General features: G+C 50.7%; 7 protein-coding genes and 2 non-coding genes across 12 annotated transcripts; 4 read left to right on the forward strand and 5 right to left on the reverse strand.

Annotated features, from left to right (window-relative positions):
- The first annotated feature begins 2830 nt into the window (after positions 1–2830).
- Positions 2831–5598, forward strand: LOC125510619 (beta-glucosidase BoGH3B-like). Its single transcript, XM_048675849.1, has 6 exons — positions 2831–3423; positions 3534–3679; positions 3766–4009; positions 4138–4242; positions 4336–4518; positions 4655–5598. The coding sequence occupies exons 1-6, from the start codon at positions 2902–2904 to the stop codon at positions 5369–5371; spliced, it is 1917 nt and encodes a 638-aa protein (XP_048531806.1). The 5' UTR covers positions 2831–2901; the 3' UTR covers positions 5372–5598.
- Positions 5599–9392: 3794 nt separating this feature from the next.
- LOC125510620 (serine/threonine-protein kinase TOUSLED) lies at positions 9393–20207 on the reverse strand. 2 transcript variants are annotated; one of them, XM_048675850.1, is made up of 16 exons: positions 19548–20207; positions 19083–19172; positions 18755–18961; positions 17978–18028; positions 17303–17410; positions 17176–17220; positions 16830–16942; positions 16452–16518; positions 15866–15935; positions 15450–15547; positions 15194–15373; positions 13390–13600; positions 12360–12624; positions 11900–11954; positions 10524–10685; positions 9393–9945 (listed from the first exon to the last, which is right to left on the reverse strand). In XM_048675850.1, exons 1-16 carry the CDS (start codon positions 19761–19763, stop codon positions 9850–9852), a joined length of 2034 nt encoding a protein of 677 aa, XP_048531807.1. In that variant the 5' UTR covers positions 19764–20207; the 3' UTR covers positions 9393–9849. The 2 variants fall into 2 exon arrangements, with proteins under 2 accessions (XP_048531807.1, XP_048531808.1); XM_048675851.1 differs by having other exon boundaries at positions 19532–20207.
- A 155-nt stretch (positions 20208–20362) lies between these two features.
- LOC125510621 (EEF1A lysine methyltransferase 1) lies at positions 20363–22211 on the forward strand. The gene is made up of 3 exons (XM_048675852.1): positions 20363–20917; positions 21020–21101; positions 21843–22211. The coding sequence occupies exons 1-3, from the start codon at positions 20420–20422 to the stop codon at positions 22004–22006; spliced, it is 744 nt and encodes a 247-aa protein (XP_048531809.1). The 5' UTR covers positions 20363–20419; the 3' UTR covers positions 22007–22211.
- A 48-nt stretch (positions 22212–22259) lies between these two features.
- Positions 22260–23415, reverse strand: LOC125510622 (universal stress protein YxiE-like). 2 transcript variants are annotated; one of them, XM_048675853.1, is made up of 3 exons: positions 23038–23415; positions 22722–22950; positions 22260–22612 (listed from the first exon to the last, which is right to left on the reverse strand). In XM_048675853.1, exons 1-3 carry the CDS (start codon positions 23339–23341, stop codon positions 22519–22521), a joined length of 627 nt encoding a protein of 208 aa, XP_048531810.1. In that variant the 5' UTR covers positions 23342–23415; the 3' UTR covers positions 22260–22518. The 2 variants fall into 2 exon arrangements, with proteins under 2 accessions (XP_048531810.1, XP_048531811.1); XM_048675854.1 differs by having other exon boundaries at positions 22722–22947; positions 23038–23407.
- Positions 23416–40622: 17207 nt separating this feature from the next.
- On the reverse strand, positions 40623–41745 carry LOC125510625 (universal stress protein A-like protein). 2 transcript variants are annotated; one of them, XM_048675857.1, is made up of 3 exons: positions 41341–41745; positions 41004–41229; positions 40623–40907 (listed from the first exon to the last, which is right to left on the reverse strand). In XM_048675857.1, exons 1-3 carry the CDS (start codon positions 41633–41635, stop codon positions 40814–40816), a joined length of 615 nt encoding a protein of 204 aa, XP_048531814.1. In that variant the 5' UTR covers positions 41636–41745; the 3' UTR covers positions 40623–40813. The 2 variants fall into 2 exon arrangements, with proteins under 2 accessions (XP_048531814.1, XP_048531813.1); XM_048675856.1 differs by having other exon boundaries at positions 41004–41232; positions 41341–41682.
- A 6265-nt stretch (positions 41746–48010) lies between these two features.
- LOC125510626 (universal stress protein PHOS34-like) lies at positions 48011–49903 on the reverse strand. Its single transcript, XM_048675858.1, has 3 exons — positions 49586–49903; positions 49260–49485; positions 48011–48339 (listed from the first exon to the last, which is right to left on the reverse strand). Exons 1-3 carry the CDS (start codon positions 49803–49805, stop codon positions 48246–48248), a joined length of 540 nt encoding a protein of 179 aa, XP_048531815.1. The 5' UTR covers positions 49806–49903; the 3' UTR covers positions 48011–48245.
- LOC125511940 lies at positions 48870–49066 on the forward strand. The gene has a single exon (XR_007285206.1). It is a non-coding gene; the product is annotated as a U2 spliceosomal RNA (small nuclear RNA).
- A 281-nt stretch (positions 49904–50184) lies between the features above and the next one.
- Positions 50185–53800, reverse strand: LOC125510624 (tetratricopeptide repeat protein 4 homolog). Its single transcript, XM_048675855.1, has 7 exons — positions 53360–53800; positions 53069–53260; positions 52786–52986; positions 52582–52662; positions 51200–51344; positions 50748–50834; positions 50185–50650 (listed from the first exon to the last, which is right to left on the reverse strand). Exons 1-7 carry the CDS (start codon positions 53684–53686, stop codon positions 50580–50582), a joined length of 1104 nt encoding a protein of 367 aa, XP_048531812.1. The 5' UTR covers positions 53687–53800; the 3' UTR covers positions 50185–50579.
- A 90-nt stretch (positions 53801–53890) lies between these two features.
- Positions 53891–53963, forward strand: TRNAR-CCU. The gene has a single exon. It is a non-coding gene; the product is annotated as a tRNA-Arg (tRNA).
- Positions 53964–67464: the final 13501 nt, after the last annotated feature.

Here is a 67464-nt window from a genome sequence, read left to right on the forward strand (position 1 = left end):
TGTTGTTGATTCCCTTATTGGTGTTATGTGAACGTCGAATACATAACACTTCACCATCTTTGGGCCTAAGGGAATGCATTGTCGAGTAGTAATTAGATGATGGGTTGCTAGAGCGATAGAAGCTTAAACCCTAGTTTATGTGTTATACCGTAAGGGGCTTATTTGGATCCACATATTTAATGTCATGGTTAGATTTATCTTAATTCTTCTTTCATAGTTGCAGATACTTGCGAGAGGGGTTAATCATAAGTGGGAGGCTTGTTCAAGTAAGAATAGCAGCCAAACACCGGTCCACCCACATATCAAATTATAAAAGTAGCGAACGCGAATCGAACGAACATGATGAAAGTGACTAGATGAAATTCTCGTGTGTCCTCAAGAACGCTTAGCCTATTAACAGATCGTTCTGGCCTGTCCTTTGCAACAAAAAGGATTGGGCTACCTTGCTACACCTTAGTTACTATTGCTACTTGTCACTTGTTACAAATTATCTTGCTATCAAATTACTCGTTATTGATAATTTCAGTGCTTGCAGAAAATATCTTGCTAAAAACTGCTTGTCATTTCCTTCTGCTACTTGTTGGGTTCGACACTCTTACTTATCGAAAGGACTACGATTGATCCCCTATACTTATGGGTCATCAAAGACGAGGGAGGAGAGAGGCGCAAAGGAAACCAAATGCAGCAAACACCCATAAAGATAGAGAAAACAACATGAGCATAGCAGCAAAGAAACAACCCCACCTTGAACATCACCGACGTCAATACAAGGCACGAAAATCTAATGGGTCGTTGATCGCCACCGACGACAAAAAAGCACGAATGACGAGACCAAAAAAATCCCTCTCATTAACAAAAAGAGAATTGTGTGAGGGGCAAGCAAGGGAGAATAAGAAGAGCACCCCCCCACACACACACACACACACACCGCAACCAACCGACATACCACACCCCAAGCACCCACCCGCCAGTGCCTACCAACCCTAGACACACAGGGACTAAGCCACTCGTCTACAAGGAGAGCCCGGAGAATCCGGCTCCCAACAGTCCGCCCACACACATCAACAGTTGTCCACTCGAACACCCGGGCACACGTTGGCGAGAACACGTCTCAGACACGGCGGGAGAGGTCGACCAAACACACCTGCGCAGATTGTTGGGAGCATCCGAATTACTCAGAAGCGTCCGCACCGATTGAATGCGGGGCAAACAACCCGCACTCAGGGCCCGGCGAGAAAGGCCGACCAAACACATGAAGAGTGCCCGGCCGCACGCCCTTCCAGCATACGAGGCGGCACATGCGGGGCGAGAGCAACAAGGCATCCCGCCAGCCTATCGTAGCTAGAAATAAGCCCAGGCACGGGAAACCTAATAGCCAGGTAGGCAGAGAGCCCGGACATGTGTCTCTCGAACGCGCGAGGCAGCACGCATGGTGCGAGACCAATGCCCCGAGCCGTCCGGCACACGCACGCAACCGGGCAGGCTCCACGCACGAGGCTTGCTCTAACAAAGCGGCCCGACAGGACTCGGACGACGCTGACAGGTTGATCCGGGCTTACCCGGCAAGCGGGCACGACGTAAAGCCATGCGGAGAGGTGGCCTCGGTCGCACCTGCGGCCCACACGTCATGGACCCTCGAGGAAAACCGACCGGGTGTGAAGCGGCCGTGGAGATTGGACGGCGAGGAGCGCGCTCGGGTGGGGGCGCACAATGGAAGGAACAGAGGACACTCTCGTGCGCGGATGCCCTTTTTCAAGAAAATGGGTGGCTGGAGCATTTTTTAAGGGACGTGCTACGTGTTGACCGGCTGATATTTTTAAAAGATCAGTCGGCTCGCGAGCCGTCGGATTGCGGCATCAAGCGAGCCGAGCGTGTCTCCAGAACTGCAACACATGTCTTGTTGCAGAATTATTTCTGCAACATAGGTCTTGTTGCAGAATTTTGTTGCAACGGTTGTTTTATCACGAAAAAAACATTACAACTAGGTTTTGTTGCAATTTTTTGTGCAACTGAGGTCTTGTTGCAGAAAATTTTCGCAACAGAGGTTTTGTTGCAAAACTAGACCCGTCATAGACCATTGCAACACCACATATGTTTCTGAAATATAGCCTCTGTTCCGGAAGCGCGTTCGACAAAAAATGGCATGCAAGCCATCAATTGGACGAGTGTCATGCAGCGGAGGTGGCGGAGGTGGCGGACGCGGCCACTACGATTCGTCGGATGACGGTATGCTTTTCCCTTTTTTATTAACACGCCCTATACCAGTAAAAATTTACGAAAAAGGAATTGCTTGAGGTTGCTCTTTATTCACACCCGAGAATCAAAGAAAAGAAGAGAATATTTCAAAGGATGTGTTTAGGGCACATCTAGATGTGCTATAGTTATTGCACATCTAAGTGAGTGAATTAAGTATAAAGAGGAAAAGAAAAAAAAATCACACGAATCTCAACGTAAGATCAATGATATAGGACTTAGATGTGCAATACTTATGACACATCTAGATGTGCTTTAGCAAAACTGTATTTCAAAGGGGAAAAAAAGAGAAAAGGAAAATGTACATGGGTCACCCAAATCAGGGGTCGGTGCCACGCCCTTAATTTAGCTCGGGGTCTTGCTCGCTTGCTTGCTTGTGCGGCATGGGTTACCCAAAGTAGCGGCTGCCGGGTCCCGCAGGTGCAGAGATATGTTTGAAAATCTAATCTGACCCCACAGATACGCCGTTGTCAATAATTCATCCAACTTGATCCGAAAAATCACGCATCTCTCGAACGCGGAGAACGGCAGGCGACGCACGACGGCCATGGCTCCTCTCGCCGTCACCCGCCCCGCCCTTCTCTATAAATTGTTGCACCGCCCTCGGCTCCTCTCGCCGTCGAACGCGTCCTGCCTCCATCACACGCCATGGCAGACGGCGGCCACCCCGGCGCTGTGCTCGCCGCGCTCCTGCTCGTCTGGGCCGTGCTCGGCGCCGAGGCCGACCACGCGCTGTACAAGGACGCTGCGCAGCCCGTGGAGGCGCGCGTCGCCGACCTCCTGGGGCGGATGACGCTCGCGGAGAAGGTCGGGCAGATGACGCAGATCGAGCGGCTGGTCGCGACGCCGGAGGTGCTCAGGGACAACTTCATCGGCAGCCTGCTGAGCGGCGGCGGCAGCGTGCCGCGGAAGGGCGCGACGGCCAAGGAGTGGGCGGACATGGTGGACGGCTTCCAGAGGGCCTGCATGTCGACGCGGCTCGGCATCCCGATGATCTACGGCATCGACGCAGTGCACGGCAACAACAACGTCTACGGCGCCACCATCTTCCCCCACAACGTCGGCCTCGGCGCCACCCGGGACCCCGACCTGGTGAAGAGGATCGGCGAGGCCACCGCGCTCGAAGTCAGAGCCACCGGCATCCAGTACGCTTTCGCGCCGTGCATCGCGGTAAACTAAAATCTCCGAGCAACACTTCCTGAATTTCGGATCGCGTTTGCCGACACCATCACTCACTCTGTCACTCACCTGCTGGCTGCTGCTTCCCTTATGGTGAACAGGTGTGCAGAGATCCGAGGTGGGGGCGGTGCTACGAGAGCTACAGCGAGGACCGCCGGATCGTGCAGTCCATGACGGAGCTCATCCCGGGCCTGCAGGGCGACGTCCCCAAGAACTTCACCAGCGGCATGCCTTTCGTCGCCGGGAAGTAAGATCCAGCCCATCAACGCTTTGGAACTGCCACCATCACACTATGTAGAAAGAATTCAGTACAGATACTTCTGGGAACTGCAGGAACAAGGTGGTGGCCTGCGCAAAGCACTTCGTCGGCGACGGCGGCACGGTGAACGGCATCAACGAGGACAACACCGTCATCAACCGCGAGGGCCTCATGAACATCCACATGCCGGCCTACTTCGACGCTCTCGCCAAGGGCGTCTCCACCGTCATGATCTCCTACTCCAGCTGGAACGGGGTCAAGATGCACGCCAACCAAGATCTAGTCACCGGATACCTCAAAGACACGCTCAAATTCCAGGTAAAAAAGAGTGGAAAACAATTGCACTCGTGGTGTTCTTGTACGCTCAAATTCAGGTGTTCTTCATCAGTTGGACTCTTGTTTTTAGTCTTCAGATGTTCATTGCCTTTGTTGCATCTTGACTGCAGGGCTTCGTGATCTCAGATTGGATGGGCATTGACAAGCTCACCACCCCTTATGGGGCGGACTACCCCTACTCGGTCAAGGCTTCCATTCTTGCTGGCCTTGACATGGTGAGCAAAACTTTCTTCTCTGTGGAAGAAGATTGTGTCTCTCTGTGAATACAGTGCTGCTTGCTGAGATCGATGTTTTCCGTGATGTTGCAGATCATGGTGCCTAAGAACTACACGCAGTTCATCAGCATCCTGACTGGCTACGTCAACAGCGGAGTAGTCCCGATGAGCAGGATCGACGACGCCGTCACCCGGATCCTGCGCGTCAAGTTCGCCATGGGCCTGTTCGAGAACCCCTACGCCGATCCCACCATGGCTGAGCAGCTAGGCAAGCAGGTACTCTACTGACCGATGAAACTCTGATGCCGTATTCTGAAATTTGAGTTCAGTTATGATTTGCTACCGAATTCAAAAATGTTGCTTCACCTCCTGAATTCTGAATTTATGGTGTGCTGCTACTTGGTATATGCAGGAGCACAGAGATTTGGCGAGGGAGGCCGTGAGGAAGTCGCTGGTGCTCCTGAAGAATGGCAAGACGAGCGACGGGCCAATGCTGCCGTTGTCCAAGAAGGCGCCCAAGATCCTCGTCGCCGGCAGCCACGCCGACAACCTGGGCTACCAGTGCGGCGGCTGGACGATCGAGTGGCAGGGCGACTCCGGGCGCATCACCGTGGGCACCACCATCCTCGACGCCGTGAGGGCGGCCGTGGACCCGTCGACCACCGTGGTGTTCGCGGAGAACCCGGACGCGGAGTTCGTCAAGAAGGGCGGCTTCTCCTACGCCATCGTGGCGGTGGGCGAGCACCCGTACACGGAGACAGCGGGCGACAACCTGAACCTGACCATCCCGGAGCCCGGGCTGAGCACCGTGGAGGCGGTGTGCGGCGCGGTCCAGTGCGCGACGGTGCTCATCAGCGGGCGGCCCGTGGTGGCCCAGCCGCTGCTAGCCGCCTCGGACGCGCTGGTAGCGGCGTGGCTGCCCGGCTCGGAGGGGCAGGGCGTGACCGACGCGCTGTTCGGCGACTACGGGTTCACCGGGAGGCTGGCGCGGACGTGGTTCAAGTCGGTGGAGCAGCTGCCGATGAACGTCGGCGACGCGCACTACGACCCGCTCTTCCCGCTCGGCTTCGGCCTCACCACCGAGGGGGCCTCGCAAGGGGACGGGGTGGCGATACACAGCAGCATGTGATGGCGGTCAAGAAGCGCGCAGAGCGCACATGAACCGTGGACCTTGCTTCCTGCGCGCCATGGCTCTACCGTGGCACCGCGCGAGTTGCCATTCTTTATAGAACAAGTTACCGTGGTGGTAATATTCATCAGCACACCATGGTGGTACTTTTCACCAGACGGAGCGGTGTGGTAAATGTATCCTCACTATTATATGATGGTACTATAATATACACTGCTTGTGGCAAATGTATCCTCACTATTATGATGATACTAAAATATACAGAAGCTATGGTAAATGTATCCTCATTGCTAGTAGTAAGATGATACTAAAAATCATTGATAATTAGTTACTTACCATCCCCGCAAAAAAAAAATTGCCACCATGATAAAACTTAGGATCCTATATTGTTACAAGCGAAAATGCTAAATGGAGGACGAGCTCCATGGAGCCCTTTATTTTGAAAATTGAAAAAATCTCATTCTCAAGTTCCATAAAACCCTAGAAAGATCACACACATTCATACAGATGTAAAGTACATGTGTGTAAACTGAGAAGATGATATACATTATGGTCAGAGCTACAAAAAAGGGGGAAATCATGATTTTCAAATGATGAACAGTACATGCACTATTCTCTATGAAAATGCATGAATTTGTCTTTTTTGTGTAGCTCTCACCATAATGTATTCCATCATAAGACTTTACACACATGTAAAACACATCAATATGAACGTGTATGATTCAGAATTTCTTGACACTTAAAAATGTGTTTTCCAATTTTTTTTCAAAAAATAAGCTCCTTCTCCTCCCTCCCTCCCGACCCCCTTCCTTTCGATCCAATCTAGGGCTTCGGCCGCCGCGGCCCCTCTCCTGGTCGCCGCCGGAGCGACACGGGGCAAAGCTAGGCAGCGGATGATGGCGGCCGGGCGGGAGGGGGGGAGGGGGGGCGGGCTTCCTCCGCCATGGCTCCGGGACACAGTCGCGGTGGAGATCCGCACAGGTGTCCTGGTTCGACGTGTGCATCGCCCGGCGTCCGTGGCGCGGCGATATGGATTCTTCCGCCGTCGATGGCTCACCCAGGAAGGGCGGCGGTTCCGGGTGGTGACATCGTTGCGGCTCCGGTTGTGGGCGGTTTTCAGCGGCAGGGACGTCCCCATGGGGTGTGCTGGATGATGGTGGAGGAGGATCTGGTGGACCAGCTAGTGATGGGCGTGAGGTTGCCAATGAAAACTTGCTTTCGCCTCAGCCGGAACTTCCGACAGCGGCGTCCGTGGGCGTCGTTATCTCGTTGGAGGCGTTGTTGGGCGATTTGCACTCTTGTGTGCCTTGGGGGAAACTCTAGATTCGGGTTCCGGATCGGATTAAGGTGAGGTTACTGCGTCCTCACCCCCATGAGGGCATCATCTTTGGGTTTGTACATCGCCTGGAGGAAAATTGTTTGGCTTCGATGGCTGGGCGCAGGTTTTCGCATGCTTCTCGTGCGGTGACCAAGGTGGAGGGGTATGCCATCTACAGTACCGACATCGGCGAGTCTTGGCGGCAAGGTGCAGCAGGGTATCGGTGTTGGATATCGTTTGATGGGCGTGCGCACGAGGGTGATCAGTGATGTTGACTGACGTTGTGGTGGCGTCGACAGTAGAAGGGTCTGGCAAGGTCAATGCATTGATTACTCTTGAATATGGGGTGGCGGAAGATGGCAACGACAGTTTCTATAACATGCGCATGTGGTGCACCCTGAGGGTCTGCTAGACCGGTTGGTGCTCCCTTCTAGCCGACGGACGGCTTGGTGAGGCCACCAGATTGCATGGTGTGCGTTGACGTGAGGTCAAGACACATCATCAACCTTGTAAGTAGGGCGACAATTTTCACCAGGAAGATGGCTTTGATTGATTCCTGTATTTATTTTGTAAGATCTTGTTAAAGAATGCAATAAAGATGGTTGTGTGCATCACTCGATGCAAAGATAGGGTTATTCTTCTTTAAGAAAAATAGAACTTGTCTCCAAAAGCTGCTATTGAGTGCTAGTAAGCACAGTACTACTACAATGGTAACTATTATCAGATCGTCAAGTGCAAATGCGAGTGTCATGGTACTAATGCTAAGAGCAGCTTGTTCATATTTGGTTGTCCAAATTTTTATACAGACAGTGGTCTGAGAAGATTCATTGCCAATATCTCATTCACCTCTATATTCTCTTTGATATTTTAATAATATGCTATAATCACCACTTCAACTTCATTTTGGAAATGCTCGTGAGCTCTTTATCATCCCCGTTCAACACAAACATTTTATACAATAAATTAAATAAGACGCCGGGCCGACATGTATGTCCCTCCGTAAAGAAACATAAGAGCTCGTAGCAGCTAGCAATCCAGATAAATGGAGGGAATTTGGGTGGCCTCCGTTGGAGAGGTTATTTTATCCTTACATTGTTCGACCTGTTTGCTCGGACATATAGGAACGGTTTCAATGGTTCATTTGAAGATTCTCTAACAACGGCTGGGCACCGCCCTCTTCGCCTCCAGCGGCGACCGGTCAAACTCAACGGCGCACTCGATTTCCCTCATGTCCCACAATCCTCCTCACTGCACCCATATGACCCATCAACTTTATACACAGTGGTATTTTTATTTAGAGAAAATGAAGCTTCTACAATGGATTGGCAAGATTATCAATGAATCTATGAGATTCTTCTTTGAGAATCCCTTCTTCTTTTTAATTGTGATCTGGCCCATATATAAGCATACTGAACGCAGTCATCATGTATCTCTGGCTATAGACGGTGGCGACAATCCTCCGTCCTAGGTCCTCCTCGCCCCTCACCTCAACGACCTTGCTCCCACCTTGCCAGCTCACATGCCTCTTCCTCTTTCCCTCCCCGATAGCGCGGATCAATGCCCCTTGCTCCCCCTCCTTGTCTCTGCGCACAGAGTAATGTGGCGTCATCTTAGTGCTCCACCTGCTCCAAATGGTGGCGGCAGGAAAGGGAATTGGCGTTTGGACGGTGTGGACACATCGTCTAGATTTCAATGATGTCAGCGCTGATTTATCTATTTGTTTTCAGATTGCTTACCAAATGGGCCATGTGATTTGAACAACTGAAGGTGCACAAAGCGCCAAATTCATTCAGCTCAATAGCAACATACAACATGTATTACAAAACATGTTTTTTCAGAGGATCATATATATGAGCCGCTAGAGATGCTCTAACAGTATGGTAATGATATCGCCATCATGGTGGTAACTTCAGTTATAAGACAAGGTTTAGCAGGGTTCATGCTAGTGTTTTCATGCAATTAGTTATTACACATGTACACACACACTGAAGACTCCACTATGAATACAGCTAAAACAAAACACATCAATTGATTTCTTAAACCAACCTACATACAGTATATTAAGTGATATTCTAGTAACATTTCAAACAGAAATAACTCAAACTTGTCTATATAGGATGCAGTTTAAGCTCATCACAAAACTAAATTATGGGACGGAGGGAGTAAATGTGAAGATATATCGTAAAATACATCACACTTTAAGAGTTGAAACATTTAATTTTGAACTAAAGAAAACTCGGTTTTGCGCATATATAAAATACCCTCTACATGCATTCCAGCCGCAATATTCCTCATGCCCTAGGATTTTTTTTCGATAATCATGCCCCATGATTAAATTGACATTACACATCAGGGCCACTATAAAACAATTTGACCACATAAATCTCTTCTAAAATATTTTGTTAATAGTTGCAAAATCGAAACCATATAAAGGTGAAATACATACATAATAACACTATTGTATATCAAATAAGCCACTCTTATTTAGTTACTTCCTCCATCCATGTTTATCAAGTTCCTCATATTTTTGGTCAAACTTTGATCTATATGACTAATGAAGTATAAGGTATATGCTATGAAAATTATACTGTTGAATTTGTATTAAAAAAGGGTTTCCACTTGTTACACATAATTTATATTTCATTAGTTAAATTAATGGGTGGACTTCGACCCGAAATAAAAAGAGGCCCAGTAAACCCGAACTGAGGAAGTAGTTGTTGATCAAAGCTTGAACTAACCACACCCAATTTAGACAACTGAGATAGAACGTACATATCCGGGCGGACATAGTGCATCACAAAGGTTTTTGTGAACATCGACGGTTCCTATCTCTGATGAATGCGTGTTTGGCAGAGCCCAGTCCCTCTAGTGGACCGTACGAATAAATACAGCCTTTAAAGGAACCATCAGCAGGGTCTCTAGCAAAAACAAACATCACATTACACAAGGAGGGGCGGCACAAGAGCATCAAGAGAAGTGCATGCCCCTCAAAACCGATGCCCTACTTCCTCTAAACTGAAAAGAGCAGACATTGGATCATCGCAGTTTACGAGACCAACCCGAAATTTACAATATGTACAGTTACACCATTTGGGAGTGGCTGCCCAACCTCCAAAAAATCCTTTGTCTTGTAGTGTAGCCATGCGTAGACGTGTAGTGTCTACCTCTTTGCATAAGAGAGATAAGGATCTTGAGCTATTGATAGTACGTCTGGCCTCTCCGATTGATTGTATGTCAAGCAACGGCGTATCAGTTCCTGCATAAGTTGGAAGTAAAAATCACAAATTGACTTACAAGTCACAATAGATGGGAGCAATGATGCTTCGCATTAATACAAGAAGTTTGATGTGTGGTTATTTGTATTGCAAGATCAAAATATTTCCAAACTAGCAACATTCCCTCAGTCAGTTTTTACGCAATTCATGGCAGTCTACAGAACAAACTTGAAACCAAACTCGTGGTCTCCCGTCACATGTACATAATCTAGCAAGGGAATCACTGGAAGGGAATTCCACCTTGCGCGCATACTTGAAACCAAACTCGTGGTCTCATGTCACATGTACATAATCTAGCAAGGGAATCACTAGAAGGGAAACCACTGCTACAAGTGATGGCTCAGAAGGTAAAATATGCCATATGAACAAACAGGAAGCGTACCTTTGCCTCGTTTGATACAGTTGGCTTTGAAGGGAACATGTGACATGAAACCACTGCTACAGTTGGTCTCATGTCACATGTACATAATCTAGCAAGGGAATCACTAGAAGGGAAACCACTGCTACAAGTGATGGCTCAGAAGGTAAAATATGCCATATGAACAAACAGGAAGCATACCTTTGCCTCGTTTGATACAGTTGGCTTTGAAGGGAATTCCACCTTGCGTGCATTGATAATTGTATCTTCTCGAAGTATTCTCTCTTGGGTCTGGTCATGGCCAAAAGGACGCCTCCCATATAGCATCTGATAAAACATTACACCAGCTGACCAAACATCCACCTGCATAAATGCAACAACAAAAAGTTTACACACCAATCAGAATGAAGCTACAGTTACCATAACTGGGTATTTAAACCAGAAGTTTTGGGAGGCTCGTAAGTAAGTTCAAAACTTGAAGAAAGAGGGTTAACTAGGGATCATGTCCCCAATTTTCTCCAAAAAAGCATATCTGCCCGACCACTTCCCCCTCTCAGTGTCACCCTTCACTTCGCACTGCAGACCTACTGTTGCATCCTCCCACGGACCACCCATGGATGGGCACCTCAACCCCAGCCTCAGCAGCAACCCCCAGCTAACTCTATCACTGACAATCGGCACATCAATCCACTGCTTCACCCCCCCCCCCCCCTCCGCCAGCAGACCAGCATCTTCATCACATCGGCCGGGGATCCCCTGACGATTCCATGTCACTGAGTCGAGTTCGAGCCCAGGGCCCTATGTCGACATGGCACCCATCATGGCGACAAATAGGAGTTGAGGGAAAATAAGAATAGATGATACTGATACGGCAAAAAATTATACCCCCGGCATCAAATTCCAACCTTATGTGACAATTGGATCAACAGGAATCCCTGAGCCAGCCCATTAGGTCCAACAGCCTGGCCTATATGACCCAACAGAAACCCTAGCAGCTCTAAATCATCACTCACAGCCACTCTCTCCCACCCAGCTCCCTTGTACGGTGCCGCCAGCTCAATCTCTCCCCTTGTATGTTCCTACAATGTCACCCCTATCAGCCTTATCTTTCCCAAAAACCAACCCCACCCCTACCGCCGGTCCAGCAGCCGCGTGGAGATTCAGCAGCCCCCTAATCAGTGAGCTTCGGCAAGCTCCAGCAGCAGCCCCACTCTGCATCTCCTCTGTCTGCGAGCAAATCGGCCACGCCAGCAGCGCCCTCTCTCTAGTGGACTCTTGCTCACTCCAGATCCAAACTTTTCACCCATTCTTGTGCCAAAACTCAAGATGCAAACACTTGCATCAGGAAGAACGTTCTAAAATATTTAGCAGGTGAACATGCATCCCTGGCAGCTGAGGGCATATTTAAAACAAATATATCCCTGGTGGCTGAGGGCACATTTAAAGCAAATATAGAAGACCACCGAATTCTGCCAGCTCAGAGAATATCTTTTATAGACTACCACCAGATTAACACAATAGGATGAACCAACTATTGTTTACATTAGAAGGTAAAACATGCTGGCAAATATCAGTACCTTAGATGAAATAAATGGTGTTCTGCTGAGATCAAAGCATTCTGGTGGCAGATACCTGGAGAAGGAAAAAAATAAAACAGAAAGGAAGAAAGAATTTTTAAAACAGAAATATCTGTCATTAAGAAATAACATTGGTGCAGCAGACACAATAAAATGAACAAGAATTAAATATATAATCCAACCTGCTTACATAGCGATAACACAAGAACAGTTGCACTGCATGCAACAAATAGTACTCCCTCCGCTCCATATTACTTATCGCTCAAACGGATGTATCTAGACGTACTAGATACATCTGTTTGAGGGACAAGTAATATGGATCGGAAGGAGTATTTATTTTGAAGGTTATACAATTGTACACATGTACAGAAAATCAATGGCGGCAACTAAAACATTCCATAGAAACATGATCTGGACTCGTAAAAATCAAATTTGAAAGTGAATGCACTCGGTCGCTCACCAATAGGTTCCAGCTCCCTGCGAAGTGAGTTCCATTCCCTGAGACCCAACGTCATCCTCCACTATCTTGCTGAGGCCAAAGTCTGTGACTTTTGTAACACCAACTTCGTCGAAGAGAACGTTGCCTGGTTTGAGGTCATAGTGGATGATCTTTTGAGCCTTTTTGTTAAGATAAACAAGGCCCTGAAACACTTGAACAATTATGATCCTTGCTTCCTTTTCTGGAAGAATTGGCGTTGCTTTAAGGACTGCATCGAGATCCTTGCCTAGGTAAAAGATGAGCAAGGAGATAACATTATTAGATGCCACAACCTCCTAATATGAGAGTTTTAGATTTCAGTTGTAAAATCATTATGAATAACTACTTATGTAAAACTAGAATGGACTGTGCGCCTACCGAGAAGAGAACAGCAGAAATGAAGAAACTTTGATCTACTATATGAGACATGATCTATCAGTCCATAGATCATTAGAATTGCTAATAATCTAGCTTAAATTCCATGGCATCATCATAGGCCATAGCATTATGTATGCTTCATACATAGTGATCAAATATGGCAGTTGTTTTCCATACCTCTTAAGCTCATAATATGGTATGGGTGATCCATATGTTACAAGATTATAAATGGCAATGTGGACTGTAACTGTAAGAAACCATGGTTTAGATGTCCCTTTTAGTTCCCAAATTTAAACATTTATATCACTGTCAACTCCAGGACACCTACAGGCGACTATGACTAAATAGTAAAAACTGGAATAAGTTTAATGAAGTAAGAGTTCATCATAGATAGATGTATCTGGGTTACACCATGCATGACTGGCACAAAACCTAACTACTCCCTCCGATCAATGTGGACTGTAACTGTAAGAAACCATGGATTGGAGGGAGTAGCATTTTCCGTATTACAAAACTGAAGGAAACATGAGGCACTGGGCATCATCAGAGTGACGTAAGACTCCAAGCAAAACAAAAATGACAGAACCAAATTTACACAGTCAAAATGTTGAAGAAATTTAAGAAATCATTATACCGCTGCAATATTCTAGGACAGTGCAGAATGTGTTGTGATCAATCTCGAATATGTCCCATAGCCTGACAATGTTTGTATGCACCAGAGTCTTATGGATATTATATTCACGAATCGCATGCCGTATGTAGCTTTGCTTTTTCTCCTCACTCCACTGAGCATTCAAACCATGAAGTTTACAGGCCACGTACTTGTATTCCACCAAGTCAAAAGCCTGCACAGAGGAACAGTTGCATGTTACTACTAACCAAACTCAAATTTCTACAGAACAGATGTGAATGCTATATCAAAACACATTGAAATGACGTCACAAAAGGAAGGCCAAAAAAACTAGGTAATATTCTGGCAACAAAATTAATACAACATTGAAGCTGGTACAAGATGGTATACCCTGCATTTATTTTGTAACACCTTACATTTTTCAACAGAAAAGGAACATAAGAGCCTGTGAAAAGTTTAGGAAACTTGAGAGGAATCGTGTCCTACAGGTTTTTTCAATGTAGCTGCGTTTGGAGCACACGAATCACTGATTTCCAATCCTTTGTAAAGTTTTCTAGGCCTGTACTTTTGAAGAAAACCAAGAATCCACTCCCAGCTCTTTTTTTCTGCGTTGGCCCGAGGCAGAGCACCTCAACCATACACGTCGGGACCAACATCAAGTTCAGAATGAGATGGATCTGTGCATACTGGGACCCATTAACCTAAACTCTCAACCAGCATGTTGGTTTTTTTCCATAGAAAAAATCATCAGGTGGCACCAACTTATCTAGATCCCCTGTACTCCATTTTCCTGCATTCCGTACACCTACGCCGTTGTTCCTACATGGTCTATGTATTCATGTGTTTGATACCCTGTTGCCTCATTTCCTCCCAATCCTTTGGTTTTCCTCCCTTAGATCCGAACAGGGCCTAAGTTGCCACAGGCAAGGATCAGAAAACGAAGGTTATAGTTGTGGTAAGGTACAAAGCACCTTTGCAAGGCTTGGACGGTATCGTGGTAGGATTTCAGTAGAGTAAATTGCTCAGTAGGAGGTCAATGGATAGGGAGGAGAGAGAAAAGAGTGTAGGGATTAGAGAAAGATCTCATTGTTGGCATGCTTTTATAGCATTGCCTGATACACAGACTGGGTCAACTAACAACTTCCTAAAAAGAATCAGACTCATCTTAACTCACCTAATTCTTCCCTTTCCTAATTGAATTAACCTACCTAATTTATTCCTTCCCTAACCAACTACAGACTAGGACCTGATAAGCAGCTGGAAATTAAATCCAGTTCTCAGCCACTTGCACTGGCTGCTGCCACATTGCACCTGGTGTACTGATTTTCCCATGTAACATAAGCCAAAGGACATTTAAATGCCAGATGTGTTGCTCCAATTGTTTCCATACAGATTCTCTCACCTACTCCCTCCGTTCACTATTAAAAGATGTTCTAACTTTTTTCTGATTCGGATGTATACAGAAGCATTTTAGTGTGTTTGTTCATTCATTTCAGGTTGTATGTAGTTTATATTAAAATATCCAAAACATCTTATATGTGTGAACAGAGGGAGTACTATTTAAATACTAGGTTTTCATACTTATTTCTTATCCTTTTAAGCCCATTTTGGATAGGCCAGGATCCCAGCCTCCCTGCCCACCCAAAATGAAGCTCTTGATAAGAGCATATATATAGACAAATCTAAACTAATGATGGTAAAGTTGAGCGCTTCTTTTACCTTATTAACGCAAAATGCATTTGTATTGCAAGATGCATTATTGATAAACAATGGTTTTTTAAAATATATAACTGAAGAAAGAATATACCTTGTACACCTCACTAAACCCTCCCTTTCCAAGAAGATTTAACAGAGCATATCGATGGTGAAGAATTTGGAAGTTATTAAAGCGGGATCCATCCTCATCTCTGAGACGCTTCATTTCACGTATAAGCCTACCCTTTTCTAATTCATATCGATCTCTTTCTCGCAGATACTGTTCTTCCTCCTGCAATTCAATTGTGGAAAGTAGGTTAAGACGGGAAGAGGGTGTATTTAATAACCAAGTAAAGGAAACCACTTACCCGCTTGATACTTGTTAACCGAGATTTACATATCTCGTCCTGTAAGAGGAAATCTTCCTCGGACATGCTAGTTTCAGCATCACTTCCATCACCCTTATCTACAATAGTAGAACATCAAGCGGTGAGTGTAGAAGAGTGGCAACATTAGTATCATGTGTGTTTGTTTATGTCTTGCTTATGTGAAAGAGCTTTCCCTCATATAAAATATTCCCTCTGTCCCAAAATAAGCGTCTCAACTCTAGTACAACTTTATACTAAAGTTAGTACAAAGTTGACACTTATTCTGGGACGGAGGGAGTAATGAACTTAAGTTATATACCCATACATCAAATCTTATTCAGTGTACAAGATAGTTCAATCAGCAACTTATAAAGAATTTGAGATAGCACAAATTTTTTTTAAAGAGTAGCTCTTACCAGATGATTGTCGTTTCTTTAGAGATTTACGATGTCTTTCAACAGCCTCTTTAGTTTCCAGCAATGATTTCTACATAAAGGTCCAACATACATGAGCAATTCGACAAAGTGACGGTATGTTAATGTGAATGTCAAGAATTGGAATTATATAGATGAGAGGCAAAACATGTAAAAGACCAGAGCTGCAAGTTACACAATGTGCCTTAATAGACAAAGCTTATGAAATGTAGGAACAACAAAGTTTCCCTTTTGAACATGATGCTCAACTAAACAAGATCAAGATGTCCTATAAGATGCTAGGATGGTAATGACTTAAGAGCATCAGGTAAAAAGCCAAGATCTGGGTGACCTGCAAATATGTCATCAAAATCGCAAACAAGACAAATGAAATAGAAGTTGTCTAATAAGAGCATCAGGTATGCCTTCTGAAGTAAAGCTGTTAATGGTTGGGTATCAACAACTTGACAGGTCACCCAGATCACAGTTCCACAGTAAGTTTTAACATTATGATCGGCTTTTACAATGGAATATACTATGCCTAATAGTCTATTGAAATAAACAGATCTATGGAGCAGCAGAAACTCACAAGATGCGCATTAAGGTCCTTTATTGCCTGACCATCCTCCCATGTTTCAGATATGACAGTCCCAGCTCTGAGTTATGTGACAGAGAACAGTCAAAGAAAAGGTTGCAATAAATGGTCCATACCCAAAACAGGAAATAGAAGAGAAAAAAAACATCCAAACTGCAGAGAAGTTGCCAATACTAGAAGGCATACTGGATATATGAAGTAACTGACAGGTCATGCCACTAGGCCTATTTCTGGAAGACAATATCACAGCATACATGCCAGTATAACAACGACCCATATACAAAGTATTATTCTTCAGGTAATAGGAAATCTAGACATATCCTTCCTCTATTCCCCATTAAGTGTTTGAAACTCAGATCATTGAGAGATTACCTCATAACACCAATGTTCCCAAGTCTGAAAGATTCCTGCTTTAACTTCATCCGTGCTTCTTGCCTTTCTGCTTTTGATACTGCTATGAGCAGATCAGATAGGACCTTCATTTGCTGTATCCATGAGAACAGACACGTAAGCATATATGCTACATAATTATAATAACGGCTATTATTTCAGGATCTCGGCAGATACAAGAAGCAAGTTGTTTCCTTCATTTATCAATAATGATAGGCTTAAGTAGTAAGTTCCAAACCTTCAGAACAAAAATGGTCCAATGTATAAATAACAATGAAGGGTAGCTAAAACATATGGTTGGTAATAAATAATGGTTTCTAAGTGACACCTTTGATTTCTTTTGTTGATCTTGATCCTTGAAATCCTTCAATTCCTGGAAGAATGATGCAAAGGCAACAAGTCAGTGACCTAGGGAAGTCAGGATCAAAGAAAGCTTGCAGTGAGTATACCCTTACCTTAGCTAACCTATCACTAAGTTGGTGATACTCCGTTGCTTCTTGACGCGATTTGTTAAGCTCCTCCTCCAAAAATGCAACTTTACCACGTAACAGTGATAATTCTTCCTATTCAATTGGGAGTGCTTAAGATTGTAAATTTGAGAAGGAAAGAAAGTATCCAAGAACATGTTTGTATGGTACACTATACTTCATATCTCAGATTGACTGATACCCTATGAGATATGGCTTGTCCAGTACAGCATTCACCAAAGCTGTTCATGCTTTCACAACGATATCTTAACCACATCATATTACTTTATGTAGTTAAGTTGCCTAGGTGCTAGACTCGAACAGAAGTACTGAACCAAACATAAACACTTTTCCTTGAAGGAAAGGGCCTGGATGCATATATCAAAGCCATCAGAAATATTGCTTATTTAGTTATGATGCCTAGATTCTAGACTCAAATGGAAGTATTGAACTAACAGAGACACTTTTTCTTGAAGAAAAGGTCGTGGGTGCATGTACAAACACCCTCAGAAGTATTTTCAAGTGTATGTACAAGCTAAGCCCACAAACACATTTGGAAGCAGGCAGGAAATGGTATGTAAGGAAAATAAAAGGATGCATTAGCATTAGCAGACCAAGATGGTGCACATCTCATTAAAAATGGTGCAAATAAATAAGTCTTACGTGTAAAGCAGTCCTGTCATCATTCCCAGGTAGAACACTTGTTCGGGAATCCTGTATATGGAGTAAATGGCATGTAAGCTGATAATTTAGCAGATAAGGAAATAGCGTACTGGTATTGTATATACATGTGTATGAGATTACAACAAATGAAGCCCTCAAATGCATCGATATCGACCAAGCCTTGTATCACTTGATCATGGAATGTACAATCCTTTAGGAGATTATCATGCAGCCAAGGATTGCAGCCATTTAATCAATTTTGTTCCAGTCTACAAGATTACCAGATCCCTGTGATGAAGTGATGCCCTAATTCATAGTCAAACAAAAAAGTGATGCCCTGTGGAATTTTAATATGTTATTGAACGTGAACCTTATTTGTCAATATAAGTTGTCTCAGTTAGTAAAACTCAATTCCTTGAAGTGCTTATTGTGCGATGTGCCCTTATTTCAGCAATCGGCACCCCAACTGAGCAAAAATCTAATGGCTCTATTTCAACATTCTCCAATTGATAGAATTTATCTGTATCGAAGAAGCTAGTTGCTCTTTATCATTGATACATCTAATAATTTGATCAATACCAAACTAAGCTGTAGCAATTTGTACACTATTAATTATTTCTTGCACCGATCAATGGCCTTAAAAAAGTTCTTCAAGAAGAGCGCAGGAAATGATGTGATCATTCAAGTGCAAGATAGTACATTACCCACCACTGCCCATTGATAGGTTAAAAGCTAGAAGATAGATCAAGATCTTGAGAATAAAATTGCACAGCATACCATGTTGGTTAATTTGTCATGTTGACCATTTGAGACAGTTACTGAAGAAGCCGAAGTATGGCGCGTTTGATCAACCGTCTTTGAGCCACGCCCTCGTCCTGTTCCACCACGTCCCCTTCCACGGCCCTGCCTTTTTCTGCTTGGGTTTTCCGAAGGGAGTCGTGTGTCCATGACATCTAATACTTTTGCTGCCGCATTAGCTGATCCCTGGAATTCACAAGCATGAAAGAATGCACCAGACAGAATTATGCTACAGGGAATGGAAAGCAAGTGGAAAATAGAATTGTCTTGTGTTTAATTCTAGTCAATTAATGTCAGAAGATCACACCTCAAAATTTCCAAGAGCTAGGCCATGGTCATCATCCGGGGATCTCGGACGCTTCAGTGTGTTCTTCTGTATCAAGAACTCCTCGCCATTCTGGTCAGCAAATACAGCAAACATTAGTCTAGGTTAGATGAAATGAAATTAAGAATGGGAATAGTAGTAACCTGTAATTAGCTAGAATACAGGTTTACCGAAAGAGACATTACAAATAGTTCTAACCAGCATGACTGTAGCAACATAGGTAGTATACAGGCAAGAAATGTTTAGGGCATGATTGTATCAACATAGGTAACAAAGGTATTAGGTAACCAGCATGATTGTAGCAACATAGGTAACATAGGTAATATACCGAAAGAGACATTACAAATAGTTCTAACAAGGTAATCGAAGGTAGGTAAACATTGTGTAATACTTGAGCAGTAAATAGGGGGGAGAAAGAACAGAGGGAGTACGAGGTTTAGGGCTGACATCATCATCCGAAGAGGAGGAGGACTCGGGCAGCTCCTCCTGGTCCATGAAGGTGGGGGCCGAGGCGGGGGCGACCACCGGGTGGTGCGGCGGCGACGGGGGCGGCACCGAGACGGCCTTGCCGGCCATGCGCGCCTCGAGCTTGGCGAGCTTGGACGAGGACGGGTTGGAATTCGACGAGAGGTGCTGCACTATGTCCTCCCCCGCGGCCGACATTGCCGCCGCCTGCTCCCAGACCAAACCGGATCGGGCCGAGCCGCGCCCCCCGAAGCTTCCACGAGAAGCAACCGCCGCCGCACGCACGCGCCGGTCAGCGGCCTCCTCACCGCGGCTCGCGCACGGAGCGGGGGCGGCCAAGGCGAGCTCGCGGGTCGATCTGCCGTGGCCGCGCGCGGGACGGGAGCCGGCGCGCGCGAATGCTACCTCGGGAAGCGAGCGGACGACGCAGAGCGGCAGCAACCGCCGCCCTTCTCCCTCGACCCGGCAGCTCGCTGGCCGCCGCGGCGCGCGCTGAGGACGGCGCCGCCGGGGGGAGGACGGGAGATGCGGAGGCGATTGGGGTTTCGCAGCTCGCCCGACCGGAAACGGAGGCGCAGGCAGGCGCACCACCTCCCCCTCGCTTCCCTCACAGCCCCCCCCCCCTGCGATTCCATTGCCACTCTCTGCTTTTATTTTCCCTGCTCCCGCTCCACTGGGCCCCGACGTCTCGGCCCGTGTCCACCGAGGCCCAGAAGCCTCGGCCCGCCTCCACTGAGGCCCAGAAACCGGCCCTTGGGCTCTTCGTGTGAGAGACGACTGTTTGCGCGGTGAGACCGTGAGTTTTCCCTGGTGCGCCGCCTCTTGCCCAGCTCGGCGAGAGAGCGGAGAGAACAATGGCGAGCGGCGCGGAGGAGGAGGGGAGAGAGAGGCGGGAGGCCGGGGAGGAGGAGGAGGAATACGACGAGGAGCGGCCGCAGCTGAGCGCGGCGGCGGCGGGGGCGCTGCGGGAGTTCCTGGAGGAGCAGCGACGGCAGGAGCGGGACGAAGGGGAAAAGGGGGGAGGAGAAGGGGTGGAGCTGGTGGCGGAGGACTGGCGGCTGAGCCAGTTCTGGTACGACGAGGGCACGGCGCGGGGGCTGGCCGAGGAGGTCGCCCGCCTCGCCTCCGGCCTGCCTGCCGGCGGCGCCGCCGTGGCCTGCGTCGCGTGCCCCACGCTCTACGCCTACCTCAGGAAGAGCAGCCCGGATGTGCCCGCGCGGCTGCTCGAGTACGACGAGCGGTTCGGGCAGTACGGCGACGACTTCGCCTTCTACGACTACAACCAGCCGGAGGCGCTGCCGCCCGCCATGAAGCACGCCTTCCAGATCGTCGTCGCAGACCCTCCTTACCTGGTATGGTCTCCAAGCTCCTTTGATTTGCTTAGCTCTGGAGTAGAATGTTACAGATTTGACTAAATTGTGGAGATGAATTGTGGTGATTCGTTGCTGGTGCAGAGTCAGGAGTGCTTGGAGAAGGTTGCCAAGACGGTCTCCTTCCTCGCACGGCCTCAAGGCTCATTCCTGCTGTTACTCACAGGTAACTCAATTCAAGTAAACCGAACCCTTGGATCAGCGTTGTCTTGGATCTAACTAGAACCCGATGCATCCCTTCTTGTTTGATAATTCATGGCATTGTAAAAGGGGTGCCGACTGTGTGTGCTTGCTGGTTGGATTTTGTTTTGCAATCAAGGGAAAACAGTATGATTTAGGGTATCCCCTATTACTATCAACAATCCATGCTAGTGCCTTAGGTGTTCGTAGGTTGGGTGTGTGGTTGGCGACAAACCAAATCCACTTTGCTTTGTAACAGAACCTATGTGAAACTCCTCTTTGTTAATGCAATGACACGCAAAGCTTTCGTGTATTCGTGGGGGAAAAAGCTTGAACAGTCGGTATTACATCTCGGTAGATCGAGTGTAGTTGCAACTTGCAAGTACTGTGGCATTTAGCACAACTTCAGCAGTTTATTTGCATCTTCCGAAACCATACATGATGTGCCTCTTCTTGTATGTGAATGGTCTCTCTTAAAAATTGTATGCAATTGTAATACTTATGTGTGATTAGCATCAGAATGTGCAATCCTCACTAGTTTACAATTTAAGAACCCGTGATGCCTCGTAAGCGTGATTGTAACTTTGCTGAGAACATAACTAGTGTTTTTTTTGTGAGATATCAATATGTACCGAAATCTGTCTTTCCGAATAATTTGTTTGTCACCCGCAAAAATAGAATAATTTGTTTGTTCTCTAATGCATATGATTTAAACTTCTTCTGCCAGGCGAAGTTCAGAAGGACCGCGCGCTGGAGCTCTTAAACGTGCGCCCCTGCGGTTTCAAGCCTCAGCACTCGAACAAACTGGGGAATGTGTTCCGGCTGTTCACGAATTATGACCCGGTAGACAGACTTGGTGGCTGGGATCAGAGCGATGGCGCCCCCATTTAGCCTTCTGATGAGGTTGCCCATGGTGCTTGTGGAAATGTGACAGCGATTGTTCATCCTATGGATGCTCTCGTATGATGCATCTTTCAGTCTGGTAAACACGAATTTAGCACGTAATGTTTTTTGTTTGATACATCTGTGTCAGTTACTCTCATGTATTAGGCGAACCAGATTCTTCGCAAATGTAACCTACCTGTGTTTGATCCCCCATGGCCTTGAAGGGGCACTAGGGTTCGTCACAACGTTACCACATTCCTGGGAGAACTTCATGATTGAGATTGAACTTCTGAACATGTTACACATGATATAACGGGGATGCTTGCCTACCGAACATACTACACGGCTACACGGGAGCTGCATCACTATATCTTTATTGGAAGCACTTGCCTTTGTGCCTATGACATGTGGGCCGACATGTCAGGGACCCAAAGGCAGGTACTGAAGCTGCCAGTGCTACTAGTACTAGTTGACAAACGACCCAAAAACGACGTAGCCTGTGTAGAGCTTCTTTCACTTCACTTGTGGTGCGCCTTGTTGGGCGGCTTGACGATGAGGACGGGGCAGCACGCGTGATGGGCGAGGTAGTCGCTCACGCTGCCCAGCAACGCCCTGCACAGAGTCACAAGCACGATTGATTTTAGCACAGACGCTCACGTGAGAGAACCGGTCACTAGTGGTAGCTCGATGTGGAAGGCCATGGCGGTGGGCGCGTACGTACCTCTTGACCATGCCGAGGCCGCGGCTGCCGAGGACGAGCAGGTCGGCGCGCATCTCCTCCACGGCCTCGCAGATGGCCTCCTTGGGGTCGCCCTCCACCACCGCCGCCGTGGCGCTCGCCTGCTTCTGCCTGCACACGTCCAGCGCGCGGGCCACCGCCCTCCGGGAGTTCTCCTCCTGCGCCCTCCGCATGGAGTCCAACGCCGTCGGCGGGGCGTAGGCCAGGCCTGCTTCGGCACGCACCAGGTGTGTCAGCCTTCAGAGCCGCGCGCGGGCACGGTTCGATCAGTCAGCGCGCGGCGAGATTAATCGCTTACCGTGGGCGGCGACGGGGTAGACGAAGTGGTCGACGCTGTGCTGGGCGTGGACGACGGCGACGGACGCGCCGGGGTGGAGGCGGACGACGTTGTCGAGCGCCCACGACAGCGCGTGCAGGCTCTCCTCGCTCGCGTCCACCGCCACCACCACCTTCATCCCGCCCGCAGCCTCCGCGCCTCCGGCCCCAGGCGCCACGTCGCTGGCCGCCGCCGCGGCCTGACCAGTGCTCTCCTCCATGACGACGAGCTCGCTCGCGGTGAGACCGGCTTGGTGCCTAGCGATCGCTGCCTGGATCGACCACATCGGTGCATCACCCACCGTGTATATATGCGTGGCCGGCGCCGCTATAGCTTTTGGATGTGGACGGCACGAGATGGATAGATAGAGATGGGGCGAGGCGCGGTGGCTTTCAGCCCGTGGCTCCCGCCGTGGGTTCGTCAGCTCCCGCCCGCGTCCGGTCGGGCGGTCGGGCGGTGTGTCTTGGCTTCATTGGGCCGTTGAGCTTGGCGCGTCCCCTGCTCGCGGTCTGCCCCCGGATTCGCACAAGTGCCCAGAAGCCTTTTCAGGCCGCCGGAAACGTAAAGATTTTTCTTTTAAATGCTACTATACTAACTGACCAACGTTCACTGGGAAGAAATTGCCAGCGAACGCATTCGCAACCGTTTGCTCTCATGGCAGTTTTTCAAAAACTTGCCCCCTCTGCCACACATTGCGATGCTAGTCTGAAGAAACTGTCATCCCTCCAGCTGAAACTGCCATGAAAAACGTTCTCGGTTGTCACCCTCCGCAGCGAACGAATGCCGACTAAGAGGGTCTTTTTTTTCAGGTAAAAACCCAGAAACCCGCAACTTGGATACCTTGACACAGACAAATGTTGTACGACTATTTCTCTTCATAGCAACATCAAACTATTATTTGACAATATCAAGGATGGCGTCAAAATTAATGGAGATCACGAATGCTCTGTTTATCAGTGCCATGTCAACAATGTTCGGTGTCGTTTGCTTTGTTTATCAGTTTTTTTAGCAAATGCTTTGTTTATCAATGTCAAATAGAAACTGTTAACATTTACTTTTTTTTATCTATTGCACACATATATTGTGCTACTAAGCAGACTAAGGCATAGCCTAGCGGTGGGAAGGGGCTGATGCCTTCCCACCCACCCAGGTTAAAGGCGTGATACTTGTAATTTGGGTTTGTTGCACCAATTATATTGTAGGGGTTCCCTTACAGTCTTTCTGTCAAAAAAACATTGTGCTACTAAATCCATTCGTGTTCACCGAGAGGTTGCTACTAGCCACGAGGATTCTACCATGAAAAACTAAAGGGCCAGTTCTTTTGAGGCTTCTAGCAACTTATTATGAAAAAAAGTCAGCAGCCCAATAGAACTCATTTTGGACTTGGGTCTTAACTTATTTCCATGGCCCTTTTCTTCATAATGAGAAAAATGTTGTGGAGGTGTTTCCCGCATAAGCTCACTTAAAGCGATGGGGTATAGTCCATTAACCATGGTGTTCGCACATATTACGTTGTATATGACACCGCCCACCATTCACATCCGAACAGAGGCCTGAAAAGAAATCCACAAGGCACACGCTCAAGTGCCTCTCGTCCATGCCACGAATACAAAACTTTTAGGGTTCCTTTCTTGCTGTCGTCGTACTCTGGGGAGCCACCACTGCTTGAATTGCCTTCAGCCAACGACATGGACACGGATGGCGGTTAGGGACAGTTTTTTAGTCTCGCGACTGCTTGTCTGGCCAGAATAGGTGAATTGCTCACAGGGATGTCGGAACACGAGAACAAGAAAGAAGAACAAAACTGGTGATGAAGAGACCAGTATAGTGAGCATTTGTATGACTCATAGGAATATTGATATATCTTACCTCGGGTTTTGTAAAGTATCACGAAGTAAAAGGAATAGTCACTCGAATATCATTCGTGTGAGTATAGGGGTCAACATGGATGTCCATGGTTCCGTTGTTGATCATTGAACGAATGGAAGTTTTGCTCATGTTTATATTTCGTTGAACCTACAGGGTCACACGCTTAAGGGATTACGATCTCTTGAGTTCTATATGAGTTAGGAATATGAGAAATATTTCTGGAAAAGTTTCGGGAGTTAGAAATATGAGAAATATTGTCGGGAGAGCTTTGGAATAAAATAAATAGTTTCGAGAGAAACCAGAAGCGTTTCGGAGTTACCGGATATTGCCGGATAGGTGGGAAATGTTTTGTGAACGGTTCGAGGGATTTCATCAATGATATACGCCAACTCTTCTTCTTCTTCTGTTGCAGCTTGAAGTTGGTAATGATCCGATCTAACCTTGCATGCATCTTCATAGTTGTCGGTGTACTAGAGTAGGGGTACCCTAGTATCCCGAACTTGTGCACGGGCAGTCGCAGCATCCCGCGGCAAGGCTTGTCGGGTGACCGCCAAGGTCCTCCGTGGTTCCCCTGGAACCATTCAAGGAGACAAGACCCCGGCAAGAGGAGCTTGCCGGGAAGGCCAACTAAGGCACTCCAAGACCCCGGCAAGAGGAGCTTGCCGGGAAGGCCACCCAAGGCATCTCAAGGAACTTGCAGCGACGCGCCCCGCGTCCCGGCAAGGCCCGGTGAGCGACAAGCTCCCGGAAGCGACAAGACAACGACCGCGGCAAGCCACCACTCCGTGTCCGCGCTCCAGCACATCCACCAACGTGTCGCTCTGGGACCCTTCCCAGCGTACGTGGCGGGAGGCTGTGCAGCCAGCGGGGAGCGGTGGCAAGCGGCGCTGACAAGATTGCCGCCGTGGCGAGCGGTGGCGTCCCTGACGGTCCCTTTTACACTGTTTAGGTGACGCAGACGGGCATTTAAGGCCCTTGTCCCCTGCCGTCAGGGTTAGGTATGATACACTGTAGCAGGTAGCTGTACCAACCGCAGCACCTTTCCCTTTTTGCCCTTGTCTACGTTGCCACCTGTCGGTGACCCCTTGAGCATATAAAAGGAGGCCCGTGCGCAACATAGGAGGGGGTTAGCTGGTTAAAAACACTCACGCTCGGTCTCGTTAGCTGCTGAAGTGTACTGTAGCACTTCGCGCTCCCGGGCAAGAAATCAATACAAACCACAAAGCAGGAGTAGGGTTTTACGCATCCGTGCGGCCCGAACCTGGGTAAACTGCTCGCGTGCTTCGCCTCGATCCGCTCTTTGCACGACCTCCGCCCCCGCCGAACCGAAAGGGACTCGGTCCGCCGGTCCCATAGGTGTTCGTGGATTAGTCCCCCGACATCCTTGGCGCGCCAGGTAGGGGGGCGTCGAAGTTGTGTGAACCAGATCCGACGTTCACGCGAGCTAGATCTCCATCATCTTCATCGACATGCCGCCGAAGAAGAAGGCTTCGGAGGCGGCTGCTCCGTCCGCCCCGCTACCACCGGAGCAAACGGTTGATGGGGTAGACGTCGGCGGAAGAACGGGCGTCGACGAGGGAGCTCACGGTGCTGCCAGGTCCAAGGACAAGGCTGCGCTGCCCATCGGCGGCGTAACCGGCTCCCACAACGACCGGGCGCACTCCAAGGCCTCGGCGTCCGTACATGCACCGCGCCCATCTCAGGAGGCGCGGGACCGGCAGTGTCATGGTACTCACGGTACCATGCGTTTGCTAGACCAAGATCGAACTGGTGGATCTCGGAGTGCTCCAGACCAGCATGCACACCAACATGCTGGCACGAGCGAGGCGCGGTCGCCTGGACGAGATACTGCTCCTTCTAACATAGTTAGGAGTCCGAGCATATCCCGCTCCTCGCACCGTTCGCCACCACCACCCGCCACTGCCGCCGAAGCTTTGGCGCGAGCTCAACTGCTCCTAGACTACCCTCCAACAGCAGACAAGATCGACGACTGGAGGGCCACCATCCAGTCTCATCGGCTTCGCCAACGGCGACACTCAGCGGCAGCCGAGCACGTCGCAGCCGCGGCAAGTCAGCCAGGCACAAGCCGGTGGCGACAAGACCGGTGGGGGTGCAATCACTGTGCACTCTCCACCCCGAAGGCCAAGATCGTCGACTCACCGGATCCACCTCGACAGCGACTCCACCGCGTCATCAGATCCACGAGCTCGCCGCGATCAGCGCCAAGTTCTTCACGAACGACAGCAAGAAGACGCTCGTACTCGCATCGAGCGCCGAAGAGAAGCGCGACGTCAATCAGACCAGCGCGCTGGGCCCTCTGTTGACATGCATGCACCAGGGGAACCAGGCGACTTGCCGTACGCGGTAGGTTGCCCTGCGTTCACTCGTGAGCTGCGACAAGTCCAGTGGCCCAGTATGAAGAATTTCAAACCAGATGTACCGGAGAAGTACGACGGCAAGTCGCATCCGTCGGAGTTCCTCAGCATCTACACCATCGCGGTGCAGGCTGCCGGGGGACGGGACGACAAGATCCTTGCCAACTACTTCCCGCTGGTGCTCAAACCCAACGTCAGGTCCTGGCTCATGCACTTGCCGGACAACTCCATATCCTCCTGGGCAGACCTATGCCATCAGTTTGTCGGTGCCTTTACAGGCGGCCACAAACCTCATGGCCAAGAGAGTGACCTTCATCTGCTCGCCCAAAAGGAAGGAGAACCCCTGCGCAAGTATATTCAGAGATTCAGCCGTGTACAACACAACATCCCAGATGTCCACCCTGCCGCGGTCATCAGCGCGTTCCATCAGAACGTGCGTAACTGCAGGATGCGGGAGGAAATGGCGATGTGCAAGATTAGAGACGTCAGTGAGCTGTATGCCCTGACCGACAAGTGTGCACGTGATGAAGAAGGGAGGAAACTCCCCAGAGAGAATATAGGAGCAGGAGGATCTGACAGTGAGGATGCTGCCCCGGCAAAGAAAAACCGGCGGCGGAACAGGAAGAAGAAAGGCAAAGATGTGCTAGTCGTTGAGCAGTCCGGCAAAGAAGGTGGCGCCCAGAAAGCCAAAGTTGGTAGCTCCGGCAAGGAGATTGCCGCATGCACCAACTGCCAGGCTGTGGCGGCCGCCGACAAGCAGGACGACACCGACAAACAGTACTGCAAGATTCACCGCACCAAGGGCCATGACCTCCAGAGCTGCAAGAAGGTCGAGCAGCTTGTCCAGCAACAAAAGGCTGAGTACGAGCGACGCGACAAGGAGAGGGCTCAAGGAGGCGCTGGAGAATCTGGCAAGAAGCGCGCCGGCCGGGGAGGACGCCGCGGCAAGGCCAAGCAGCGGCAAGGAGACAGACCTCCCCGCGGCCGCGACAAGGATGACGACGACGACGACGAAGACATGGATGATGTTGAAACCAGTGAGCAGGAGTTCCAGAAAGCCACAAAGGTCTTGTGCGTTGACGGCGGTGCTTCTCTGCATACTTCACACCGCCAACTCAAGCAGTGGGTGCGGGAAGTCAATGCAGCAGAACCACCTGTCGAGTCACGCAAACTTCTGAAATGGTCCAGTACGCCTATCATCTTTGATATTGAGGATCACCCTGACCGCACAACTGCGGTCAGGTGCTTGCCGATGTTGGTTTCACCAACTATCCACAACCTCAAGGTCACTAAGATGTTGGTTGACGGCGGGGCCGGCTTGAACCTGATCTCCTCCGCTGTACTCCAGAAACTCCAGATCCCTGACAGCGAGCTTGAAGAGACCGGCACATTCCAAGGAATTAACCCAGGAAGGAGCAAGCCGAAGGGGAAGGTCACGTTGCCAGTAACATTTGGCAGCGAGCTCAACTTCAGGACTGAGAGGGTCACATTTGACATTGCCGATATTCCATTGCCTTACAATGGGATACTTGGCCGTCCAGCACTCGCCAAGTTCATGGCAGCCTCTCACTACGCATATAACATGCTGAAGATGCCAGGCCCGATAAGCGTCATCTCTGTCCCTGGCGACAAGAAAGATGCTCTTATCTGCGCTGACAAGATCTACCGAGAAGCAGCAGCCGCAATAGACCGCAAGCCACTTGCCGCTGAAGCTCCCGGGGGGAAGAAGAAGACCAAGTCCGGCAAGAGTTCTGATGCCCACTCCGGCAAGCGCACCTCCTCGGAGTGTTGCGCTGCCATCGAGGACGCACCATCGAGCTTCACTGGCAAGTGTAAGAAGACAATGGCAGCTCCACCAGAAACGAAGAAGGTGTCCGCCAAGGAGGACGGCACTGGTGGTACTTTCACCATCAGTGCCACTCTCGACCCTAAATAGGAAAGCGCGCTCGTTGCTTTCCTGCGGGCGAATGTCGACGTGTTTGCGTGGCAACCGTCTGACATCCCCGGTGTTCCCAGGAAAGTAATTGAGCACCACCTTGCCGTTTGTCCTCATGCGCGGCCCGTCAAGCAGAAAGTTAGGAAGCAAGCAGTGGAGCGCCAAGAGTTTATTGCAGAAGAGATCAAGAAGTTGGAAGCAGCAGGCCTTGTCAGAGGAGTGCTCCATCCTACGTGGTTGGCCAATCCTGTAGTCGTGCGCAAAGCAAACGGGAAATGAAGACTTTGTATCGATTTTACCGATGTTAACAAAGCTTGTCCCAAAGACTCATTTCCTTTGCCGCGCATTGACCAGATTGTTGACTCCACAGCCGGATGTGATTTGCTTTCATTTCTTGACGCATACTCAGGATACCATCAGATCTTCATGGCAGAAGAGGATGAGGAGAAGACCGCATTTATTGCTCCATGTGGCACGTACTGTTTTGTACGGATGCCTTTTGGTTTAAAAAATGCTGGTTCAACATTTGCAAGAGTAGTCCATGTCGCTCTGAAGCCACAAATACACAGAAATGTGGAAGCCTACATGGATGACATAGTGGTCAAGAGCAAAGACAAGGCGACTCTGATTCAAGATTTAGACGAGACCTTTGCAAATCTGCGCAAGATCAGCCTCAAGCTCAACCCCGAGAAGTGTGTCTTTGGAGTTCCCTCCGGCAAGCTTCTCGGGTTCTTCGTGTCTCAGCGGGGAATTGAAGCCAATCCCGACAAGATCAAGGCCATTGAGCAGATTGAAGCACCAAAGCGCGTCAAGGATGTACAAAGACTTGCCGGTTGCATGGCTGCTCTCAGCAGGTTTATCTCTAGATCTGCTGAGCGCGCCCTGCCGTTTTTCAAATTATTGAAAAAGGCAGGCCCAATGAAATGGACTTCGGAAGCGGAGGCTGCGCTGCAAGACTTGAAGAGATACTTGTCCTCCCCTCCAATACTTGTCGCACCTAAGCCACAAGAGAAGTTGCTGCTGTACATAGCGGCAACCAATCAAGTGGTTAGTGCTGCATTAGTAGCAGAGAGGGAGGCAGATGACGAGCCAGCAACCACGGCAAGCGCATCCAGCGACAAGCAAGGGGCTTCCCCGGCAAGCTCTGGTCCCGACAAAGATGGATCTGCGCAGATGCACGACGAGACACAGAAGAAAATGGTGCAGCGCCCAGTTTACTTTGTCAGTTCCCTTCTGCAGGGGGCTAGGTCAAGGTACTCTGGCGTGCAGAAATTGCTTTTCGGCCTTCTCATGGCCCCGAGAAAGCTGCGCCATTACTTCCAAGCACATGAGATCACAATTGTCACTCGCTTTCCGCTGAAGAGGATACTACAGAATCCAGAAGCGACAGTCAGGATTGTTGAGTGGGCACTAGAACTGTCAAGCTTTGGCCTCAAGTTTGAGAGCACTTCAACTATCCAGAGGAGAGCATTGGCAGAATTCATAGCAGAATGGACGCCAACACCAGATGAAGAAATTTCAGAAACGAGCATCCCCGTCAAGGAAGCAAGCAAAGAATGGCTGATGTACTTTGATGGTGCCTTTTCGCTACAAGGCGCCGGCGCTGGAGTGCTGCTTGTCGCACCCACCGGAGAGCACCTCAAGTACGTAGTCCAGATGCACTTTCCCAAGGAGCAAGCAACAAACAATACTGCAGAGTATGAGGGATTGCTTGCCGGTCTCAGGATCGCGGCAGACCTTGGGATCAAGAAGCTCATTGTCAGGGGTGACTCACAGCTTGTCGTCCGCCAAGTAAAAAGAGTTATCAGAGTCCGTTGATGGAAGCTTACGTCGACGAAGTGAGAAAGCTAGAAGAGCACTTTGACGGCCTACAAATGGAGCATGTTCCAAGAGCTCAGAACGCCATTGCCGATGGCCTGTCAAAGTGCGCCGCACTTAAGCTACCTGTGGAACCAGGGATCTTTGTGCTCAAGCTGACTCAACCGTCCGTAACACCATCAACTGGACAGAGCAAGAAGAGGAAGTTGATTTCTGGTGACTATTTGCCGGCAAAGCTTCCTGAAGCCGCCGCCAAGAAGGTCCCTAAGATCGACGCCAAGAGCGCTGAGGAGCAATATGCTCCGGCAAGCCCTAGGGTTTGTTCCGTTGAAGCAGAAACTCCCGATAAGTTTTGCTCCGGCAAACTTGTCGGGGAACGTCAAGCTCCGGCAGAGACGCAGCTTCTCGCCGTAGAAGCGGATGTTCCCACAGCAGCTGAGACCAACACCAAGAGCGCTGAGGAGCAAGATGCTCCGGCAAGCCCTAGGGTTTGTTCCGTTGAAGCAGAAGCTCCCGACAAGTTTTGCTCCGGCAAGCTTGTCGGGGAACGTCAAGCTCCGGCAGAGCCGCAGGTTCTTACCGTAGAAGCGGATGTTCCCGCAGCAGCAGATTTGCCTTTTGTCCTTGTTGTCGAGCCACAGGCTCCAGCATGGGCGCAGCAGATTGTCCGTTTCCTTCAGACAGGAGAACTTCCCGAAGAGCAAGAAGAAGCGGAAAGAGTAGCCCGGCAGTCAAGTATGTACCAGTTTGTCGACAAAACACTGTACAGAAGAAGACTCAACGGTGTGAAATTGAAGTGTATTCACCGGGAAGACGGACAAAAGCTGTTGGCAGAGATACATGGAGGCATATGTGGTCACCACATTGGCGCAAGAGCACTTGTCGGCAAAGCGTTCCAGCAAGGTTTCTTTTGGCCGACAGCCCTCCAGGATGCAACTGCACAAGTAACCAAGTGTGAAGCGTGCCAGTTCCATTTCAAGCAGATACACCAACCAGCTCAAGCTCTCCAGACAATCCCTTTATCCTGGCCATTTTCGGTCTGGGGGCTCGACATCCTTGGCCCCTTTCCCCAAGCAATCGGGGGCTTTGAGTACTTGTACGTTGCAATCGACAAGTTCACAAAGTGGCCGGAAGTGGAGCCAGTGAGGAAGGTGACAGCACAGTCAGCAGTCAAGTTCTTCAGGTCGATTGTTTGCCGCTTCGGGATCCCTAACAGGATAATCACCGACAACGGTACGCAATTCACGAGCCGCACCTTCATGCAATACGTCCAAGATCTTGGCGCCAAGGTCTGCTTCGCTTCTGTTGCTCACCCGAGAAGCAACGGTCAAGCGGAGAGGGCAAATGTTGAAGTGCTGCGCGGGCTCAAGACCAGGACTTTCGACAGGCTGCACAAGTGCGGGAAAAACTGGATCGAGGAGCTGCCGGTGGTTCTTTGGTCGATCAGAACGACGCCAAATCGAGCCACTGGCCAGACACCTTTCGCTCTAGTCTATGGAGCAGAGGCAGTTCTCCCCACAGAACTCGTATACGGGTCACCTCGAGTGCTCGCTTATGATGAGCTTGAGCAAGAGCAGCTGCGATAAGATGACGCGCTGCTCCTTGAGGAAGACCGTCTTCAGGCTGCTGTGCGAGCTGCTCGCTACCAGCAAGCTTTGCGCCGCTACCATAGCCGCAAAGTTAATGCCAGAAGTTTCGAGGAAGGCGACCTTGTTCTTCGGCGTGTTCAGTCCGCCAAGAATTCCAACAAGTTGACGCCGAAGTGGGAAGGCCCTTACCGGGTGAAACGAGTCACTAGGCCTGGCGCTGTCCGCCTTGAGACCGAAGATGGCTTTCCGGTGAGCAACTCCTGGAATATTGAGCATCTTCGTAAGTTTTACCCGTAAGGCGCGGTTGCCGGAACCTGTTCCGGCAACCACCTTTTGTACAAGTCTTGCCGCTGTTGCATGTAATCCTTTGTACAAAGCCGGGCGCAGACCCCGTGCATAAGTAAAGCTCATGTGCTTCGCACATCTTGTCAATTTCATGCTTTCTATTTTTTGCATGTGTTATCTGACATTTTGTGCAGCACCTACTCCCCGATAAGCAGTAACGAGCCGCAAGGCTCCATATCTTTAATTTTTCTTCTTTCTTTTTTCCAAGAAAAGGAAGGTTCCCTCGCCCACAAGTTTGCCGGGGGGAAAGGAGAAGATAATGGTATGGACCAGGCGTCGTTCAAGAAAGTTTCGCCTTGCCGGGAAGCAAACAACAGAAAAGCTAAGTTACCAAAGTTTGAGCAATCAAATTTTTAAAAATTTTAAGTTATCTCCCTTGAACGACCGCACTTTTTATGGAAAACCTGTGCGCGGAGGAACCAACTCGTAGCTGGTTGCGCCCTTACTTTGTTTCGAGTCCGCTCAACAACTTAAGTGAGCTGCAACTAGTTGCGACAAGGTTTCTTGTCGGTAGCGGCATCGCCAGCAGGCTGCTGACGTCCCGCACTCAGCGCTCGCGGCTCAGGTGCCTGCACCGGCAAGTTCCCTAAAAGCGTAGGGTAAAAACACATACAAAGGGAGGAATCAAGTAAAGGGAATAACATTGCAATCACTATCCAGAATAAAGTTATATTATAAAAATAGCTTGTCGCAGCTCTAATAGATTGTTTTCATAACATGACGAACAGCGACAAGGAAAGAAGAAATGGGCGGCCTAATCTACGCGATCGCCCTCGATCCTCTTGATCCCGCTCACCTTGTCCACAATGGGTGCGACAAGGGCCTTGAGCGCCTCTAGATCGGCATCCGGCGGCAGGGTCTTGAGGACGTTGGTGAAGTTGAGGCCCGGATTGCGGAAGGCCACCTTCACCAACACTTTCTGAAGAGCTCCCGCGCAGATCTTGCGCGACTCGTCGGCCAGCTGCTTCGGGATCCTCTCCCGGAGTCGCTGGAGGGCCGTCGCCACGCCCTTGAAGAACAAGACGAGCTTGGCGCTGGGTTGGAGGTTCTCGTCGGAGGGATACCCGAGATCCTCCATCCCCAGCTGCGCCAACTCCTTGTCAATATCTGTGGCGGCAACCACAAGACTCTCCGTCCAATGCTCCACAGTCTCCCTGAAGGCGTTTTGGGTGGCGGCAATACTCTCTAGCAGTGCCTTGTCGGCCTTGATCTCCTCCTTCAAGGCCGCCTCCTGCTTCTTGGCGCCATCCAGCGTCCTGGTCAAAGTGGTCAGCTTCGACTCAAGATTCGCGTTGGAGTCCTTGGCGGCGCTGAGCTCTTTGCCCTTCTTGGCAAGATCAGCTTCTAGTTGCGCCACCTTCATCTCCAACTCCTTCTTGGCGGCCTCGGCGGCGGCGGCAGCGTCCTCTGCTTGCTTGAGGGCTCCGCCAAGTCTTTCCTCACGCGCGGCAAGCTCCTCCTCGTGGGCGTCAAGATTGACCTTCCGCTGCGCCAGCTCGCCCTCCTCCGCGGCTAGCTTCACAGCGGCAAGTCGCTGCCGCTCTTCGACTTCAGCCTTCTCGAGGAGGAAAGCCTTCTGCGCTTCAGCAAGTTGCTCCCACTCCTCCGCCAAGGATCGGAGGGCTTCCCGGTGGAAACCCCCGAGCTCTTCCGCGCGCTTCTCGATGTCTGCTCCCGCCTTCGCGACGAGCGCCTCGCGGGATTCCAGCTTGGCTTGCCGCGCGCGGTAGAGCGACATCAACTTCCGCAGCAGCCGCTCCTCTTCGGGCTCGTTGCTGCTGCTGCTTGGCGCGTCAACCAGCGTCAGCCCCGCGGAGGCGAGCACTTCCCCGTCGAAGATCTCTCCCTCGACCGGCGCCCTTGAGCTCGACGCCTAGGGGAGGTTGATGAAGATGCCATCGCCGGCCTTCAGGTAGACGCCTGGCTGGGGCTCTCCGGAGCCTGGCGCTGCGGCAGCGGCGGACGGGTCGGCGGTCGGTGTAGCGCCTGGCGCTCCTGCGGCCTCAGGGCCGTCAGTGCGATCGCCGGACCCCTCGCCAGATGCTGCGGCGGCAGCCTTGGCGGCCTCTGCGTCGGCGGGATCACCAGCACCGGCCGCTTCTTCGGCGGCAACCTCGGTCTCCATCGGCTCTGTAGCTGATGGGTCTGACAGCCGGGAAGGGGGGAAAAGTCAAGCAAAAATCCAACAAAAAGAAGATCAAAAGAAGAAAAACCCAAGGGAAGTTTTGAAGCAAGAGGAGTACCTGTGCCGGGGTCTGCAGTCGTGGTCTCCACCGTTGGGGGGCCGCTGGCGCTCTCCCTTGCCGGAGACTTCTCCCTTACCGGGAAGCCCTCCCTTGCCGGAGAATTCTCCCTTGTCGGGGAATTCTCCCTTGGCTCCTGGTGAGGCTGCTCTGCTCCTACACAAGTCAGCAACCAAATATCAGCAAAAACAGAGTATCCATGCGCACCTCACAAGCGGAAAGCAAACCATATACTTACGCTGGGGGCTGCTCTGGAGAAAAGTTGCCGGATCCGGCAAGGTTGTCTCGGGTGCACCCCCCGCTGTCATCGTGGGTTCATCCTCGATGATAATCACCGGAGCCTTGGCCCTCTTTGCTGCTCTCTGGGCCAGAGTCCTGAAAAGGAACAAGTTCAGGGAAAAGCAAATGAGATACGAGACAAACAGCAAGGATTGAAGAACAGCAAGAGAAGCTTACTCTTCTTCTTCTTCCTCATCGGAGCTGAACGCGGAGAAGTCGAAGTCCGGCGCGCGCCCGGCGCGGGGAGGCGGAGGAGAAGCTTCCCTTGGCCGCTTGGCGGGAGCAGTGGCGGCGGTCTGAGACGACCCCGCTCCAGCTGTCGTCGCGACACGAGAAACGGCAGGAGCAGAAGCGGTGGTCCGGGAGGGCCCCGCTCCAGTTGTCGTCGCAGCATGAGGCGCTCCCGCGGCAACGGTGTTTGCCGCGGTGGAGCGTGTCACGCGGCGCGGCGACTGTTGACCCGCTTGCCGCTCCGCTACGTCACCGGCCTTGCGGAGACGCCTTCTTGGTGGGGATGGAGGCTCTGCTTGCGGCGAGCTGCCCGAAGACGAAGTGGAAGACGAGTTGATCTCCAGCGAGCCGCTCGTATCCTTGGCGGGCTTGCTCGACTCAACGTTCTGCCCGGCAAGCTCTTTCTCGCCGGCAGGCTCCTGTCGCTCGGCACGGCTTCCCGCCTCTGCTGCATCTGCCTCCTCCACGGTGAATCCGAACTCGCCCACGGCCGCGGCTGCCGCCGCCTCTTCCAGCCTGGTGGCGATCAGTGCCATCTCCGCGTCGGTGGTGTCGCGGGTGAGGCCGTCCTTCTCGTCGGCGCGGATCGCCACTTCTACCAAGTCATCGAAGAATTGCTGCACGACGTCGTCTGCAGGCTCCTGCCAAGTTGGCACAATTCCATGCGAGTCACACTCCGGCATCATTGCACGGATGCGGTCGAGCGAGGAATTGTTGCACAACGGAACGACGCCCCCCGGCAACCTGAAAACTTCGGGATGTTGGGGGTCATACTTGAAGAGCTCCTGGAGCATCGCGTTGAGCTCCAGAACTGTGAAGTTGTAGTTGAGGCCCGGCCGCAGCCTCATGATGTCCGCCGCGTTCTTGAACTCCCAAGTGGGTCTCCCCCGTTCCTGCAGGGGGGCAATGCGGCGGCGAAGAAAGTCCGCGCCAACAGCGCCCACGGTGAGTCCGGCAAGCCTGAGGCGCAGGATCCTGGTGACGGCAATCTTCAGCCTGTCGTCTTCCGGGGCCACGTCACTCCAATCGCTGCCGCGTGCTACTGGGGTTTGGCGCCGGGTGGTAAATGGTTGCGGATTCTCCTCGTCAATCCAGCACCAATCTGCTCTCCACTCCTCCCACTTGCCGTGGAATTCTCCCTCCAAATAGGTTTCTTTCTTGCCGGCCCTCGAGATCCAGGCGATTCCGCCAGATAATGGCTCCCCTCTCTCTACTCGGGGTATGAAGAAATGGCGAAAGAGGGCTACGTTGGGATGGACTCCGACAAAGTTTTCGCAGAGATGTGCGAAAACTGCCATGGTCAGAACGGCATTGGGGATAAAGTCAAGGAGGTGGAATCCATAGGTATTCATGATGTGGTAGAAGAATTCAGAGAAAGGCGGGCAGAGCCCGCAGTAGAAGAACAGAGCGAAGAAGGGGTATCCATTTGGGGCCTTCTTCCAAGAAGCGGCGGGGAGTACCTTCGTGCGCGGATGCGCTCGCGTCTCCGCCGACCAGAAGAGGTAGTAGTTCTCCCTCAGCTCCTTCGCGGCAAGCTTGGGGGGGGGGGACTGCGCGCTCCTTCTGCAGCGCCGCGAGCCGCTGCGCCTCGGTCGACTTCACGACCTTCCCCTTGTCGGCTTTTGGAGCCATGGCGGAAGTGGTGGATGAGATTGATGGCGTTGGTGGCGCTGGTGGCGATGGGGGGCGGAGCGCTGCTCTCTTTCGGCTTTGGGAAGACGAGGGAGCGGCGGAGATTTCTGAGATTGGAAGCAGCAACGGGCGAATGTGCGAACTGCCCTGTTTCCCCTGCTTATAAAGAGGGAGGGGGCGGACGTTCCGCATTTCCGAATAAAATAACAACCCACGATCTCTCCCACGACGTCGCATTCAACGCGTGCCGTTCGGGGAAGGCGCGGTGGATACGGAGAAAGATACGGCGTAATCTAGGCCGCGCGTGCCCGTGCCCTGTTTTGGGCCTGGCCCAACAGCGCTCGGCACCGTGTATGGCCCAGGCCCGGGGGCTCCTGTCGGTGTACTAGAATAGGGGTACCCTAATATCCCGAACTTGTGCACGGGCAGTCGCAGCATCCCGCGGCAAGGCTTGCCGGGTGACCGCCAAGGTCCTCCGTGGTTCCCCTGGAACCATTCAAGGAGACAAGACCCCGGCAAGAGGAGCTTGCCGGGAAGGCCAACTAAGGCACTCCAAGACCCCGGCAAGAGGAGCTTGCCGGGAAGGCCACCCAAGGCATCTCAAGGAACTTGCCGCGACGCGCCCCGCGTCCCGGCAAGGCCCGGTGAGCGACAAGCTCCCGGAAGCGACAAGACAACGACCGCGGCAAGCCACCACTCCGTGTCCGCGCTCCAGCACATCCACCAACGTGTCGCTCTGGGACCCTTCCCAGCGTACGTGGCGGGAGGCTGTGCAGCTAGCGGGGAGTGGTGGCAAGCGGCGCTGACAAGATTGCCGCCGTGGCGAGCGGTGGCGTCCCTGACGGTCCCTTTTACACTGTTTAGGCGACGCAGATGGGCATTTAAGGCCCTTGTCCCCTGCCGTCAGGGTTAGGTATGATACACTATAGCAGGTAGCTGTACCAACCGCAGCACCTTTCCCTTTTTGCCCTTGTCTACGTTGCCACCTGTCGGTGACCCCTTGAGCATATAAAAGGAGGCCCGTGCGCAACATAGGAGGGGGTTAGCTGGTTAAAAACACTCACGCTCGGTCTCGTTAGCTGCTGAAGTGTACTGTAGCACTTCGCGCTCCCGAGCAAGAAATCAATACAAACCACAAAGCAGGAGTAGGGTTTTACGCATCCGTGCGGCCCGAACCTGGGTAAACTGCTCGCGTGCTTCGCCTCGATCTGCTCTTTGCACGACCTCCACCCCCGCCGAACCGAAAGGGACTCGGTCCGCCAGTCCCATAGGTGTTCGTGGATTAGTCCCCCGACAATAGTGATACGGGAGTATGATCCGTAGACAAAAAAAATGTTTTCTGCTACGTTTCTCAACATCTGACACATTCATGTCCGTGTGTATATTGCATATTTTTATATGTCTCCATGTTCCACAAAAATCATAAATTGTGTGGAATTCGCTTCGTGTATTTTTGAATAGCTGGTAGGACCTTGGTTCCTTAGCATGGGTTATGGCGGCACTATCCTCAATAGTGTTTCATTGGCTCCAACGTACTTGGAACCATACCAAGTTCAAACAGAACTCTTTGATCCAAATACCCTACAATACTTTGCCTTTGTTATAGAATCCGCCACAGTGTTCTGCTTGGAGCAATTCCAGCTTACTGTGCCACATTCATTGTATTCACAAAATCCTGACTGAAATTGGAAATTGACTGGATCAATGATAAAGATTGCATCGATGTGACCACTTACAAAGAGTTTGCATTGTTGTAACCCTTTGTAACTAACTTTTCATCACCTCCATATACGAGAAACATCTCCTTAGTACTATTTAGATATTTAAGGATATTTCAGTGGTCCCATGATCAACACCTTAATCACTCTGGTATGTTGTTCGCAATCCTTTGGAGAATATGGCATATCTGGTTGGGTACATACCATGGAGTACATGATAAATCCAAACACAGATGCGTATGGAATCTCACTCATGTATTCTTACTCATCAACCGTCTTAGGGTGCTGAGTTTTCCAGAAATATTTTTCGTGTGACCTTAGTGAGAACCTCTTCTTTGTGTTTTTCATACTAAACCATTTTAGTATTTTGTCAATATGCATGTTGGCTAAGCCCTATTAGACGCTCCGATCTATTTCTATTGATATTTATGCCTAGTAGATATGTTTTCTAGCCCAGGTCTTCTATTGAAAAACTATTTTCATTGAAGTCCTAATTCATGTCAAGAAATTTACATCATTTACAATTAAAAATATGGTTCCCCCGTAAACTATTAGAAATGTTGTGGAGTCCCACTCATTTTCTTGTAAACACAAGCATCCTCGCCATTCTTGATGAAATCAAACTCTCTAACCATCTCATCGAGACCAAGATTCCAATTCCTTTGTGGTTGCTTCAGTCCACAAAATGGATCTATGAAGTTTTGCACATTATTCCAGCATCTTTTGGATCGATAAAACCCTCATGACGTATCATATACACGTATGTGACTAATATTATTATGTTAAGAAAAGTTTGTTTTGATGTCCATCCGTCATATCTCAACGTTGAAATATCGAACAATTGGTAGAATAACCCGAATTGACTTAAACATCGTTACAATTTGATTATTTCATCGCAGTCAACTCCTTGAACTTGTCGAAAACATTTACAACAAGTTGAGCTTTATGGATGTCAGCTGCAACATCCAATGTTGGTCAATTCACGACGGTGTGGAGTGGCAGTGGTCAATTCCGCGCTCCCATCATGGGCGGCCGCTTGACGATCGTAGCTTAAGGTGGGAAGAGTACAACTTCTTGTCCAGAATGAAAACTCTTGTTTTGGCCTTCATTGTTCAGGTTCAGCAACGACAAACTTGTGTGTTACCTTGTTGAAGGCGTTGCCAACTTGTTGTTGTATCCTTCATTAGTTGGTCTCGGTAATCAGGATGAAAATCATTATGCTTGTCGTCACAACGGCGTGAGGAGGGGACATCCCTTTAAAATGCGTTGTTGCGAAAGAAGTCGACTTAGTAGTAGGTGTTGATTTCATATCATGTGTCTCTCGTAGTTATTCAAGTCTTGTACTCGATTTGTTGATGGTTGCTTTGCATCAACTTTAACAAAATGACCGTATGCATCTTTTCGAAAACAGAAAAAAAATAACTAAAAATCCCTGACTCTTTGAAGTACGGACATGAAGGAAGTTATATCATGGCATCTCTTTTCAACACTAGTTTCCTCATGACAACGTTTGCACTGGGACAACTGCACTAATCAAGATTAAACTTTTCAACAAGCGCTTGCAGACATACGACAGTTTCACTCCCTGGTTTCTTCATACATGCCACTAGCCCACTACACAGGATCACATCCTTCACTGTAAACACGAGACACTCGAGACATTACAAAAACAGAAGTTCAGAACTACTCCGTACTAGTAGTTGACAGAAGTAGAGATGGAGCTTCACTTGTGACGCGCTTCGTTGGGCGGCTTGACGATGAGAACGGGACAGCGCGCGTGATGGGCGAGGTAGTCGCTCACGCTGCCCAAAAACGCCCTGCCAATACAATACCACGCGCACAGGGTCACAAACACAATCTACTACTCTATCGAAAAGATGCTCACTCGTGTGGCAGACTCGAAATCCTCTTACCTCTTGACCATGCCCAGGCCACGGCTGCCGAGGACGAGGAGGTCGGCGCGCATGTCCTCCACGGCCTGGCAGATGGCCTCCTTGGCGTCGCCCACCACCACCGCCGCCGTGGCGCTCGCCTGCTTCTGCTTGCAGGCGTCCAGCGCGCGGGACACCGCCTTCCTGGTGTTCTCCGCCTGCGTCCTCCTCATGGCGTCCATCGCCGTGGGCGGGACGTAGGCCAGGCCTGCTGCGATACGACGCCGCACGCACCAAACGTGTCAGCCTTCAGCGTCAGCGAGCGCGGCCGCGCGCGGGCCGAGTTCATAGAGTGGGTGCGCGTGGGATTGCGTGGTACCATAGGCGGAGCGGTCGACGCGGTGCTGGGCGTGGAGGACGACGACGGACGCGCCGGGGTGGTGCCGGACGACGTGGTCGAGCGCCCACGACAGCGTGTGCAGGCTCTCCTCGCTCGCGTCCACGGCCACCACCACCTTCATCAAGCCCGGCGCCCCGGCGGCCTCCGCGCCTCCGGCTCCAGGCGCCACGCCGCTTGTCGTCGCCGCGGCCTCGGTGCTCTCCTCCATGACGACGCGCTCGCTCCCGGTGAGACTGGCCTCGTGCCTGGCGATCACTGCCTCGATCGACCACATCACCTACCGTGCACGTGTGTATATATGCGTGCGCGCGCACGGTCGGCGCCGCTAGCTTTTGGATGTGGACGGCCCGAGATAGATAGATCGAGACGAGGGGGACGCGGTGGCTTTTGGTCCGTAGCTCCCGCCGTGCGTTCGTCAGCTCCTGCTTGCGTCCGGCGGCCGGGCGGTGTATCTTGGCTTCTTTCGGCCGTTGCGCGTGCCATGCCAACAGACCTACGCATGGACAGCCCGGCCCAGAAGCCCGACATCCGGGCTGGGCTCAGGCTCAGCTTTTCTGCCTGAAGCCCGATCAAGAGGCCTCAAAATAAGCTTGATCAAGGCACAAACCATTATTTTATAAGAAATATAGGTAATATATATTTTAAATATCAAATACTAGATATTATTATTGTAATTAAAAAAAGCGTTTGGCCAAGCCGGCCCGGGCTTGAGCTTTAGATTTTGAGGTTGTGCTTTAAAAAGCCTGGCCCGACGAATGCCCAGGTTTATCAACAGTGTTGTCGCTTGCTTAGTGCCAAATCAAACCGTAACGTCATCTACTGAAGTACCACTAGTAAGCGTGTACATGCAAATGCACGTCCCATATATTATAAGTTAATTATGGTGGCATTTATCGTAATCCATCGACATGGTTGATATATCTAGATTTTTTTTAATGGATTCTTATGTACAATAGCGTAAACATTGCTACGGATTGTATATGTGTATTGTAGGTCTTGCTATGGATCAGACATGTGAAATCTTTGTGAATCTTTGTGTGATATTATATAGCATCAGAAAAATGAAAAATGGCATTGACATGTTGATACATACTCCTATATAACAAAAATTATAAAATGTCCTGTAGCACAGATACACAGCAAACTGTCTCAATACAAAGTGAAAAGAAAAAAGAAGTTGCCATGATTCATGAACAAAGTCTGAATAAACAAAGGAACCACAAACTATCTGAACAAATCAATCTGCTTTGCATATTAACTTGTAACATCTACAATGGACAATAATATAAACCTGAAATCATAAAGAATCTAAATAACAAGTAGAAGTATTGCGAAAGAGAAAAACCACTCTCGTGTACTACTAAAGATGGTATATAGACATAGCCATCCATTGGCATGAGGTCATTATTTTGGAGCTCTGCTAACCTGTCAAAAAAAACATATGTAGTGCAAGTTAATATTCACACACTGATATTATCAGTAGTGTGCTTAGGGAACTTTTGCATACTTGTCTTGATAGCAAAGCCATGGCTAATGTATCTGATCTATGAAAAGAACACTTGTCACAAGTTATCAGCTAATTACTCTCTCCGTTCCTAAATATAAGGCGTTTTAGAGATTTCAATACAGACTACATACGGAGCAAAATGACTGAACTGCACTCTAAAATGCGTCTATATACATCCATATGTAGTCTGTATTGAAATTTCTAGGAGGTCTCATATTTAGAAACGGAGGGAGTACATCTTTCTTTCCAATTCTACAACTATGAGGCTCATGAAACCTTACAATAATTTGTTTCTGAACAATAACTATGCTTCCGGCAAAACTGCGGTTAATGTGCTATCAGTGGGTGAGAAATAGAAAATATGTACACCATGTGAAATAAAATAATTAGAGGAAGAAAATAGTATTTGTATGTAATTCAATTACCATGATAACTATTGTCATCATACAGGTTGGCCAACTTGGTACCACAACAACGTCATACCGTTTTCAACTGGGATGTTTTACTTTCTACTATAAAATAAAGTAGGACACCATGAGATAGGTAATTCGAGTTTGTACTTTGTGCAAGAGAAAACAGTTGAGAATATAATGATCATAACTAAACATGGAACCAACTAAAAATAGATTTTCTCATCCTATATAATGTGTTCCCATGACCCAAACACACAGCATAGAAGGTATATACGCCTTGGGAAAATATAGAGCAATAGACGATGGAAGCTAAACCCCATGGTGCAAAATCCTATATATAAGATAGGATTTGTGGCCGATCTGCTTCCTATTTTACTTGGTATACACCAAATAATCAAAACGGTAAATTAGTTTCCATGCATATAGGATAGTGCGAGTAAGAGCGAAAACAAAAGTGCAGTTCTAGTGCTACCTTAATATCTGGAGGATAATTCACCTGGTTCCCAAAAATAGCAAATCGAAGTGAAGAGTAAGAATGCCTTTCCTGCTACTTGATCAGTGAAAGATAAAGAAGAATGTTGTTGCCTTTGGACAGTTTCAGAGAGAAGCATGTTTCAGTTTGGTTACCTGCAGAGAAAACTCATAAGCTATTCCGCATGCCATGGATAGAAAGATTAATGTTGGAACTGGGAAGGGCGTGTTCGAGTAGTAGTCCTGAAATACATAGTATCACAAACACAATTACGATTAAACGGCTAAGATCTCCACGTTTGCACTGTTGCGAGAATTTATACTGTAATCACCAAACAAAACAAAAAACAAGGTTAAGAGTGATTACTACTACAAAGATGATGAGTTGAGGATCATGACTCATGGTTACTCCTCTTCTTGTCACCAAAACATGCTGGGAACAGCAGCACATGAATGCAAGCCACAACAAAGCCCTGGATATTTGTCTAGAAATATGTGTTTGATTCAAAAATTGGCCAATCATCCCAACTGGCGATTATTGCTTCAAATATTATGTGCATGCACGAAGAAAATCAAAAGCTGGGTTATACATTTATCTTATTATGTCTGATCATGACTGATTATTACTGCTAGGAAGATAATATCACACAAAAGCTTCTTTTTTGCTATCATCATCAGAGGACGCTTTGCCGGATGATTCAAGGAAAGATAAATCAGTTAATTACCATCAATTTCCCTGCAAAAAAGAAATTACCATCAATTTGGTTGTTGTGACGCTTTGAGTGCCTGATCCCTGTCCCATGATGTCGGATCTTTACATGGGGAACGATCCCCTGATTGTAACGCATGCGGACAATGATTCCTCATCTGTGGCATGAATGGTTAACATCGTACATCATTAGTAATATTCACGCAATATTGAGAAGCTCAATTCTTAAATGTTGCAAACAAAGTAAGCAGAATCTCAAGTAAATATGAATATGTGACGAAAAGGATATGTGTCATGAATGGGAAACATCGTACATCATTAGAAATATTCATGCAAGAGAAGCTCAATTCCTAAATGTTGCAAACAAAGTAAGTAGAATCTCAAGTAAATATGAGTATGCGTAGTTAGTTAGGGAGAAAGAGGAAACAGAATTTGTTTTCATACTGTCAAAATTATATATTTCAAAATGGCATTCAGTTTTGCCGCATCTGTTTTTGAATGTTGAAACATATGTTTCGAAACATATGTTTCATGAATCTTGAAACATAGTAGCTTGCACAAAAAAAAGAACAACATTATTTTCCCGTATAAAATTCAAGAAAGCGATAGTAGCAGACTGGTTAAGAGTAGAGGCCTGACAAGATGTTGCAGAGGTGTGGAAGAAGGTAATACTGAAAAATAGAATTTTGTAGGTCAAAGCAAGTTGCATATCTAAGTGTCATGAGTGCACCAAGCAGAGAGCATCTATTTTTCTATTTTGCAAGCAGAGAGGCTGCAGGGTGCCTTTTATGCATTCAACAGAAGGACTATGTAGAAGCATCCTTTTTGACCTCCTATATTCACCATCCGCCTCTCCCATTTCATCTCTCCACTGACTCCTCTCAACCCATCCCGGTAAGCCCCACCTTCGCCTCGTCGATGCATACGGCCTTTGCATCATGGTGTGCAAACCTTCATGATGTACCATTCATTTAAAAATAGAGGTACCTTTCATGTCAAAATATAATGCTTGCTCACAGCCCATGACTCAATCTCTTGAAACAACAAAACACGTGGGTTATTTTTTAATTGAAACTACAATGTGGTATTTTTTAACTCAAACTACAATGTGCAGATTATATATTTAGATTATAAATTTGAGTAGTTGTCACAAAACAAAACATCGCTGCCGATACTATTGTGGATAACCCAATATAGCAAAATTTAGGCAACTTCAGGAGCATAGCAACACAATGGGATGGGAAGGTAAGCAACAAAACTTCAAAATATGAGTTGCTTGGACTGCAAATTTCCGAAATCCTCACTAATTCAATATGTCCTCGTAAATTTCAGGAATCCTGATGGTTTGCTTAGTTAATTACACCTATGATACATGAACTTGCACAGCGGGTACGGATTCATACAACAACCGCAATTAACTCTTCTCTGAGTATAGAAACTTACTCGCGAATCCGGCGGAGTGGCAGCGTGACGGCGTGGCGGCGACCCGCGGCTCCGGCGGCGCGCGGTGAAGGGCGCGGGGCGGAGGCGGCGACCCGCGGCTCCGGCGGCGCGCGGGTGAAGGGAGAGGGCGGAGGCGGCGACCCGCGGCTCCGGCGGCGCGCGGGTGAAGGGAGAGGGCGGAGGCGGCGACCCGCGGCTCCGGCGGCGCGCGGTGAAGGGAGAGGGCGGAGGCGGCGAACCGCGGCGGGGAGGCTCCCGTCCCGGCGACCCGCGGCTCCGGCGGCGCGCGGTGAAGGGCGCGGGCGGAGGCGGCGACCCGCGGCAGGGAGGAGGTGCGGGAGAAGGCGCGGCTGCGGGAGGAGGTGCGGGAGAAGGAGGAGGTCGTGCGGGGGCGGTTGACTGCGGGACGTTTTTTTCTTTGACGGGCTGCAGGACGATTTTTACTGCGAGGCGATTAGCGATCGATGGTGGCTTGTTGCGTGGGCTGGTAGCGTTAAACATAGAATGATTAAGGACCATTAAATTTTGATGATGGATGGATGTGATTGTTTGGATCTGCCTCTCTTTTTTTTTTATAGTGGTAGTAGATAGTAGATTAGTGGTGTGTTTAATAGGTTGCATCCGGCCCAGACCATTAGTGGCGTGTTTAATAGGTTGCATCTGGCCCAACCAGATGGGTGCGGTGCAAAAATAGGGTGTTTGTTTAGCTGGGTTGCATATGTTTTTCAGCCCCGTGCAAAACTTAAAGCAGTTTCAAGTTTGGCTGGCTGAGGGGAACGGCCGAATCGATTATTTTTTGCGACCTAGACTCATAACTTCCCAATTGCTAGTCACCTCCCACTCCCATTCACAGTCGTGCCATCCCCCAACCCCCATCCATGCCGACAACCACGCCATCCAAGCCCGATGGGTGGGCGGCCTCGCCTGGTCCAACATTGACCTGATGTCGGCAATCATGGTGTCGTCCCCCATCTGTAGAGAGCCGCATGCGACGGCCATTGACCCACCAGTCGATGTGACTCCTGCTCCAAAGGTAATCATTTGGGGGGCATCAGCGGAGGAAAGCTCGTCGGTTGCGATGATGGCGGTCGTGGTCGGTAGTTCTTTTACCCCCGGAGAAGGGTTTCTTCCCTTGCTTTGGGGCAAAGTGAGGGGAGCACGGATGGAGCATGGACGACGACAACCTCTTCCTCCACCGAGCGCGTCATGAGGAGCATCGTTGAAGTGGCTAGGGCCCTCAGATCGGCATCGGTGATTTCCATCTTGATGAATACTCGGTGGCCACCGCTTACTCTGCGCAATTTATGGGAACCTTGTACTCACCTATGGATCACACGGTTGGGAAGGCGTGGGCTCCGCCCAAAGTCAAATTATTTGCTTTGTTGGCCCATCAAGAAAAAATTTAGACAGACAACTAATTGGCCAAGTGGGTAGCCAAATTGCGGTCTTTCTCCTGTTTGCAAGAGAAATCAAGAAACCTGGACACACCTCTTCTTCAAGTGCCGAGAAACCCTCCATATTTCGAACTTGGCTAACGAACGACTACACTTAGAAAACTTTGACACCTCCTCTTGGCGCCTTAAGAGCCCCAACAAAGATTGGTGGGTCAATCTTTCCGCAACAACAAGGTCAACTGTAAAGCAATGGCGTCGCTTACAATGCTCATTAATTGGACCATTTGAAACGAGAGAAATGCCCGTGTGTTTCGAGAATAGAGCAAGCCGAAGACCATCTTGCTCAAGGCCATCAAAGACTAGACCAAGCTTTGGGTCTTGGCAGATGCAATTTTGTTATTTTGGGAAACATTCTACCAGGAGAGTAATTCCATGTTTATTGCGGGTGGGCCTCGCGGCCTTGTAATACAGAACTCTACCCTCTTCTTCATTAAATAGACGAGGTAAAACTTTTGCCTCCATTTTAAAACAAAAGCATGCTTGCTTAGAAACAGAACATGCTTCGACGGTCATTCATGCTCTGCATTATGAATAGGAATTCTGAATACGTTTTTTAGAGCGAATTATGGAGTATTTGTGATCAATAGGTCTTGTACTGGTCATGTGTTTGGCGAACCGAACTCTTCGAGATGTGCCTGTTTTTCAGCAGCATCACCGCACTCTGTACTTCAGGGAAGAAAGAACACTACGTCCATGGCAATGTAATGCATCGGAACAACTGCACTAACCAAGATTAAAAATTTCAGCAAGTGCTTGCGGCCAAACAACAGTTTATTCCCTACATTCTAGGATGTTCATAGAGTACTGCACATGAGCTCGATCACATCTTTATTGGAAGCACGAGGCACTCGAGACATTCAGTCGACAGTGGCAGCAGAGTTGGAGCTTCACTTGTGGTGCGCCTTGTTGGGCGGCTTCACGATGAGAACGGGGCAGGAGGCGTGATGGGCGAGGTAGTCGCTCACGCTGCCCAGCAACGCCCTGCAACACACCACCAGCACAGGGTCAAGGCGTGGCTTGATGTGATCCATGGAGTTTTATTATGCATATGCTTGTAACTCTGTAAGCAACATGACTATTGTCTCGGTGATAAAGGCTTGCTCTCATAGTAAATAAACATGAAAAACTAAAAAACAACTGTGTTTTCTTTAGCCATTGGATTTTCTTAAATGTACTACTGTTTAAGGAGGCAAGTTAACTAGCTATTGCATATCTTTCAGCCATGCATTTCAATATGCTACCAGGATAAGAAGGGAAGGCACAAAGGGAAAAGCAGAAGAGGAGGCAAGCTGCAAGAGAGAGAATGGAAAAAGGAACAGGAACAGAAAAGCCCATGACGTGACTCGGTAAGGCCTGCTACGGGCTCTCGGTTTGGGCCCAACCGAGCAGCGGGTGGCATTGCCGGAGCATAGAAGAGAGGGCAGCAGCAGGTTTAGTACCACATCGCGGACGGAGGAGAAACCCTGGGGAAAGATGGCTATAAAACGAGACCCAGCTCAATGTTCCAACTCATACCTTTCTCGGCCTTTTGGCTAAGATCAAGTGTAGTATCTGTTCTTATCAGTTTAATATCTGATATGTGGACCATGTGTCCACAACGATATTAAATTTATTTTTCATGGGGGAGAGCCCACCATGGTAGCTTGCTGCCAGGGCTCTCATGTGTCGCCCAGGCGTTGCACTACTGCCTGGGCCTGGCAAACCCCAACCAAATCAAGCATTAAAATTTTGAAATTTAAGGATTTCCATATGTTTGCAATTCAAGTCGCTTGAACACTGAAGAAAGCTAAGCTGTGCTTTAGTATCTTTGGCTCTGCCAGTGAAGTAGTCGAACTGCACCCAGAATCACAATCTGTTGTCGAAGATGCTCACGCGTGGTGATCTCATTGGCATGCGCGTACCTCTTGATCATGCCCAGGCCGCGGCTGCCGAGGACGAGGAGGTCGGCGTGCATGTCCTCCACGGCGCGGCAGATGGCCTCCTTGGCGTCGCCCTCCACCACCGCCGCCGTGGCGCTCACCTGCTTCTGCCTGCACACGTCGAGCGCGACGGACACGACTCGCCGGGAGTTCTCCTCGTGCGTCTTCCTCACGGAGTCCACCGCCGTGGGCGGGACGTACTGTAGGCCTGCCTCCGTATGCACACGCAAACGAGTTCCGTCAGTGAGCGTGAGCGTACGTACGTGTGTGTGCGTGTGAGCTAGCTTGTTGTACAGGACAGGCGGTACCGTGCCCGGCGACAGGGTAGGCGAAGTGGTCGGCGCGCGGCTGGACGTGGACGACGACGAGGGACGCGCCGGGGTGGGGCCGGACGACGTTGTCGAGCGCCCACGACAGCGCGTGCAGGCTCTCCTCGCTCGCGTCCACCGCGGCCACCACCTTCATCGTCGCGCCCTCCGGCCCGACGCCGCTCGCCATGGCCGCGGCCTCGGCGCTCACCTCCTCCATGACGATGCCTTCACTCGCGGTAAGACCGGTACTGACACTCTGACACAGCCTCGAGCGAGCGCTTCGATCGTTGGTTCCTATAAATATCCGCACCTACGGGCGGTAATAAAACCGGCGTTTGGCTTTCTTGCGCGGCGGCACAGTATGGGATAGACACGGCGTGTTTCGACTCTCTAGACATCTTGTCTTCGTTGCGCGTGGCAGTCATGTCCACGGCGGCGAGCGAGCTGGCGACACCTGCCGCTCCTCCGGTTCCGGTGCGCCAGCTCCAAGTCAAGTCCCAACGCACCAGCGTCTCCTCTCTCTTCTGTAGGCTGGATGGCGTGATACTGATACCGACCAAGAAGATGAACCTTTCAGAATGAAATACCACAGGTAGTACCAAAAAGTTAAATCATGCCCACAACTAGAATTGAACAACATAATCGCATCCAAATCAGTACTGTTCTGGGCATACACAGAAGCAAGTATGACCATGCCAAATCCCAAAAAGTTCAGTCATGCCCACTGCTAAAATACACATGAAAAGTTGCATATTCGGTTGCTTCTCCCTCTAGAAACGCAATCCTGAGCCATCAACCAACCAAGCAGTGGTTGGAAGAACTTGTAAGACACACAAGTGCTAATTAAGCACAACTCATCTTCTCTCAAGTAGTATAACCTTCTAGGACCATACGGCGATTGACAATTGCCAGCTTCCTCTTTCCTGATCATATACCCATAGCACCCTTGGCCTCTTCCAGAGATGGTGAACTGAACTACTACACGGCAGCTCTACGGCAAAGACCAATTCCCAGCCTTGAACTTCGAATGGAAGGCGGATTTCCTTGAAACCACAAAGAACACTGCACACAGGAATTAATGGAAGCTCTTATTTGCGCTGAACAATGTCAAGCATTCTATACGTACGAATGCAAAGTATACACAGGTTGAAGAACGGACCAGGTACTGCCGGGATGATGTAGTCTTTATGCTGCAGCGCTTCCTGAAGAGTTTTCCCTTCTCTTACTTTGATCCACTTACCCTGGCCTGCACACATTGAAATGGAATACAACTACTTATCAGCGCAGCATAACAGCATTATAGCATGTTGCAGTAAATGTAGTTCTGCTAATGGCAGATTGGATATACTCCCTCGGTTCCTACATATAAGTCTTTTTAGAGATTCCACTATGGAGACTACATTCGGATGTATATAGACACCTTTTAGAGTATAAGTTCACTCTTTTTGCTCCGTATGTAGTCTATAGTAGAATCTCTTAAAAGACTTATATTTAGGAACGGAGGGAGTATTACATACTGAAATTGACAGAATCACAGTTCACATCGTGCTGTCTTTTTACTGTACATCATGTAAATTTAGAGAAATAACCTAAGGAATATGTTTTACATACTTGGTGATATAGCTGTGCTGCCCTTCACAGTATCATGTTCTCCATCTTCCCCATCAAGGCTTTCTGGGAGTGACCCTGAGTCGACAGTGCCTTCCAGAAGATATTTTAACAATTCACTTTTGGAGAACGGCGTGCCATCACCAGCCTAGTGTATCAAATGGAAATACCAGTTAGCCAGCAAGGCAACGAAATGAAACTAGAAAGTTTTTCTATCCTAAAGCTGTGTCAAAGTACTGACAATGGTATGTTGACTGTAATCCTAATTGTGAATGAAAAAGCAAAAATCCTACAGATTTGTGAAACTTCAAGATAACTTGCAAAACTGGACTGGATAATGCTAATGATGATCAACATGATAGTACTGAAATCTTAATTGTCAACAACTCCGAGTTTTCTCACATGAGTCCGACACTGTTAAAATTGGTAAAGGATAATGCTACAGAATATTGCCACAGAGGTTAGAGCTATCATCTCGACATTCTATTGCCAGATAAACCATTTACCAACAACAACACTTAACTACATCAGTGTAGCAATAACATAACTTATGTTGCATCCCCCAAAACTTAGTAGCAAAAGGGTATGGATCGAAAAAACTTGTCTCACAATCATCTAGTGAAAAATAAATCAGAAGGACATTGTCTGTAGCATATACACATCAGAGGCATCAGTGTTCTGTTTTAATGTTCTATGAAGAGGTCGTGGCACTTGCCTCATGCCATTTAGAAGAAAATCTGATATCTGTAGGTGCTAGCACTTTGCAGAAGGTATATATTAACTCTCAAGTAGTGACAGTTATGTCGACTGTAATAATATAATAGTTGTAAATGAAGGAGCAACCATCCTACAGATTTGTTAAATTTGAAGATAACTTCAAAAACTGGACTGGATGCTGCTGCTAACGATGATCAAAATGATCACATTGAAATCTGAATTTTCAATAGCTCCTAGTTTTCTCACATGAGTCTGCCACTTGTAAAATTGGTAAAGGATAATCCTACAATTTTCAGAATGTGGCCACAAAGGCTAGAGCTACCATCTTGACATTCTATCACCGGACAAATGAAATTACTAATAACACTTAAGTAGCAATAGCATAACTTATGTTGCATTCCCCAAAATTTAGTATCACAAAAAGGTCTGGATCGAAAAAACTTGGCCCACAATCATCTAGTGGAAAAATAAATCAGAAGGACAATGTGTGTAGTATATAGACATCACAGGGGCATGAATGTTTTGTTTTCATGTTGTATGAAGAGGTTGTGACTCATGCCTCGTGAAATTTAGATAGAGAAAATTTGATCATCTGTGGGCGCTAGCACTTTGCAGAAGGTAGCCTTACAGGTTAACCCTCAATTAAAATTCGAAGTGTGTAAACAAACCTGACAATACAACTCAATAGCGTCCCTTGTGTAAGCGTGGTTCTCATCCCATGGCAAAGGTGGAGAACTTTCTGAGAACATGTTTGATAATTAAGGATAACAGGAATTCAAGAAACCATTCCTCCTCCTTTTTGTGATGAAAGTATCTATGCATATTCATGTACATACTATCAGAAAAAGTATCACGTAACTTTCCAAGGATATGAGATCAAGGTGATCCGAGAACATATCAGTCTCCGGAAAATCCTCAATAAAGTCGCTCGACATGACCTCCGGGTAGAGCAGAAGAACTGGCCAGTGGAGCACGCCCTGCTCATCCAGCTTCGGCTTCTTTACCCCGGTCAGCTCCTGATATGCTGCCTTCCCCAGCCTCAGCCCTCTCTTCTCTATAGCAGCAGCAAGATCCTATATGCATCTAATACAGTCAATTACACAAACAGGAAAAGAATAAGGAAATGCTCAACTGCCAATTTGGAACAGAAGAGACCTTCGCGGCGGATATGGCCTGTTCAACCTTGGCCCTTTTAAGATCCCGCTCGCGCTGCTGCGCCTCCACCTGCGCGAGGAATTTCTTGAGCTCCTCGTTGGCGGGGTCCTGCTCGAGCCCCCGCCGGCAGAAGGACGCCGCCTGGGGCAACTGGTCGAGAGCAAGCGCGGCCTTCGCCGCCCGGTAGTGCGCCTGGCTACACGAATGTCACACATCACACGGCGGCTTCCTCGCCAAATCCGAGAAATTGGAGCAAGAGAGGCGTAATCTAGAGCGAGCGAGCGTGCGGACCTTGAGGTTGGAGGGGGAGAGGCGGACGGCCTGCTGGGCGTCGTCGAGGGCGCGGCGGTGGTTGCCGAGGAGGAGGTTGACGTGCGCGCGGTTGGCGAAGAGGACGGAGGCGTCGGGGTTCGGGGCGGAGAGGGCGCCCATCTGGGCGATGGCCTTGGTGTAGCAGTCGACGGCGTCGGGGTAGTGCTTCCGGCCCTTCTTGACGAACTGGTTGCCCTCCTCCCTGTACTCGCGCGCCGCCGACTCCTTGATGGCGGCGATGGCGTCCAGGTCGGCCTTCTCGCCCTCCGTCAGGGGCTCCGACCCGGGCTCCATCAGCAGCGCCATGCCGTCGGCCAAGGTGCTCTCGGTCTGGGTGGATCGGCGGCGCCGCCTCTTGGCTTCTTTTCCTCCCCTGTGCTGTCCCCGCCGCCGCTTCCGGTGTTTCTAGTAGACTTCGAGAAGGGTTTGTGCTCCGTCCAAATAAGCTTCCGTAGATGCATCTACTACGTGATTGTTGTAAAATGGTTCCGTTGCATCTCATACAACAAGGCGCCTGTAGCTCAGTGGATAGAGCGTCCGTTTCCTAAGCGGAAGGCCGTAGGTTCGACCCCTACCTGGCGCGTTATTTTTGTTTTTTGGGTCGATTTCTACAGTTTTTTGTTCAAATGATTCGGAAACAAGCTGTTTGTTAACAATTTTTGTTTAAATGATTCGGAAACAAGCTGTTTGTTTAGTTAATACGAGTGGTATTTTGCACTATTTTCCACCCTCCGGTTGGTACCACTGAAGGAAAATGAACTCCTGATGGGTTTGCTATCCGGAACTTTTTTTTTTGTATAAAATTATTTTGAACACTCTTGCTCTTGGACCGAGCTGTTTTCAGTCAAACTTGTTTTTCAACATCCATACACCTCGGGGCTGAAGCCAAAGAATTGGCGTTCTAACCAGTAAGCTGCTACTTGTTCATGGTTTTTATTCAAATTGTCTTTAGCAGCCTTAGTCCTGAACATTGGCAAAAAACTTAACCGGATGTTATGTAGATATGTGATGAGATATTTGTGCAATTTAACACGGATCGTACCCCAACGGAGTCTACTGTATAGACTCGAAGAGAGTGCGTGGCTTTGCCACTACAAACTCAGACCATTGAGTTAGCACCCGGTTCTCGCAACACCCTTACTCCTTAAGATTGAAGAGTTGCATCTCTATCTTCGGCTAGAGTTCTTTTTTACAATGACATCAAAATTTTCATGCCATAAAGTAGATATGAAACAAAGTGAACAATTGAGAAACTACATTGGTGAGTGCACAAGATATGTTAATTAAATACATGAACTAATTTGTACCACATTGGCAAATTTAGTTGTCATGAGGATTGCAAGCACCACTAAAGTATGAAATAAACCTTGAATTCGTACTCTCACTTCGAGTTAAACCCTGACTTATAAATCCCTGAAACTGTCACCCTATACTCTTTAATCCCGGTCTATTCCTGTTGATTTCTGCTAAATACATGTTTGGCGCATAGTGAAAAGGAAAATCCTGAGCGGGATCACACGCTAATGTCGCTAACTACGCGGGTCCATGTGTCATATTCATCTTCTTCTTTCTCTCAATCTGTGTCATCCCCATTTTAACAGTCCCGCACCAATTTCCCCTGAAAAATCTCTCTGTCCCCCTCCTAGCGATCCAGAAGGCCCTGGCCTTGTTCTTCTCCCCCTCCTCTTATCGAACCGCCCAGCCCCGAGCCTCATCTCTGACTCCCCTCCTCCAACATATCCCTCGACCCACACATGGTGGAGCTACTACGTCTCCCGTACAAGCCATGGGTCACAACTTGGGATGCACTACGGCTGGCTATACGTGTGGTGGAGCTCTCCTCTTCCCTCGCCTCCCCCCACCCCCCGCGGGTGGATCTCCAGCTTCCCCGATGCAAGCCACGAGTCAAGGATGGCAACGGGGATGAAACCCATCGGGTTTTGCCTGTCCAAACCCATCCTCACGAGAAAATCTCAAACCCTTCCCCGTCACCGTCACCATGCGCGGGGCTCATTTTTTGCCCATTCCCTGAACCCATCGGGTTTTCTAAACCCACGGAAAATCGGCATATTTAACCAAACATAGTAGTAACAAATAATAGCACTTCAACATCAAAAAGAGCATATTTCAGTAGCATAACTTGAGCAAATTTCAGCATCATATAATAGTACATGGTTCAGCAGCTACAAGGAGCATATTTCAGGATCAGAACTTGAGCAAAAAGAGCTATAACAGCAGCTACAAGGAGCATTTTCCAACACAATACAATACCCCATTTCAGCAACAAAGATAAGCTTATTTCAGAAACAAACAAGAGCATATTTCGGCCATACATGATTCAACAAGATGTTCAATTACACAAGTACTGAAAAAGAATTCATGCATGGTTCACAGATCTTGCACAAAGTTTCAGTGGAGATGTCAAGTCATGCCTGGCCGACAGGTGCTATGTTGTGTCATGCCTAGTCGGCAGGTGCTACGCACGACAGATCTTCCAGAGTCTTTGCGTCTAGATGAATGCGTGCAGGGCGGTGGCACCATGGTGGCGTCAACGGATGTCCGGACTGGCAAGGGTGATGCAGATCTCTCTCTTGAAGATGGGTCAGCGGTCCGATGATGATGGCGGCTTCTAAAACGTGTGCATGTGGTGTGCGCTTTAGGTCTGCTGCACCGGCTGTTGGTTCCCATACGTTATGTGGATGGATCAGTGACGACATCAATTTTAGATATGGGGGGTGAGAGCACTCCACATTATCGAGTTTGTAGGTGTGAGTGGTGGCTTCGGGTGGCTTGATGTATGTTCTTGTTAGTCTTTTGTTGAATAATTAATAAATATGGCTGTATGAATCGATTGATGCAAAAGCCGGGGGTTTAATTTCCTTTTCCAAAAAAAATCATTTTCCCCTGCGCGACGAATGAGCATTTAGCAGAAATCATCCGGGACAGACCGGGATTAGAGAGTACAAGGTGCTAGCTTTAGGGATTGTATAAGGTCAGGATTCAACTTAGACTAAGAGTACAAATTTAAGGTTTATTTTAAACCTTTCTCTATCAAGAACTCATGTTACTGAAATAGTGGGAATGCTTGAGCCTGGAGGAAAAATAAATAGAATGATTATACGGATGCCCTGTATGCTCCATTCCTAAACCGCTAATTTTTATGACGCCACAGAATTGGCATATAATACCAATCATAAATTGCAAATCTACTGTTACAGGTACATGATTATGCTTCATGCCCTAGATGTAGAGCACGGTAGTGTCGAAGAAGCAGAATTTGCAATCTTCGGAGAGCAGGGTGAAGCTATTGTGGGGAAGAACCCGCAATTTCTATAGGCTTACACGATCGAGGAGTCAGATCGGCAGCATGCTATCTTAACTTGCTGCTCTGTTAGGCAAAAAATACACTGTCATGGTTACTCCAAGCAGCAAATCGCTACAATTATTTCCTGATAAAAAGGCTAAGCCTTTACGGGGGATGGCATCATCAGTCTTTTGGCCGCTCGGGCACTCCTTCGGTGGCTCAAGAAGATGCCTGGTTTTCTTTCTCTGGGAGACTGGAAGTATGTCAGCTGACATACACAGTGGCCTTTAACGCAACGCCCCCACCTGCTAGCTCGAGCTCAAAATGAATACTGTTCCAAAGATACTACTCCCTCCGTGTCAAGATATAAGACGCTTTTGTAGTTTAATTTGAACTGCAAAAGCGTCTCATATTTTGATACAGAGGAAGTAATTATGAAGCTTTTTAGTTTTCACTGATGCCATTTTCATGCATTCAGGCAAGCAGCAAAAAGAACTCTTTGCTCCAAAGGGTCAAAAAGATCCGAAGAAGAAATGAAGTAAAGCTACTAAGGGCTTCTCGCGCGAGTGAATAAAGATGCAGCCTGCTAAGAATGACAGTCAGTATTTCTTAGTCCAGACTGTGGACGTTGTGGGTCAAGGTCAATGTAGTTTAGATCATGTAGCTCATGTCATGGTTCTGTGCTCTGTATCTCTGTCACTCCGTACTCGAATGACTACTGAAATAATCAACATGTCAGTGTTATATTTTGCATACTCTTTCCAAATTTTATATGTTTCGCTTCTGCAACCCAAGCAACCAATGATCAATAATACCGCACCAGGTAAATCAGTTCAAGCAATCAAGTAATGCACTTGGATTCAACTGGCCAAGATACAGTAGCATACTGGTGCAAATTGATTGCTGCAGATTACAACCATCCTGACACAATACATGCCCATGAAGAAACTATGGGATGCTGGCGATGCAAAGAAACATCAACTACAACGGACATATAAGACCCTGCTCAGAATCTCTCCACTCCGCTCCACGCTCGGTTTGAACACTCCATGAAAATGAGCTGCAGCCTGCTCCGCTCTGGGAGCGCAGTCGAGGGAGCGAAGAGGAACCGAACAGGCACTAAGACGCCAGATCCAATAAAAAAAAAACTGGGCTGAATGTTCTGGTCATACAGATCAACTATGTGAGTTCTCACGAAATGCACAAGATGTCGTTCTCATGGAATGCACAGAAGTGCCATTGATAAAAAATAGGTAGATCCATCAATGGCAGAAATGTCAGAAGTCCTTCGGTTCCAACCCCTGACGAAGCGAAACATGGAAGCGTTACTAAGATAATAACGAAGAGCGCCCCGAGCAGCGATGAAAGGATTACCTGTGTTGCCACATACCCACACGCGCAGACATTCTCAGATAGTGATAGTATGGTCACGATCGATGGGTTTAAAAACAACTGCTGGAGGATCCATCATCACCTGCCACCACAGCACACAAATCACAACATTACACAATAGAAATTTCTACGTGCGGCGATTTAAACACTGGTTTCAAATCTGACAACAACCATAAATGAATAGAAAATAACACGAAAGAACAAATCAAGACTAAAGAGAAAGTTAAGAAAAACTGCAGTCTTATTTGAGAACAACTCGGGACTCAGTTAAATTGGCCGGGGTCGGGGGACGGCACCTGGCAGCAGCAGATGTGGCCGGCGGTGGCCGGGTCGTCGGTGAGCCCGACCCAGGCGTCCAGCCTGGGATCGTAGTGCCCGGGTCCCTTGAACGGCAGCTCCCACTCGCGGTGTGCCGTCCACTTGGGGTCGTCCGCGTCCGCGCCCGCCCCCGTGTCACACGTGAAGGTGTCGCCGATGTCGCGCCCTTTGACCCTGACGCTGGCGAAGAGAGTCCGTCCGTCGGGGTGCACGGCGTGGGAGGTGACTTGATGCTCCCCGAAGGGCGGCGTGAGGCAGCGCCATGACTGTCGGGTGGTAGGTGCGACATATGCCAACGGGTGGCTTATCTTTGTGGGAACCAATAAGACGTCGCCGGTGTCTGGAAGCGGGATGAGGCGAAGACATGCACGCCGGCGGATCTTACCCAGCTTCGGGGCTCTCTGAGGAGATAACACCCCTACTGCTGCTCTGCGGGGTCTCCGCATGCTCGCTAAATGAATCGAGTAGCTACACAACGCTCCTTGAGCTGTTTTGGGGGAGGAGGAGGAAGAAAGGGCACGGCTAGCCTGCTTCTTCTTCTTGTATGGTCTCTCGAACTAGCAGGGGGTCCAACCCTTTGCATGGGTGCCCCGGGGGGTTTATATAGGCCTACCCCCCGGGGTACAATGGTAATTCGGCTGGGCGCGGGGCCCAGCCGTCTGTGACTGCACTCGCCGGCTTCTGCGCCGACTGCTGGGGCCCGCCGGCTGGTGGGTCCTGCCGGCTGCCAACTCCTTGATCACTGTGGCTTCATCTTGCTGACGTGAGCTTCATCGTGGTAAACGCGGCTACAGTACCGCCGCCTGCCGGGCGATCGCTGTAGCCTTACCGCGTCTTGTCTCCTTAATGGGGCGTCCTCTTTGAGGGAGGCGGCGAGCCGGCCGCGGGGAGCCGGCTCCGTCTCGGGCCGGCTGGTCGGAAGCGCGGCCGCCTTCGGTCGTCTCCCTGCTCTAAGGGGCCCACCGCCTGTGGGCCACGCTGGCGGCCCGTCGTGGGTGACGCCAGGGTCAACATGGCAACAGTGCTGCGCCGGACGGGTCATGCCTACCTCGTACGGCGCACTGTGCCAGGCGTGCTCCGGGATTCGGGGGTGGCAGGCTCTTCTGTAGCCATGCCCCGTCGCACCGCTGTTAGGTGGGTGCAAACTTTGTGGGTACGGTCTTGACTACTTTATGGGGAGCCGGCTTGAAGGAGTCGGCTTTCTCGTAGCCGGCTTCTTGGAGTCGGCCCTCTCATGAAGGTTGAAGTCGGACCGCCTTCCCAAAGCCGGCCTAGATCGCAGCCGGCGGGGGGAAGGTGGCCTCGTGTCTTGGATTCTTGAGAGCCGGGCGGGCTCGTAATTTTTGCAGAAGGGCCAGGGGAAGCCGGCTAGGCTACCCATGGCTATTTCCTCCGACAGTAGTCCCCGAAGCTGATCGAGCTCCGAGGCGAATAAGGGGACGAGAAGCTTGGTCAGCTTCCTATCCTGAAGGGCCGGCTTCGCGGGCGTACGCCGACTTCTGACAACCCGTGTACGCGGGAGGAGAGGCGGCCTGCATGCTGACCACGGGCCCTCTCGTGGCCACGTGGCGGCAGGATTCTGCGAGCGCACGCGCGCGATGGGACGCCGCCGCAGGCCCGGGCCCGCCACTCGCGAGCCTCGGTCCGGGCGCGGATCTCCCGTGGCCCACAGGGCCGCTCGCCTTCTCAAGGCAGTTTCGCCTCGCCATTAAGGATCGGTAATCGTGGGGCGTGGGAAGTGGGCACGATCGACCCCCACGCTTCCCCACGCCACGCCTCCTCGACTCCGTCACGTGAGCCTATAAGTAGGGGGAGGAGAGGGAGCGACAGAGGTTCGCGCGCTCCCTCCCACTCCGTCCCTCCTAGCCCTCGTCTCCTTACTCTCGCTGCCGCCGCAGCCTTCTCCTCAACGCCGTCGCGTCCCCACGCCACCTCGTCGCCATGGCATTGTCAAGCTCTTGGGACGGCTCCAACGTCCATGAAGATCACGTGGAGTTCCTTCGCCAGACCCGGCGCCTGCCCGGCGCCAACCGCGTTCAGGTCCGTCTGGCGCCCGAGAGGGAGATCTCGCCGGCGCCGGAGGAGGGCGAGCGGGTCGTCTTCCGCTCGCACTCCCTGCGCGGCTTCGGTCTCCCGGCGAGCGGGTTTCTTCGTTCCTTCCTTGACTTCTACAACCTCCAGCCGCATCACCTCACGCCCAATGCGGTGATGCTGCTGTCGGCCTTCGTCTCCCTCTGCGAAGGCTTCTTGGGGCTGCTCCCCACGCTGGAGCTCTGGGGAGAATTCTTCCAGAGCAAGCTCGGCACGGTCGTCGCCGGCGTGCCCGCCCCCTGCGGAGCCTTCATCGCCATGAGGAGGGCGAGCGAGAACAATCCGTTCCCGCCCATCCCCCTGATCCAGTCGGTGAAGGTCTGGCAGAGATCTTACTTCTATGTGAAGAACGTCGCCGAGCAAGAAGACTACATCAACTTGCCGGCTTACGTAGCCGGCCCGCCGGCTGGGAGGCAGCCCTCGTGGAGCTTCCGATCCCGGTCGTTGTCTCCGGCCGGAAACGCCGCCATCTCCCGGCTTCGGGTGCTCATTTAGTCGGAAGGCCTGCGCAGGGCCGACTTGGTGGCCGCCTTCGTGGAGCGCCGGATCCTTCCTCTCCAGAGCCGGCCCCACATGATGTGTCAGATGAGCGGCAGGTTCGACCCAAGCCGGCTCAGCACATGGGAGATGCCCCACGCGGAGGTGGCGCTTATGGTTAATTACATCGCCAATTGCAAGCTCAGCGGGGACTGGCAGTACGGCAAGGCGCCGTACTCTCGCGCGAATCCTCCACCCGTGGTAAGCTTCTCTCTTTATCATCTTTTTCGTCGTCAGCCGGCTTCTCGACGGCCGGCTTCTGACCTTCCGGCTCTCTGTGCAGAACCCTCTTCTCCCGCCGCCGGCTGGGGCGGCAGGGATCGAGCGCCAGTACGTCCCCGACCGCACGGTGGATGATGTTGACGACCCGGACTTGGGGGCGGCCGCCATGGAGGACGCCGTCGTGGGGGACAGCGCCGAGCCCGGAGGCTCGAAGTTCACCGCGAGCTTCGAGGACTGGCCGGACGACTTTGAAGCCGAAGTCGTTCCGCGCCGCCAGCCGGCGGCCGACCAACAGGGCGCCGGCTCGTCCGTCGCGCCGGCTGCCGGCGGCGCGCAGAAACGTCGGGCCGCTCTAGGCCTCTTCGGCAGCCGGCCGAAGAAGTCCAAGCCCTCCGCCGCGGCGACGAAGCGAGAAGAGGCGGCCGCGAAGGCGGCCCGCTTCCGCAAAGCCGTTAAACAGCCCCAGGCGGTCTCGGCGTAAGTTTTTAACCGCTTGCCGTAGTCTCGTCGTTGTTCTTTTTTCTTCAAATGCACTCTTAGCTTTCTTCGTTTGCTGGACAGGGCGCCGCTTTCTCTCGAGCGGGGCCCAGGCGGCTCCGTCGTGGGGCCGGCTGTAGGTTCTTCGAGCTCCCGCCGCGTGGACCCCCGCGCCGATCTTAGGGAGGCCACAGAGCGGAACGCCCGCGAAGCGCGGGAGGAGCGCGAGGCGGCGGAGAAGGCGGCCGCCCAGGCGGCAAAGGGGCAGGCTGAAGCCGTAGCCAAGGCCCAGAAGGAGGCGGCTCCTGCAGAGACGGAGGCGGAAAGCTCGCGCAGCCAGCCTCCGCTGCTCGCCGTTCCCCTCCGAGCCGTGGCCCCCAACACCCCGTTGCCCATGGCGGAGGAGATCATCCAAGACCCGCCGCTGTTGGAGAGGGAGGAGGAGCCCGTGGTCTTGGCCGGGAGAACGCCGCCTGCGGCGCCAACCGGGGCGGGCCAAGGCAGTCGATCGCCAGCGGCGCCGGAGGAGCCGGCCGGAGGTGAGCCAGGGAGCCGGACCGGCCTCAAGGTGCAGCTGGCGACGGGCCGGCGTGCTGAAGGAGGCACCGCTCCGCCGAAGTCGCGCCGAGCCGCGGGCGCAGGCCAGCCGGCAGGAGATCTGGAGGTGGCCAGCTCCGCCGTGTCCGAGTGGACTCCCATCGGGGGGACCGGCGAGCTAGAAGCAGCGGCTCAAGGGGTCCTGAGCCGGCTACGAGCTCAAGCCGCCCTGCTGCAGCAGCTCAACCAAGAGTTCTCGTCGACACGAACCTCTGTCCGGGTAAGTCCTTCGCTCTTGGCTGCTTTGCTTTCTTGATTTCTTCCGTGGGGGCGCGTCAGCGCACCCACTGGGTGTAGTCCCCGAGATTCGGGCCGACTGCTGCGCAGTCGGGTCGGATCTTTCTCGACGGCCACCTTACTTTGCTTTCTTTCTAAACTTTCAGGAATACCACAACCTTCGTGTTGCCGCCTTCGACTCCCAGGCTCGAGAGCTGAGCCGGCGGACCAACGACCTGGCCGACAGCCGAAGTAAGTACTTGGTTTGTTTGTCTCCTGTGGGGGCGCGCCAACGCACCCACTGGGTGTAGTCCCCGAGATTCGGGCCGACTGCCGCGCAGTCGGGTCGAATCTTTCTTGACGACTCCTTTCTTATTGATTTTTCTTCTTCTTTGTCTTCAGGGGCCAACGCCGACTTGAGGAAGGAGCTTGGCGAAGCGAAGGCCGCCCTTTTCGCCAAAGAGGCCGAGTGCACTGCCTTGGCCCAGGAACGGGATCGCCTGGCCAAGAAGCTGGCCGACCAAGAGGAGAGCCACAAAACGGCCCTTCAGGCGGCGAAGGAGAGCGAAGCCGCCGTGCTGGCGGAGTATGAGATAGCGGCGGCGACCTGGTCCGAGACCCGGCGAGGCCTGGAGGAAGGCTACGGCCGGATTGAAGACTTGATCGACGGTAAGCTGCTTTCCACGGCCTTCCCCCGTCCCTTGCCGTCTGGGTTTTTTGACTTATCTTGGACTGCTGCTTGTTGTTTGTTGCAGATTACTTCCCGGGCTACTCCGTCTTCGCTGCCCAAACCATCGAGGCTCATCGCGAAGCGCGCCGTCAAGCGGGGGCCGACATTGCGCCGGATGCAAACCGGACCCTTGAGGAGCAGCTTCTGGCTGTCCAGGCGCGGCTGCAGCCGGCCCACCGGATGCTCCGTCGGCTCCAACGTGCCGGGGCGCAAGTGCTGGCCGCCCTCTGGCCTGGCGAGATGATCCCCCGCACCCCGAGCCGAACTGCCGACTGGCTGGAAGTCGCAGTCGGATGCTTCGAGGCTTGGAAGGCGTCAGCGGCCCGCCTCGGAGCCGGGCGGGCGTTGGAATTCGTACGGGCTTGGTACCCAGGACTGAGCCTGGACCAGCTGCGTACTTGGCGGATGGAGGCCGACGCGGAGCTGGAGGAGGTGAGGCCGGCTATCGCCCAGCGAGCTTCAACGATCACCGAGTGCACCGACATCAGCGTTTTCGCACCCGAAATCGATGATGACGGTGTCGCGCAGCCGGAGGAGTGGTTCGGGCTGAACCCGGCGGTGGGCGAGGACTCGGCGGAGGAGATCGCCTCCAGCGACGAGGGCGAAGAGGACAAAGACGACGACGGCGGAGACGTCGAGCCGGCTGGTGGAACAACCAGCCGACCTCAGGCCGACCGTGCCTCCAGCAACGAGGCGCGTGGAAGCGCGCCCTCTGCGGGAGGCGGCGACCAAGCCGAAGTTCGTCAGCCGGCCACTCCTTCAGCCGGCGCGACCGTCTCCGCCAACCAGTCGGCCGCTCCGCCAGCCTGACCTGCCGTCTTTATCTTTCCTGCTTTATTGTCTTTGAACAATCTTTTGTTAAGTTTCGCAGTTCCACCCACTGGGGGTGTATCCAAACTATGTTGAATGCTGGCCTCTTGGAGGTCTTTTTATGTAAATATTATCATGTGCATGTTTGGTTTCCATTCGCGTATACTTGTTTATCCTTAGGCTTTTTCCTTTGCCGCCTTCCCTCTTTGGAGAGGCAAGTACTTGAGCTTTCTTGGATTTAAAGTAAAGTGAATGGAAACCGGCCGGCCGGCTACTCTGGTAGCCGGTCGGCGGTGTGGGAGAAACCGGCTATGTTATATTAGTCCGTTAGTCCCTAGCCGTTTTTCGTGTGGGCGGTCGTTCCTACCTTTAACCCTTGTCAGTCGGACAGCCGATTCTTCGAACTGTGACTTTGTCAAGGGAAGGCTTGAGAGCCGGCACACTACTTGTCTGACTGTAGGTAGAACTTCTAATATAACTCCAGTCGGCCAGTCCCCGAGCCGACTAGTCGGACTCGATGCCGGACAGAATAAGTAAATGATACGACAAGCATGATATTTTCATTCATAAATAAGGGATGGCAGTCCCCGAGCCTTCCTCGGGGAGCCTATTGTCTTGTACTTAATACAAAAGTTAGCGTGATACATACTGCCTTTCAACTGTAAAATCTTCGAAGGAGGTTGGCGTTCCATGGCCGTTCCGACTCCTTGCCGGAGTCGTCTCTCTTGCGTGCCTTCGGCTTCTGCGCGTCGATCAGGTAGTAGGAGTCGTTGCCTAGAGCTCTGCTGATGACGAAGGGGCCTTCCCAAGGGGCTGAGAGCTTGTGCTGGCCGGCTGTTCGCTGAATCAGCCGGAGCACAAGGTCGCCCTCTTGGAAAGATCTTGGCCTGACCTTCCGGCTGTGGTAGCGGCGCAAACCTTGCTGGTAAATTGCAGACCGGCTGAGAGCTAACAGTCGGCTTTCTTCCAGCAGGTCGACGCCGCCTTCTCGTGCTTCCTTGGCCTCCGCTTCCGTGTACATGGTTACTCGAGGCGAGTCGAATTCGATGTCAGTTGGGATGACCGCCTCGGCACCGTACACAAGGAAGAAGGGGGTGAAGCCGGTTGACTTGTTGGGTGTAGTGCGCAGACTCCAGAGGACAGCCGGCAGCTCATCGAGCCAACAGCCGGCCGAGCGCTCCAGAGGTACAACCAATCGGGGCTTGATGCCGGAGAGGATGAGGCCGTTGGCTCGCTCGACCTGGCCGTTTGACTGCGGATGGGCGACGGACGCTAAGTCCAGCCGGATGCCTTGGGCTGCACAGAAACGTGCCAAGGCTCCTTTGGCGAAGTTCGTGCCATTGTCGGTGATGATGCTGTGCGGCACGCCATACCGAGTTGTTATGTCTGCGATGAAGGTCACGGCAGTCGGCCCATTCAGCTTCTTGATCGGCTTTGCTTCAATCCACTTGGTGAACTTGTCCACGGCGACGAGCAGATGCGTCATGCCGCCGCGCGCCGTCTTGAATGGGCCCACCATGTCCAGTCCCCAAACGGCAAAGGGCCAAGTGAGGGGAATGGTCTTGAGTGTCGAGGCCGGCATGTGTTGCTTGGAGCTGAAGAGCTGGCATCCCTTGCAATGCTTGACTAGTTCTTTGGCATCGTCCAAAGCAGTCGGCCAGAAGAAACCATGGCGGAAGGCTTTGGTGACAAGTGATCTTGAGGCCGCATGGTGGCCGCACTCTCCTTGGTGAATGTCTGCGAGGATTGCAATGCCCTTCTCTTGCTCGACGCATCGCTGGAGGACTCCGGTGACGCTGCGCTTGAGCAGTTCTCTGTTGACGATTGTGTACGCTCCGGCTCGACGCTGGACTTGTCTTGCTTCTGTTTCGTCAGCCGGCAGGTCTTGGTTCACTAAGAAGTTGAGGATGGACTGAGCCCAAGACGGAGCCGCGATTTCTTCTACTGCCAAAGTGGCTACTGCCACTAGGGTGGGCGGGCTGGGCGGTGAGGTGCTGGAGTCGGCCGCCGGCTGTAGTGCTGGTGCAGTCCCCGGGCCGGCTACCGCAGTCCCCGAGCCGGCTGCCGAAGTCCCCGGGCCGGCTACAGGGGTCTTGAGGTCGGCTACTTGATTCTTCGAGCCGGACCTGGCCGCATCGGGGTCAGGCGGCACGAAGATGGAATCGAATTCCGGAGACGGCTTGATAGACGGCTTGAGTAGGCGTTGTAGAGCGACGCCGGTTGGAATTGCTTGCCGGGTGGAGCCTATTCGGGCCAAGGCATCGGCTGGCTCGTTTTCGGCTCGAGGTACGTGGAGGAACTCGCACCCTTCAAAGTATCCGCTGAGTTGTTGGACCAGGAAACGGTAGCTCGCCATGTTCGCGTCCTTGGCGTCCCAGTCACCGGATGACTGCTGGACTACCAGGTCCGAGTCGCCATAACATAGGATCCGGCGAATGCCAAGCTCTTTGGCAAGCCGGAGCCCGTGTATGAGCGCCTCGTACTCGGCCACATTGTTGGAGGCGGCGAAGTGGATCTGTAGCGCGTATTTGAGCTTGTCGCCTTTGGGAGAAGTAAGGACGATGCCGGCTCCCAAGCCGGTGCGCATCTTGGACCCGTCGAAGTGCATGCGCCAATGGGTGGAGTCCGGAGCCGGCGGCAGGTACTGGGTCTCGGCCCAGTCGACGAGGAAGTCGGCCAGCGCTTGGGACTTGATGGCGGTGCGGGGCTGGTAGAAGATTGTGTAAGGGGCCAGCTCGATTGCCCATTTCGCAACCCGGCCGGATGCATCCCGGCTGCCTATGATCTCGGCTAGCGGGGCAGTGCATACGACCGTGACGGGATGCTCTTGAAAGTAGGGCTTCAGCTTCTTAGCGGTGAAGTACACGCCGTAACACATCTTTTGGTAGTGCGGGTAGTTCTGCTTTGAGGCGGACAGCACCTCGCTCAAATAATACACCGGCCTCTGGACCGGCTGGGCTCGGCCTTCTTCCGGGCGCTGGACTACGATGACGGTGCTGACCACCCGGCTGGTTGCAGCGATGTAAAGGAGCATGGGCTCTTTCTCAGTCGGCGCTGCGAGGACAGGCGGCGTGGCCAGCATCTTCTTCAACTCGTGGAAAGCTTGGTCGGCCTGGTCGTTCCACTCGAAGTGAGTGCTCTTCTTCATGAGGCGGTAGAGGGGGAGGGCCTTTTCTCCGAGCCGGCTCATGAAGCGGTTCAAGGAGGCTAAGCACCCGGTGAACTTCTGAATGTCTCGAAGCTTGGTGGGGATCGCCATTCTCTCGATGGCCTTGATCTTCGCTGGGTTGCATTCGATGCTGCGTTCGGAGACCAGGAAGCCTAGGAGCTGGCCGGCTGGCACCCCGAACACGCATTTCTCGGGGTTGAGCTTGATTTGGAACCGGCGCA

This window comes from Triticum urartu, chromosome 5 (assembly GCF_003073215.2).
Source record: "Triticum urartu cultivar G1812 chromosome 5, Tu2.1, whole genome shotgun sequence".
Classification (NCBI taxonomy): domain Eukaryota; kingdom Viridiplantae; phylum Streptophyta; class Magnoliopsida; order Poales; family Poaceae; genus Triticum; species Triticum urartu.

Excerpts from the sequence above, each read along its gene's own strand:
- LOC125510619 (XM_048675849.1), top strand. The coding sequence starts at position 2,902 with ATGGCAGACGGCGGCCACCCCGGCGCTGTGCTCGCCGCGCTCCTGCTC. Across the intron at positions 3,424-3,533 it reads CTTTCGCGCCGTGCATCGCG|GTGTGCAGAGATCCGAGGTG; the intron begins GTAAACTAAAAT and ends TATGGTGAACAG. Across the intron at positions 4,519-4,654 it reads CTGAGCAGCTAGGCAAGCAG|GAGCACAGAGATTTGGCGAG; the intron begins GTACTCTACTGA and ends TGGTATATGCAG.
- LOC125510620 (XM_048675850.1), bottom strand. The coding sequence starts at position 19,763 with ATGTCGGCCGCGGGGGAGGACATAGTGCAGCACCTCTCGTCGAATTCC. Across the intron at positions 13,601-15,193 it reads GGTTTAGTGAGGTGTACAAG|GCTTTTGACTTGGTGGAATA; the intron begins GTATATTCTTTC and ends TCCTCTGTGCAG. Across the intron at positions 12,625-13,389 it reads TGTCCTAGAATATTGCAGCG|GCAAGGATCTCGATGCAGTC; the intron begins GTATAATGATTT and ends TCTTTTACCTAG.
- LOC125510621 (XM_048675852.1), top strand. The coding sequence starts at position 20,420 with ATGGCGAGCGGCGCGGAGGAGGAGGGGAGAGAGAGGCGGGAGGCCGGG. Across the intron at positions 20,918-21,019 it reads TCGCAGACCCTCCTTACCTG|AGTCAGGAGTGCTTGGAGAA; the intron begins GTATGGTCTCCA and ends TTGCTGGTGCAG. Across the intron at positions 21,102-21,842 it reads ATTCCTGCTGTTACTCACAG|GCGAAGTTCAGAAGGACCGC; the intron begins GTAACTCAATTC and ends TTCTTCTGCCAG.
- LOC125510622 (XM_048675853.1), bottom strand. The coding sequence starts at position 23,341 with ATGTGGTCGATCCAGGCAGCGATCGCTAGGCACCAAGCCGGTCTCACC. Across the intron at positions 22,951-23,037 it reads CTACCCCGTCGCCGCCCACG|CAGGCCTGGCCTACGCCCCG; the intron begins GTAAGCGATTAA and ends TGCGTGCCGAAG. Across the intron at positions 22,613-22,721 it reads GGCCTCGGCATGGTCAAGAG|GGCGTTGCTGGGCAGCGTGA; the intron begins GTACGTACGCGC and ends GACTCTGTGCAG.
- LOC125510625 (XM_048675856.1), bottom strand. The coding sequence starts at position 41,635 with ATGTGGTCGATCGAGGCAGTGATCGCCAGGCACGAGGCCAGTCTCACC. Across the intron at positions 41,233-41,340 it reads CGTCGACCGCTCCGCCTATG|CAGGCCTGGCCTACGTCCCG; the intron begins GTACCACGCAAT and ends GTCGTATCGCAG. Across the intron at positions 40,908-41,003 it reads GGCCTGGGCATGGTCAAGAG|GGCGTTTTTGGGCAGCGTGA; the intron begins GTAAGAGGATTT and ends TTGTATTGGCAG.
- LOC125510626 (XM_048675858.1), bottom strand. The coding sequence starts at position 49,805 with ATGGAGGAGGTGAGCGCCGAGGCCGCGGCCATGGCGAGCGGCGTCGGG. Across the intron at positions 49,486-49,585 it reads CTACCCTGTCGCCGGGCACG|GCCTACAGTACGTCCCGCCC; the intron begins GTACCGCCTGTC and ends ATACGGAGGCAG. Across the intron at positions 48,340-49,259 it reads GGCCTGGGCATGATCAAGAG|GGCGTTGCTGGGCAGCGTGA; the intron begins GTACGCGCATGC and ends GGTGTGTTGCAG.
- LOC125510624 (XM_048675855.1), bottom strand. The coding sequence starts at position 53,686 with ATGGCGCTGCTGATGGAGCCCGGGTCGGAGCCCCTGACGGAGGGCGAG. Across the intron at positions 52,663-52,785 it reads TCTCGGATCACCTTGATCTC|ATGTTCTCAGAAAGTTCTCC; the intron begins ATATCCTTGGAA and ends TAATTATCAAAC. Across the intron at positions 50,835-51,199 it reads CAGCACAGCTATATCACCAA|GCCAGGGTAAGTGGATCAAA; the intron begins GTATGTAAAACA and ends CAATGTGTGCAG.